Raw genomic sequence first — 72,089 nt, 5'->3', positions numbered from 1 at the left:
CAAAAAAGTATCTATTTACTCATGGTTTTTTCTTAAGGGGGTACGTGCGCCACGTAGGTCAAAATAGAGTTTTATGGTATTTTCAAAGTGTGATCCTGGACATTCCTTAAACGTTGTAGATAATCTATTTATATAATTTTGAAGCCTTATTATCCTTTGTATTTATTTTTACCGTTTAAAAAAAAGTTTTTTTTTTCGGTTAGGTACATGTTTAACATTTACACCCACGGTGGCCGCGCGGCATAAGCGTTGGACTATCACGCCGTGGGTCCCAGGTTTGAATCCTGGGTCTGGCAAATACACATATTGTTTTTCAATTTGTGCGTGAGTCAGGGTATGGACCTAATAGGTTGAGCAAGTGGCTGACATCCATTTCTCGTAAAAAACATAATCTGTTAATACAAACCTCTACTCTGTGGAGACCCATATGATCCTATTAGGATCGGACATGGTCGAAAATACATGTTTAAACACGCGTTTTAACATGATCTTACTCCCTAATTCAGTTATAGTTTGTCAATTTATGGCTACGGCCGTATCTTGTAGCTTAATCACTGGGAAATGCCAATAGAAATTGTGTATTTCAAAAAAATACTACCTTATTCATAGTTCAATAATTATTATAAAACAATCATTATTCGTAGGATGTTTATCACACGTGAATGGTCAAAGACATAGCTTATAATCAGTATCTTTAGAATTAACTTCAAATGTGTTAAGCTTGCCCATTTCTTGAATAATAAAATGCCTAATTCTTGTCAAGTTTGGCATCACAGAGATTATCAATATAATTTGTTATTGTAAATATTTCACCATAATAATGTCAACGTAAATTTTACTAATGGTTTTATAAATGCGTTTAAAAATTAAAAAATCTAAAAAAACTTAACACCACTGCACATGGGATGTACTGAAATATGACTATATTCTAAAACATTAGATCGAAAGGTTTAAAAGAATACTATTTTATGTAATAAAAATACTTTATGCGGTCATTAAATGTTTAAAATAAAATATAAAGGATAATAAGGCTTCAAAATTATATAAATCATTTGGTATATATAGAAATAGCTAAGTAAGCTGAGTACCTACTTAATAACGAAGATAATCTTTCCTTTTAAAAAATCAGCTCATTGGTCGGAAACAAAATGTATTAATTAACATAAAAGGTTTAACAGGACTGTATTTTTTTCGTCGGGTTCACGATGTCTAGTTTACTTCCGTTGCCCTTGGTGACCAGAAACGACACCAGCACGGATGATAAAAAATATTGTATAAAAAATAGGCCGGCATTTTGTCTAGGGATTTCACTGACTATCTCTGGGGAGCTTTGATGATTCTATGTTCACAGTACCCGATGTGGTGTAATGTGATTTTATACTAACGCATATTGCGAAGATTATACGCGTGCTGAATGCTCTCTAACACACACTAATTATGGTTAGTTTTTTTCAGGTCTTGTTCAGTTTAATTTTGAAGGACACGCGTTATTTTACCGCATACGCACGCAACAGGTGTAGAGACGTGGTGGGTGGTTGAGTGAAAAGCAAGATGTGAAGTATGACTAATCATCTGGCCTCTAGTTAAAAAGTACTCAGTCACATTACCGGGAAACTACCGTTTTTCACAAAACAATCAATGGGGTTTGGACGGTGCTCTTTCTGTAATCTCGTTCAATCCAACGGTTTTTTGGCCGCCATCACAATTTGGCGCCATCCTACAATGCACGTTTAGCACATATTGACGGGGTTTACTTGACTGACTCTCAGGTACGGAATTATATTTTTGGGCCCCTGATATGCCCGACTGTGAGTTAAAAACGTTGAAAACCTGTCAGAAAAAATCAGGAGAATATATAAATATAGGTACAAGCCGTTCGGCGAGTGACAACCGCTAGACAAATGCCGTCGTCCAGATATAGTGGTATCGAAGGGGCACGAAGCCCTAAAACCTGCTGGATAGACGATCTCAGTTCGATGAATGTAGGCGGCAGTACCTACAGAATTAGGGACCGAAAAGAGTGGATGGAGCTAGGGAACCCTTTATCCAGTAGTGGATTGAACCCAGCTGTATATTATTGTTATTCTCAATATGTAGAGAAAGCAAAATAAGAATTCCGCCAAGGCTTAAGGGGGATCGCATCGTTTAGTTCCTCAATACAGCGGATGAAAATAAATCTCAATACATAACTGGTCCACCGTAAAATAATATGATAACGAAAAATAACAAAGCTGCATGATTAAGATGCATAATAAATTTTACATACGCTTGCATGCTGTAGCTACTAAATCTGGGTTTATGTGTCACCAAATAAATCACAAACTATGAGCGTCCTCCCACCAGGGGACAGTTTGCAAACCTCATCTTAAGATGTATGCGAACAAGTTTTTAGTATCGATATAGTGAGAAAACAAAACATTTTTTTGCCTGTAGTGTTATTTATAATTTTTGACCGATATAAAAACCTTTATGATTTGATTTTAATAATAAATATACGGTGTGATTGTATCAGTGACGTCCCGTGGGGTTAGGCAGATTGAGCGTCGCTTGGGGGCGGCAGATACTCGAAGGGCGGCAAATCGAGGATAATCATTTGGTATTATATAGAAATAGCTACATAAACTTAGTTATATTATAACCAGAGCGTTGGAGATGTTTTGTTCCGGATGGTTTTTTTTATTATTACCCAGTAGGTACTCGCAGCGATTTTAGTATGATGTCAACACGCTCCGCTAGTGATTTTTTTACTTTATTTTTGACTGCTCGGTTTCGTATACAAATGCTAATAAACTTGGCGCCTAGACACATTGAATATTTTTATAAATGTAAAACACCACAAACGAATAATAAATCAGTCATAATAATATAATGTCATTTACTCAGATTAAAGAGTTCCTTTCATAACAGTGGTAGGTATACTGCGCAAAAAACAATTATGTCGTGCCATAGTTATTAAAAGAAAATAATATTATATAAATAAACGTTGGTAACGAAACAAGGAGAATAATTATGGTAGAGATTTATAGGTAGGTACATACCGTATTTTTTAATTTATCCAAATAGTTTTGCCAGTCATTCGCGAGATTTAAAAGTTGCCAGATGTACCTATTGCAAATAGATACCTATTCATAATGATTATTAATCCTTATTGACATAATCAATTAGTATTCGTGCATATAATAGGTATTTACGTTAAGTACCAGCTAATTGTAATAAAAATGTACACTAGTAGGTACCTACCTAGATTATATCATATTTATCGTGCTGTGAATACAATACTGTGCAATACCTTCTTTTAAGTCGTTTTTTTTGTAAACATATTTTTTGCTGATAATAGTGTGGATTTGTAGTTTATTTCAATCATCAACGGTTGAATGTTGAGACTAAAATTAATAGTGTATTTATGATTAAATTTAGGTTTATATTAAAAAAATAATGAGGAAAATTATTTTGTTTACATGTTGTAGGGTATAATAATATCATAGAAAAAATGGTGTGAAAATAATAAATCTGCGTAGGTATTGAATGATACATTGAAGTTAAATTCCCTCCACCAAAACCCGCCCCGTACCACCCTCGGTCTTAATCGAGAGTATCACGGGACCCATCAATTGGTGATGTGAAGCATCTAAAAATTGGCCTGGGAGTGTCCTGGGAGAAGATGCCCAAGACTTAGGTTGCTACGCTCAAAGTGAGCTCTGACTGAGTTTACTGAGTTTACTCTAATGCAAAGTGCCAGGGAGAGAAAAAGCACATGGAATTTACTTTAAAGAAAAAGAAGCTACTATTTTAATATAACAAAGAACGAAGCTAATCATACAGGCAGCAAAATTTATGTGAAGAGATCTTCACGCCCGTAGTAAGACGCCGCAAATTTTTTGAATGCAAGATAGTTGGCCTTAGTAGCAACCAGGTCGGACGGGCCGATGGGTCCAACAGCTGGTTGGACCGACCTGAGCATTTCCTCCCGTTCGGAGCACATACTCAGACACTCCCATAGGATGTGATTGGCATCCTGTACCTCCCATCCGCATGGACATGTCGGATGGCTTACAAGTCCAAGCTCAAAGAGCCTGCCAGCGAAACCACCATGACCAGTCACAATCACAAATTGACTGGTGTAATGGTCTGGAGTCAAATATTTGGTTATCTCCATTCGCCACTGAATGTCTGGAAAAAAGCTGTATGTGTGCCGGCCCTTGGTGGATTCGTCCCACTTTCGCTGCCAGGTCTTAATGGCATAATTGAATGATACAAACCAAATGTGTCGGACATATCAACCAAATGGCATCTCAGACTCTGGCGATTTGGGTAAGTGTCTAACTAATATTATATTTATTCGCTTATTTATTTATTGATATTTAAATTTAATTTTGTATGTTTCAGCTTAGTGGTAGGTGTATATTTTATTAGTAATGTATCCATACCATGGCCCCCACAAGGGGGGGCTGACAGGGCTCTAGCCTGGGGCCCGGGCTCGATAAGTGAGATAAACACATATCACAAATTTGCTCTAATAGCAAAAAATTTGCCTGCGGCGCTATTTTCCTTCAATAATAATATTATTTAAAATTATGTGGTTACACAATACAATTTATAATTGTGTAGCGATACTTAAGAACTCCATAATTCAAGTGTATGTATTAAAATATACAAAAAAACACTAAATATACACATCAATTTTAACGCGTACACCATTTGGAAAACATTACTGTAGAGCGTCACACTGCTCTTATCCTTAGCGATAGGTAGGGGGGGCGCCAAAGATCCTAACATGGGGCCCGCTTCAGGATGAGGGGGCCATGCTTCATACAACACATTTCTTAGATATTGGAGTAATGAAAGGATGATAAAAAAATGGGGCGGCATTTTGACGCTGCCTAGGGGCGGCATTTTGTCTAGGGACGTCACTGGATTGTATTTATAATTTATCGACTTACCTATAATTCTTCCGACTTTCATTGTATTCCGGTAGTTTTTATTTCGTATTTTTAAAGTGTTTTATTTAGACATGAATTTGATCTCAATTCTATACAGCCATTGGTTTCCTATTTACCATCTCTCGGTTAACTGTAATACCGCCAATAACGTACGTATATTTCATGACAAGAAGATAAATAGCATACATTTTATTGAGAGACAAAAAATCTGAGCATGTATCTAACTATAATCTTATAAACACACTTCTTATCTTTGTGTCATCCCCTACTGGCGACCACCATCTTTTTGGATGTTGTTCGGAATAGTTCGGTAGAGCCGGGCTCACACAAATATTGGAGATTCGTATTCGTGTGCTTTAGAAGGTGCAAAGTACCGCAATCATTATTAAATATAATTATATCGAAATAGTGTCCATTTCTCTAATTTAAGTGGAAGTTTACTGTTTTGAAGTAAATGTCGTATCTGTAATAAATCACCTCATTATTTAGCACACACGTTGGCCTAGTGCGTTGTATTTATTGAAATACGAAGCCGTGGGTCAAAAAAATCCATGTTGTTTTTTCAATGTGTATTTGGTCCAGTGCAAGGATCCAATTGTTTTTTTAGAATTATTAATAATCATGTCCTTACTTTTTCGTACAAGGTGGTTGTTAGTAATTTTGAAGAATCACAAACACCCAAGCTTTGAGAAAAACACATAAATATTGTGTCCATCACCGGGATCGAACCCATAACTCTCGGGTGGAAGGTAAGCGCCTTACGGAAAGCACCATGAGAGCCGCCTGGATCCAATAATTGGTTGGGCGAGATGGCTTACAATTTCTACTTGTAAAATCGACTGTTAATACAACCCATATGATCCGCTTAGATAGAATATGGCAATTCTTCAAAACTTCTTGTCTACGTGTTAAAACTGTGTACTAACAATCCACTCCAGTCCAGCCAATCGCACTTCCGTCACTTGACGCCCCCAAATTTATCATTTCATTTTACGCTGCCGTGTTGTACGGATCTATCGATTTACGTAATTTCAAGCTTTTATAGTAAAAATATGTCTAAAACGATCAGGACTGATGTTAGAATTGAAACTTGATGTTAGAATTGAAATTAAACTGAAATAAGAAAAAGAGTTCCATCTAAAGGTAGAGCCGATAAATTATTTAAACACGCTCTAGCATGCGTTGCCACCATGACAGGTACGTCGCTGAGAAGTCTTCTATACCTATATGACTACAGCGACTTCCTGCTATCGCCGATTTCTAGTTGTCGGACAGCAGGTCTCAGCATACCGCCAGTGATTATACATATATACCTAGCTGCAGGCTAGTTGTTCATCACTAGAACCGAAATGTGAAGTATATCTGGCCCAAATGTGAGGTCCAAAGTGGTAGTGACGAGGCGCGGTAAGTAGTATACGAATATCTTTCTGTGTGCGTCTGGTAACTAACTGGGTACTTGAGTTCTGTTTCAGGTTTGGGTGTGTTTTTCCCTATACTAGTCTTGAATAAATAAACTGGGAATCGGTTGTTGGATAAGTAATTAAGGTAACAACCACTGCACGTTATGGGTGTCATATCTACCGCGTATCTTTAAAACTGCGGTGTTCTACTTTTATTCCGTGATAAACAGTATAGTATGTTGTGACCATACCTTCGTACCTCCTTTTCATAATAATATTAAAATTTATCATATTTGTAGTGATTCGGAAAATGATATAAATAGGTATATACTAAATATAGCAACCTTTAATTTACTTATGCTTCAATCCCTTATCGAATATCTCACGAGGACAAAGCCACGGCAGAAAGTATACTTACTCCAGAATAAATACAATTTACTTGCGACAGCTGCCTAAACATTGAAAAATCTAACTTACTGATTATTTGTCAAGATAAATCGTTAGCGCACTCGCCAAAGCCGGCCCGCATATCTAAACGCGTCTCATCTGCAACACAAAACACACGTTGCCAAATGGATCTCAGTGCAGGAATGGATCTCAGAGTGGAATGGATGGAGGGAGGGAATGGATCTCAGAGTCTCAGGGCAGTGCAGGTATAATCCCGAAATGTCGCACTTAGTCATTCATTTTTGCTTGTCGTGTGACATCACTGTCCTCGCACGGCCTTGCCTATACGCATATAAGAAAGTTGAATGCTGCGCTCATTTTTGATGACTGACTATTATCCCAGTCGAGAGGAATATCAATGTGTGACTGGGCTAACTATACAAAATTCGTTTGTTGTCTCAAGCCTGGCGGATTTTTTAAAGAGTGAAGGGCAATTAATTTGCGAGGTGTTAGAAAGTTAACAGAGATTTTCCTACCGGGCCACTTATATCTATGTTGACTATGAAACGCAGTGTTTTGTACAAACAAAGTAAATAATAAAACAATCACATCCCTTTAAAGGTAATTTGTGATTGATTCAATTTGAATCCACTGTATTACAAGAACATTAAGTGAATAGTGCATAAGTATCTACATAATAATAGATAAAATAATATTATATTAGGTGTCTACCGACAATCAAACCTTTTCCGTCGTATACCTTAGAGCTGCAATATTATCCTTTCTACGTAATAATAATCAATTGTAACCAAGTTAGAATTTGTCTCTCCCGTTTAACCGAATAAACATGCCCGTGCGGACATTTTCCTCTAATTTCTGTGTTTACATGTCACAATGTTTAATTCATCTGTGCTACTTTACTCAAATCCCCCTGAGAATCCTAATACTGGATCCAGGTTGGCAGTGACGTCCCTAGACAAAATGCCGCCCGTAGGCAGCGTCAAAATGCCGCTCTATTTTTTATAAAGTATTTTTATCATCCTTTCATAAATCCAATATCTAAGAAATGTATGAAAACATACAAAATTAAATTAAAAAATATTTTTCCCCAAAAGTGGGATTTTTTAACGGTAATAATATAGTGGCTTCTTACACATCACGTAGGTAGGTACCCGACAAAAAATACAGTCCTTTTAAACATTTTATATTAATTAATACATTTTGTTTCCAACTGATTTTTTTAAAATGAAAAGATATTTTCGTTATTACTAAGTTTGGGTAGCTATTTCTATATAGTACTTATACAAACTGATTTTCTTCGATTTGCCGCACTTCGAGTAACTGCCGCCCCCAAGCGACGCTAAATTTGCCTACCCCCACAGGACGTCACTGCAGGTAGGAGGTAGATTTCATGACAACTTCTACGTTTGTGTGATAATGTGTATATTGAATCGGATTTTGTTCTTCATCCCATGTTTGTCAGTACATTAGCAATGTTTTATCTTTCCCTTGTTTAATACTGCTCGGAACAGGGGTGGAGTGATGAGCTCAAATCAATCTTCTATTTCAACTAGGAGCGTGGATTTTTGGCTTGCATACCGGAAATATTTCCCTTGAATAAAAAGAATGAAGAAGCTAGCTTCATATTTTTGATTTGTTTGTTCAATTAGGCGAAACCGTGCTCTTCCAGCCAGTGGTTTGGAAGCCACAAACCACTAAGAATACTACATAGTATATAGTAGATATTAGTATAAACTTTTATACTTAAAAGTAATGTAAAAATGGCTGGTAGGATATCTTTGTGAAAAGTGGCGAAAAATTTTGACCACTCTATAAACGGCAGCTCTCGTGAAATGCACACCTTGCACATAAATATGGGGCGGGCCTGAATTGATTATTGCCTAGATCCTTACCGCTTTGTGTTCAAAATTGGAATAAAAATTATCAATAAATCATACTTACTTAGGAACCTATTTAAATATCACTCATGTCTCTTCTGATGACGGTGTTACGAGGGTGGGTCAATAATTCCTTAGAAAAAAGCATTAAAACAGTTTTGATTTTTGTATTTTTTTTTTATTTCTCAACATAATCTCCTTGGAGCTCAATACACTTGGTTAGACGTTTCTCAATTTTTTTTAAGCCGTCAGAAAAATAAGTTTTCGGAAGGTCCTCAAAATAAGCATTTGTCCGATCGATGACTTCTTCATTTGAAAAAAAACGTTGTCCACTTAGCCATTTTTTTAAGTTTGGGAAAAGGAAAAAGTCACTGGGGGCTAAATCTGGCGAATACGGTGGGTGGTCGACCAATTCGAACTTCAATTCTTCAATTTTAGCCATTGATCGTAAACATGTGTGAACACGGGCATTGTCCTGATGAAAGAGGATTTTTTTCCTGTTTAAATGAGGCCGTTTTTCTTCAATTTTGTTTTTTAGCTGGTCCAATAAAGGTGCATAATAATCCCCTGTTATTGTTTTTCTTTTTTCCAAATAGTCAACGAAAATAATTTCACGTGCATCCCAAAATACAGTAGCCATAACCTTACCAGCTGATTTTACGGTTTTCGCCTTCTTTGGACATGGTTTGCCTTCGCAATCCACTGCTTTGACTGTTCTTTCGTCTCGGGAGTATAGTGGTGTATCCATGTTTCATCTACAGTCACAAAGCGAAATCCGGATTGCGTTGCATGAGCGACAACAGGGCTTTAGAGGCCACCACCCTATTGCGTTTATTGTCGACTGTGAGCAAACGCGGCACCCATCTTGCAGAAATTTTTTTCATGCCCAATTTGTCATGTAAAATAGAAATGACGCTACCTTTTGAGATCCCTGTAACCTCAATTATCTCACTCAACTTTAATCTTCGGTCACTTAACACCATATCGTGGATTTTATTGATCATTTCTGGTGTAGTCACCTCTACAGGACGTCCTGAGCGTGGTTCATCCTTTGTTGATGTACGACCACGTTTAAATTCATTTAACCAGTTATAAATAGTTGCAAGTGAAGGAGCAGATATGCCGTGAACTAAATCCAACTCATTTTTTATTTCCTTTGCTGTTAACCCTTTTATATTAAAATGTTTAATAACAGCTCTAAACTCAATTTTCTTCATTTTTGTAAACCAGCAATTTTTTTTTTTAAATGTACGAAAATAAAAAACAACAACCCGACCAATCTGATTGAAACTTCGCAGCATACTGAATCGGTAGTGCCGCTGCATGAAAACAAACCGCTTACAGTACTAGTCGCGCCACCTGTCGGCTTTTCTAAGGACTTATTGACCCACCCTCGTAACAGCATGTCTTCCATCTCTGCAAAACTATCCAAACAATACGGGCGAACGTACACCGCATCTGACATTCATCCCACAACGCTTGTGTCACCCTTAGTAAATATATTTTTATTTTAGAAATATGTTAGAAGTCAAAGAAATTTTGAAACTATTATTATATTGTTATAAAAACACATAACAAAAATTAAGACATATTTAACGTATTAAAACATTCCGAATTACAATGTAAAGCGTCTTAAATCGATAGATATGTACGTCAAGTGATATATAGCTGCCTATCACATTTTATGCAATTGGATAACATATAATATGTTTAATAATATCATTTAAAAGGTTTATTTAAGATTTTTACCGCCCCCTGAATCTTGACGCCCGAGTGTTCGCACCCCTAACCTTGGCGTGCCTTTGAATAATGTAACATTTCTATTGTATCAAAAATAATATTTATTTTGGCGATTTTTTTATTTATATATACTTATTATTTATTTTATTTTTACAATCAACAAAAAATGTTTGGTCATCCTATGGTCTCGTTTTATGAGTTTTTGTTTTATGCGAAGAACACGATACGAAGGTTTTTTAATTTTTTTTAATAATGAATTCAAACAATATTGTATTACGAATTTTACGATTATTTTTTAACAAAGAACTATGTCTTTTAGGTGTTCCAATACCGGTATTCCAGTATTTATCAATACCGAAATACCGGTTTTAAAAATCGAAAATACCGGAATTTTCGGTATTAAGAAAGCACACTCGTTTACGTTTTTGAAATTGGATTATAAGTTATGTGCTGCTAAAATGCAAATATATTGAGTGAATCCAACAGAGGTGAAAAAATAATAAAACAAATTTCATCAAATATATTATTCATATATTATAAGTAATTATCATAATATTACTTTGAAATAGAAATCATTCGTGACAAAAATGTTCAAATATTCCATAATTATTGATGACTGACTGTACAAGCGTTGAATTTAAGAAGCTTTTCCTGCAGCCGGACTTATTTGCACTTGATGAAATTTTGAAAGGTTTGGTTAAAATTATCAATATATTCAAATTATTTGTAAAAAATCACTAGTTCTACAATTATGATCAATACACCAACATAATAAAAATGTAGGTATGTAGGTTTTTGCTATAAAATAATATTTTTAAAAGATTTTAATAGCTATATTTTTATTGATAAGCACATACTTCTGTTTTTTTAATGTTTAGGAAATACCGATATTCAAAAAGAAATACCGAAAAACCGGTATTAACATTTTCATTCGGTATTGCAATCCCTAGTCTTTATATACAGACATTTAAGGTACCGATATGACGGTAGGTAAAGCGTTACATAAATGATCCTACGGTGTGGATAAATTACCCCCTTGACGGTCAATATCATCAATCAAGGTCGGGAGGCGGGTGGTGGGAAACATGCCCCGATAGCTTGTTATGGTGCCATTGCTCAGAACTCTCCTTGTTGACAAACGTAGTTCTACGTCCATATACTCTTCGGTTCATTAGTTTGTTTGTATATTACATATTTATGTTGGGTAAAAAGGAGAACATAATTTTTAAATGAAAACAGCAGATGTACAATAATTTCTTAATACTTAGGTATATTTTATTTGGTCATAAATTTTCTATTATCAAAGGTGTGATTATTATTCTAGGAAAACTTAAATGATAAAATATAATGGACACCGTAAGATAGTGTTTCCCAAACTGTGGATAGATTTAATTACTTAAAAAAATACGTATCAATGATTTGCGCAGTGTGGCCAACCGTGGAAAGTAGGTATGAAGTACCAAAAATACTATAATGTTGCATTTCCGTAGAATTACGCTGGTGGAAATACTATAGTATAGAAGTTCATATCATGAAAAGAAAAAATCTGATAGATACGGTGATAAGAAAAAGATGATTCCGAAACGACAATTTGCAATAAATTAGCAGATCAGAGGAATAGGAAGAATTCCTATTTAATTTTCTCTACTAGCAAGATGTCAGTTTAGGAAACACTGTCGTAATTTTTTAAAAATCTTTTCTATATAAATATCGCCATGTCAATATGTATATTTTGATTCGAGAACTCGATTATCATTAATCATCGAGAACCCGAAAAGTTAGGAAATTCCGCCCCGCTTCACAACAACGGCAATGTTCCAGAGATGAAACCACAGTATGTCAGTTAAGTATCGTCCATTTTTTCTTAATCTGTTGCTTTCAGTGATGTTAATTAATAATTACAGTGAGATCCGTCATTGACAGCGACAACAGCGAATTGTATTGTTGTAAAGATGTACTTTGAGCTCTTTTAGGTCAGCGCATCTATTATATACAGTATACAGAACTGCTATCGCCGGCTATCGAAGGTAGTTTATCATATTCATGTATTGAGGTATTATAATAATTGTTACAATAAGTGATAATATGTTTTAACTGCCCCTCTCTTGGTTGTGTTAACTTTTAGTGCGAGGCAGTTTTGTACAGTTTAGACGGCTAACTTATTATAAAAAAATATAAATACATAAATATGATAAACTACCCTCGATAACCGCCAATAGCAGCCATGTGTATAGAATAGATGTGCAGGAATCATACCCGACAGGACCAGTACGTCGATTCTGATTAAATTTACATCATTCTACTTATAGCGAAGCGGGATTTAAAGCACATTTTTGATTTGATAAAATGAATTAAAAACAAATTACAGTATTATTAATAATGGTATATTTAAACGTTCGGTAATTATTACTTACCTGCCTAAAACATTGATAAAAATGATAACACAGTTTGGATACCATTGCGATATTGTTTTTTTTCAGATAAACGTATTTACCCGATTTATTATCGTTTGAAATTTGAACTATTTACAAAACTATTGATTTATATTTAAACTTTATTAACATTGCAAATTAAATACATAATTCCCAACGTTGTCTAAGCCTCACACCGGTCGCATATTGAAAAGCGTCTCAATTGAAACACGTCGAATTTGTCAATGTGATTTTGTTGTCATTCCCAACTAGGGATTGCAAAACCGGTATTCAAGTATTTATCAATACCGAAATACCGGTTTTAAAAATCCAAAATACCGGAATTTTCGGTATTAAGAAAGCACACTCGTTTTCGTTTTTGAAAATGAATTATAAGTTATGCGCTGCTAAAATGCAAATATATTGAGTGAATCCAACAGAGGTGAAAAATAATAAAACAAATTTCATCAAATATATTTATATCTATAAGTAATTGTCGCGATGAATTATTATAATATTATTTCGAAATAAAAAAACATCCGTGACAAAAAGGTTCAATTATTATTCTATAATTATTTATTTGCACTTGATGAACTTCTGAGGGCTTTAGTTATTATTATCAATAAGTATATTCAAATTATTTGTAAAAAATCACTAATTCTACAATTATGATGAATACATATTTTTAAATGTCAACATATAGGTTTTTGCTATAAAATAATATTTTAAAAAGATTTTAGCAGCTATATTTATTGATAAGCACCTGCTTCTGTTTTTTAATGTTTAGGAAATACCGGTATTTAATAATAAATACCGAAAAACCGGTACTTATTGACATTTTCATTCGGTATTGTGCACATGTAACTTAATGTAGTACGCACATGGCATCGGTGGGAAAAACATCTATTCGCACGTAACAAATTTCACTCGACAGCGGGGTGCAGTTGAATAACAAAATGTCGCATTGGCGCATCCACACATGCTGCTAACCGCATTACGCCGCTGTCTCGGTATGGCCTCACCTATAATATTGGTTTATGACGTTTCCCAGTCGAGACGATTTTCAATGTACGACCCGGCTTAATTGTGCGGTGGGTGTAGAGTGTAGCGGAATTTCGAGCTGATAGCGGTTTATGCAAACCATAAAACGCTACCTATGTTCGCCCACTAATCATGGTTGAAAAATACTGAACATTTATTATTATAATAACCACGATAAAGTAAAGCGGACCAAACTTGAATGTTAATTATTAGTAGGCTGAATACGCTGTTTACGACCCACTCCCAATTATAAACAAAGAACGGATATGTCCACAAAATATAAAATACATTACACGAATAATTTTGAAGAACATTAATTATTAAAGCTTTGTGCTAAAACCCCCCTACATTTTTAGGCCACTTCATAAACATTCGAGTTGGTTAGAGAATAGTATTTTTTTGAATTACAACACCATTGCCAAACATCGATTGAGTTATATAACGCAGTCTGAAATGTTAAAAATAATGAATTTTGATGAATTAATAAGTGATTTTGCGAATAAAAAAGTCATAAATTTAATTTCATTTTAAATATATAATTATTATTTAAAATTTTCAATGTCGTTAAAAATTGCATAGGTACTTTAATACCTAGTTTTTTAGGGGGTCCAATGTGTACCTGTTAGCCTAGTCAATGTATCGGGTATCCTATTTGGCTCCTTAACTTTGTTCATGCTAAGTTCTTGCTCCGATACATAGTTCCTACTGTATTATATTACATTTATTAGTATTATTTAATGAACATATAAGTTAATGTCAATTTGTATTCTTCGAAGTTCATTTGCATACATAATATATAATTACATAATATATTTCGATATTGTGACTAACATAAATTGAGGGGTATGGTCGAAACACTGGATAACACACAACATGTGATATTTTGAGTTAACTACTTTATCGACTAAAGTTGATTTTTCTTTAAATATTTCAATCATTTTAGTTAAAAAGTATACCAGTATAACATGGCAGTAATCAACAAAAATACATTTCAAATTTACTCACTTTACCGTTAAAAAACAACACAAACCACGGCCGCCCTTAGAAATTCTTGGGAGCATTACTAGAATTCAAACTGCAATATTGATGAAATCCAAATGATTTTTGTAGAGGAAATAATGACAATCCAATCTGATGAACTTCAAGGTTATGTTGAAACTGTTGATCAAGTAAAAAATAATCTCCTATTAGATACATTCATTGATGAAGCAAGTAGTCCCTTCAACTTATATTTTATGTTGATTATCCATTTTTTATGAGAACTGTTAAAAACCGAAAAACTTTCAAAAAAAAAATACCACTCAATGAATTTTATTTTAGATTTTACTATTGATCACTGAGCATAAACAAATTAAACAAAACTACCCTGTCAAATAATAATATTGCAATACTATCTCAATCCATACATTTTCATATATTGAAAAACTGGTTAAGTCACGATAAAACTATAATTTGTATTAAAAATGCACAAAAATTCAATAGAATGTGTGTTATTTATATAAAAACCCCATACACTTTTGACTGTAGCAAAATTTAACTCAGTATATTGAAGACAATTTTTTCAAACTTTGATGTTGATTATATTCATAACATGAATCATAACACACTTTTGTGGGTTATCAAGTTTTTCGACCACACCCCTCAACTATTACTTATTTTTGATATTTCTGCTGACAACGTGAAATAGCTTCCATTCTTAAACATACTATTATATTTCACTATGTTTTATTTACATCATAATATTAATAAGAAACAATTATTTAGATTTATTAAGTATTCCATACAAACTATTAATTAGGTACCTACCTATTCGTAGTATTTTCTACAAATTAATTTATAATTACACACTCACTATTGATTATTTTATTAAAGTGCTTATAAAGACGTGCTATGATTTCACTTATCCTTGTAAATCTTAAAAGATTTTAAAGGAATACGTAATATACACTATGTTTATTAATTGTTTGATTGAACTAGCGTTTATGTGGTAGAGCTCGATTATAATGGGCTTGAAACAGTGGCACGTTTCTCTAACGCAAATAACGCAACCGATTCCTCAAGAAATAGTTAAAGCCAATCACAAAGTTGTTAAATTATATTGAAAATTAAGGAAACAAGGCGCATTTCTCACGAACTGAGTGTAAAATATTATCCAACGCATAACAATAATTCCTGCATTTATTATTTGGAAAATTGAAAATAGATTGTTATTTTTTATCGTATGGCCCCTTCTAAATCAGTCAGTGCGTTGGGACTCTACGTTACTAAACGCGCCACTGTTTGAAACCATTAGCCCCGTCGCACATACAAACTCATCTCGACTGCAACACATGCATTCGGCGATGTGATTTTGTTGGCATCAATATATACGCATGTTATTAAATGGACCGCCGCATACAGCATTGATTTGGTTGAAAAAGGCAGCTGGTAATTCGTGCAACTAAGAACAGAAACAGATTGTTAACACGTCACTTGAACTCATATGCTGAAACCACCAGAACATTTAATAATAAAAACTGTCATTTTATAGCTCCCTTCCAAATCACTAAAAACAAATACACGTGGAGAACATAATATGTCCCAAAAATGTGTAAATGTAATGGAAATTAAAAAAAAAACGCCTTTTACATGTAAGGTTGGTAGTGCGACGTGATACGGAGGTGACTTGAGTGTAGTTTTGATACATTTAAATAATATTAAGTAAAACTACATTGCACACTTTTTGCCTATGGCGCGAACTCACTGTGAACTTATGTATAAGTACTTGTGTGACGCGATTCGTCATATTCTGCCTTCAATGACGGATGAACCAAATATGTACGCTTTTTCTCTGCCTTCTGATGTACTTATGTACACAATAATCGCTGTTTCGGCGTCTACGGATTTCTTTGTACAATAACGTCAATTCGATTTGAATCTTTAAAAGCAAATTATTGATATTTACGCTAATCGCATCGCATCGCTTTCGTGGCTGTGTGCGCGAGAGACTTGCAACATTGATGGCAGTTTTGATTATGGCCATGTTGATGTCGAATTGACTTAAAGTGTATATTACGCCTTACAATAATTACTTTCATAAGGTATTTACAACATTTGACTCGGTTTTGTTGACAGCTGTTTTGGGATAAAAACAAAGAAAAAAAAACATTATTTACCGATTTAACTATACCTACTGAAAGACGGTACAAAAATAATTATAATATAAATAATATTAGAAAGTTGTTTCCATTCGATTATTTTCATTCAAAATATCTATTTACACATATTAAATTACTATTGTTCTTCAGTTTTATTGTAAACTGTCAACTTCTTTATAAGTTATGCAAACTATATATTTATAAATAAATAAACATAGAGGGTGTGAGGTAGGAATAAAAAAAGCTCTTTCCAAAAAATTGTCTGTGAAAGAATATTTAAAAAACAAACTAATTGCTGTCAAGCCGCCTGTTCACTGCTAGACATACTAAGCCTACCTAACCCACTTCTGTTCACTTCGATATTATGTCGAGTTCTGCCTGCATTAATTCCGCCCACAAAAGAATTTCCGCGTCGACTAATAATTGGCACATGTCCAACTCGTTTGATTTCCAGATCGATTCTTCTCATTTGCTATTGGATACCTTTATGGATTGTTTGAGATTGCCATTAACTCTCCGTTTATTGATATAGATATATTATAGATATGTTGAGGATAATAGTATATGAATTATTATTAAATATTACGAAAGAGATTGAAAATATCTACAGATCTTTCTTATTTACAGTAAAATTATAATAGGTTCACTCTATCTAAGCTAGTTTAAGCGACAAATTAATGTAAAACATATAAGGCATTTTTTTTAAAGTACTTAGATAATATTATAAAGAGTGTAATGCAGAGATGAAATAATATTAATAAACAAAAATAATAAATAGGTATTAATTTATTAAAAAAAATAATTGATACTTATAAATTTATTGTAGTTTAAAAATATTGGCTTACGATAAGTGGACACGTTAACAGGAAAAGTCAACGACATGGACGTAAATTTATAATATGTATCTTTGTTGCAATGCCGGTAAAGTAAATTTTTTTAACCATCACTAATAACGACAATATTGCGTTCACGCTAGAAGAATCTAACACTGTAAAGACATAGAGAGAAATTGAAAATATGCATTCGTATAGAAATGTTTGTAGAGTTTCACATTCACATGTCTTCATATTATGTTCATGAAATACATTATTACGACATCGTATAGGCAGACAGAGGTTTTTATATTATGAGCATGGTCGTTTACTAGGACAATTTAATTCTTCAAATGCTGCGTCCACTATTAAGTGCCATAGCATCATATTAAAACTGAATGGACTTATTTTATTTATTATAGAATCATAATACCTGTGATGAGCATCACACAATTCTACTGCGGCCCAATGAGGATTTTTTAAATTGTAATATGTCGAGGAATGAATAAGATTTTATTTTATTGTATTGTAAAATAATCTGATCTGAATCCTTGGATCATGTTTATTATTATACTCAATTACGATTATACCAAGTAACTAATCTTGATATACGAACCATCATATTAATTAATAATGTAGCTTATCACATAATATCATTTTCTTATTTCTCATCTCATTTTCTTTCTATTTTCTTTTCTGGCGATTAACCCTCTCATGTTTTCTGTTTGCTTCTTGTACACTATTTTATTATTAGTATTATCTCATACTATGTTTAAAAATAACGTACGTACTTCATTACATTCGATACGTCATCATATTCGCTTCCAAACTGTTGTTTTTGATTTGTAAACATAGATTATCATTCAAAATGTAGACTAAAAAATAATGAATTAATAAAGTGATATATTATACAACAATGTAATATATTTCTTAAAACTTTTGAAATGAGAATAATTCGCAATTGAACCATTTTGGAGTTGTGTAGGTTTTGAAACAAATTATGATTTTTAACATACGTAATCTCTGTATTTAGAGCGGTTACGAAAGTGAATGATTATCATGTAGATAGATGTTGAAATAGAGAATGATTTATCATCGACAATTTTATTGAAAAAAAAGTAAAAATGGTCTTTTGGTAGGTTTTGAAACAAAGGTGCTCATATAAAAATAACTTGAAAAGGTTATAATATGTAAGGTTGAAGGTCTGAAATAATGTGGAAAAGCTCCATTTAGAGTCTAGATCAGTGGTTATTACGTTAAATTTAACTGTGACCGCACAATTTACATTGGCAGTTCTATGGAAACGTCTGGTGGCCGCACCAAATTTCACTTTTGATGTGATTGAAAAATTAAAGCTAAATTTTATTTACTAAAAAATGGATCAATTTATTTATAGAAAAATCCATTTAATAAAAGACCTTTGAACATTTTAGTACATGTATATTTTTTTCAAAATAATGCAAATAATGGAAATTCCTCAATACTCCTTTTTTCCAATGCGAGCCGCAAAAGACATGCGCATTCAACGGACTATTTCATACATGATCTCATCACAAGAACACATTATAGATCATTTGAGTGTGGAAAGAAATTTCAACCAATTTCATAATTTTATAAATACATTTTTGAAATATTATTAGCGCTGGTGGCTACAGCAAAATCCTCTGGTGGCCGCACATGAGAACCACTGGTCTACATAGACGGAATGCTATGGAATTTTTCTTAGAAAATGCCATATTTGTAGTGGAATCGCGTAATTATTCATTTATTCATTCATTCACATGTTGCATCCATTAGTATATAAATGTATTCTTGGTTAAAATTATCTACTGCATATCTGCGTATAAGAGTGACGGCGAACCTTCGTGGGGTAAAACAAAACAATACACAATGCTACACGTGGTACATATCAGATACGAGTATTAGATTAGAAGTTTTTTCTGTACACTGTATCTTCCAAAATACAAAAAAATCGTTATAATCTCTAATAATTACCTAAGTAAAAGTCTACCTACTAAAAAGAGCAAAATAAAATACTTAGACGAGTTATTTACTAATTCAAATCACGCCAGCCTATTGTACCATGACCGCTTCGAAGAAGGCTTTGATCTTGGATGTCTAATTATAGCTGGGGGCTGAGAAGCGGATCGTAGTCTAAGTCCTGGGTGAAGGCATATCGCTATCTCCCTCCCTCGAGGAAATATCTTGCTGGCTGGCTTAAAAGTCGTCCGAGTTGTATCCTTTCGTCTCTGTCTGGCGTCATTAGCTCCGTCTGTGAAAAAAAGTTATATTAATAATAAATTTTATAGGAAATATTTACTGCTTTCATGTTTATATGATTTCTGGGTAAGTAATACATTTTCCAAGAATACATTTTCCTTAAATGAAAGTTAAAAAATATATATATGAGAATTTTCTTCTTATGTACAAGTATGTTTGCCAAAATTCAAAGGAGGGATGCCTATTCAGGAAAGCGAAAAAATAAAAATAATATCACTGTCTTGGCACAAATTTATGTAGGTACTAATAATTTTAATTGATGGCAATTATTATAGTGAACAAATTTAAGCTCGGATTTAAACACAATTTCTGTGCATTGTGAGACAATAAATGAACAATACCATATGCCACAGGATACATATTATATAAAAACTAAATCACCATTATCGCTTCAAACCAGAGCATATGGGTTTCAACAAATGACATTATTAATGGACGACTCACTCAGTACAGTAGCTAGCAAGTAAATTCAAACGTAACATTCGCACGTGCATAGGTAGACGTCACGCAATATCCATTATGCGATATCACGCATCGGGAATTTATAGCAATATCACCTTTATTGTAATGGCGTTAGAACAGTGTTTCTAGTATCAATGTTCGTTTGAGCGAACCCGTTCGAACCGAACCATTCGGCAGACCCGACAAGAAGCTTCGAGAATTTATAGCAATATCACCTTTATTGTAATAGCGTTAGAACAGATTATGCCATTCGGCAGACCCGACAAAAAAGTGAGTGTCATTTTTTTTCCAGATGCTTCGTCCATATTAATGTCATTGGTTTCAACAGAGTGGAGGTTATATTAACAGATTTAATTGTTATTTTTCAAAATCAATCAGGTAAATAATAATTGAATATAGGCGCGCCTCTCTACCAAGTTGTTCAATATCTATGAATATCCAGTCACTGATTTTAGGTATGTACGTCAGTATCACACTCGAGTTAGCTCGTGCGATGGATAGCGGTTGGATGTAGGCATGCGCCTCTACATCTCCACCTCACTGCATCACTCCACCGCTGCTATATGACTACTTTACCTACACGTGATGTATTAGGTACTGCAAGTGCGTAATAAAAACTATATGTTGTGTTTAGGCATCATAAAAATAATGAAAACAATATCAATGGGTAAATAATGCAGAACCAACAGCAATTAAATTTTATTAGTTTTATTATCATTTATTGATTATTTATTTGTAAGAAATGGTTCAACAAACTTTTAAAACATTAATTTTGTTTCTATTAATCCTATTAATTAAAATAAAAACAATGATTTTTTTAAAGTTTTTAATTTTATAGCACTTTTATTTATAACTGAAAATGTTATTATAATGTATCATTTATTTATAAACAAACAAAAAAATAACGTATTTTTTTTCCGACCATGTCCGATCCTAATAGGATCATATGGACATCCACAGAATAGAGGTTTGTATTAACAGATTTAGTTTTTTACGAGAAATGGATGTCAGCCACTTACTCAACCTATTAGGTCTACACCCTGACACACACACAAATTGAAAAACAATATGTGTACCTGCCAGGCCCAGGATTCGAACCTGAGACCCACGGCGAGATAGTCCAACGCTTTAGCGTTATAACGTAATTACATAATACCTATGTACTGAAACCATCCTTGTCGTATCCATTTAAATCACCGCGGAGGAGTTTTTTTTGTACTAAATAATAATATATTAGATAATACGATGTCGTGTGTCCCAGGTTCAAATCCTGGGTCTGGCAAAAGCACATACAGTTTTAAATGTGTATTTGGAGTCAGAATATGGACCTAATAGGTTGACCAAGTGGCTTACATCCATTTCTCGTAACAACAAAAACCTGTTAATACAAATTCCACCATCGGACAAGGTAAAAAAAAAAAATAATAATTTTATGCTATTTTTGACGATTTTTTGTGTGTTGAATAAATTATTGTCTAATCTGTAGCAAGTTTGTTACTCAGCCCCCGTGATAATGAGTACAAAGTATGTCGCAAATGATCGTGCAATTTTCATATACATACCGACCACGTCACCGTGATAACGCAAATGGGGAGAGACTTATCTTATTTTTCCCTTCCGCTTCCATAACCTCTTATCAAAATCCTCATATAATATTATACCATGAAAGTGTTGTATACATTTTGAAACTATTTTGTAAGTCAGTGAAATGATGACTATAAAATTTGTTAAATTCAAGGACGTCGAAGCTTGTTCTAACATCTATCCAGTGTTTACCAAAGTGTTCTACGCATACTCCCTGGGATACGGGAAGAGTTTGGTGGGGGTACGGGCTGCTCCAGACTTTGGCTACGCCTGGTGCAACAAGCATTAATACGACATCAATACAACATCCATGCTAGAAAGTTTATCGTATGTGGAAGAAGAGCAATTGTTGGAATTAGCTTCAGACAGATTCTTGAAAAATAAATATAAGAAGTGTTCATCATTCTTGTTGCAAATGCAACATGTGTATTCAGTTTTAACAGAGAAAGTCCTGAAATACATCTTGCCTTTTCCAACTTCATATTATCTATGTGAAGTTGCTTTTTCAAAGTCAAAAAAAGGAACAGGATTAACAACAAGGGAACCAAATTATGATGATATTGTCTCAACATAAACAATTTCATCCTTCTCATTGATTATAATGAATGTTATTTATAATATAACTTTTATTTATATTTTATTATGAATGAATTTTATTTTTCGTTTATTATTATTTTGTTTATGTACTAAAAAAGGTAAAAATATATATATTTTGATTGTTATTAAAGTATGTGCATTTTTTTGACAAGGGGTACTCAGTGTTACGAAAATTATAGAAGGGTACACAGATGTCTAAAGTTTGGGAAACACTAATTATTATAGATTCTATAATTCTCTAAATATGATTTGGGGGGCTCATTTCGAAAAAACCTATCCATAATATGTTTTAATGATTTTTATGGCGGCGGTAAGGGGTGAGGTTAAGAAAGTCTAGAAAGTGCCACTGACTTCCATATACCCCGCATACTACTCAAAGTTTCTCGTCGCTTCAACCACGGAAAATCACACTTTTCCAAGCACATTTCTCATACCCAGACATTCCTCACTCCTCTAGTGATAAACACCCGCTCGCATGTAGTTAGCGAATGTGCGTAACTGCGTAACTTAACGGTAACAATAATTATTTTGATCATTAGTGTTCTTTTGTGTCATCCGCACTGTCTTGTCTTTTAGACATGCTACACCGGAATAGTAAAGCAAAAACATTGGATGACCCAGATAGTTATACCAATTTATGAGTGCAACTAGTCTTGCGTGTCGTCGAATGCCGGGAAGAGTGAAGCCAACCCAGAGGCGCGTTTATCTAACTAACGCAACATGACGCAACCGATTCGTGATTTTTTTTTAAAAGGGGGCATCCTAAAAGTTAAAACCTGCCACTCTTATAAAATGAATTTGATTAATAAAAACTATTTTCCAAATATTGAATTGGTAGGTATTATGCTGTAAGTATGTACGTATGTATTATGATTTGTAAGAAAGCAAACTGTTTCAATTAAGTATGCCATTTTTCTATAATTTACACAAAATGAAAATTGTTTGAATGCATGGATTTATTTGGAGAATTAAAATTAGATTGTTCATTTTTTATAGTAGTGGGCTCAAATCAGTCAGTGCGTCGGGCCTCTATGTCACTAAACACGCCGCTGAGCTAACCCGTCTATAAACTGTTGGGCAGCCAAATCATCAGGTCACGATCATCAGTCATGAGGTTTTGGCAAAGAATAAGAAGAAGTAGACCTGTACACGGTTATATCATAAATATATGAAAGCTCCCTGCGTATATAAATCAAATACATGGCTTTAAATGTCACACTTTTATTCTCAGTTTTTAATACAATCTACTATCATCATTTAGATAGCAGTAAATTATACGTACCTACATTATAACCAAATATTAAAATATATTGGTATATTGATTATAACCTCAATTTTTCAATGTGCCAATTTATAATTGATTGAATGTAATTGACGGAATTTTAATTCTTATTGATTAAAGATTTTTATTTTTCCATTCGAGTAATTTTTGCGACTCGGGTTTTATTTGTTGGCAACTATGCATACTCACAAATAGAAAATATTATACAACTTAGACACACTATATTAATTAAGGGCTATAGAAAAAAAACGGCAGTTGCCATTTTTGAAAAACGTTGGTAAGTTAATAAAAGTGTCTTATTTCTCTCTTATAGATATGATTTCTAAAAATAAGTATCGCATTTATGGTAAGTATTTTTTCAGGCCTTTCTCAGCATAATTTTGAAGGCTGCCAAACGTTAGTGCATGGTATACGCAAGCATGACAGGTAGAGTTGGGTTTCGGGAATTCTCGAGAAATTTTTAAGATTTTCCATCCCGAATCTCGAGAATTGAAATTTTTAACATTTCGGGAAATCCCGGATCTCGAGAATCTTTTCTCGGGATTCAGGATTTCTTTATTATCAAATATTAATTGGAAAAACGATTTTATATATTATGAAAAAAGTGGATAGAGAACACAAAACGTTCAAATACTGATCGGGGCATTTAACACAATTAAGCCAATGTCGACTCAAAATGAGCGCAATTTTTGCAATATCAGGGTATTTTGTGTACCAAAAGGGTACTCAATTATCACGACGCAGCGATTGACAGTCTGTGTTTTTTAAAATTTCATTTTAATAAGCATCTAATGTTTTGAATTTTTGTTTTCCTACTTCTATTGTGTATGTCTTCTTACATAAATAAAAAAAACATATATTTTTGGAAGTTGTCTGTTTTTACACTAATTTTAGGATTTTTACAGGTTTATTTAAATTTCCCGATATCTCGAGAGTTATCGAGAATTCTTTTCTGGAAATCCCGAATCTCGAGAATTCAAAATTTCATCATTTCGGGAAATCCCGAATCTCGAGATTGAGATTTTCTCGGGAAATACCCAACTCTAATGACAGGTATAGGTCGGGTGGTTAAGTGAAAATCAAGATGTGAAGTATGACAAACCATCTGACCCCTAGAACCTTAAAAATGTACTCGGTCACATTACAGAGCTTTGGTTACTTAATACGTACCTATTCGCAAAGAGATCTCTGTGAACGGTCACATTAGCACAAAACCACAGTTTGCTACAAAAAACCTTTTTTGGCAGCAAAGAAATATAATACATAATAGAAAGTGGGAAACACAAATGTGATTTTAAGCCAGATTACCAGTACAGGTAATGTTGCCTTCGCGTGTTTTTCTTCTTTATCTTGTTATAAGAAAAGCACGGCGATGTTTATTTCTATCTGACTGCTCACGTGACTTATTGCAGGACGAAATAAAAGTGAAAAATTACTTCAGTAAATTTTAATGTAAGCAGGGCTTAAATTTTTCTTCATATATACTCGTATATACAGTGAGGGACCTAGGAATGAATGGGGAAAAATTCGCGATTTGCAGTTTTTTTCGCGGTCTTGAGAAAAACGTCTTCTATTCCTAGCATAATTAAAACAAAATTATACCTGTAAGTTGGTAAGTATGTAGTGGCAAAGATTCCATACTAGGCGATTATTTAAAGCCTACCTTCTTAAGAAAAATATTTTTTAATTGTATATTGACGTATATTACTTGATTATTTTATATTCCTTTTATTTTGTTAACTGTCAATTCATGGTGGAACTGCATTGTATTGTTGTTTAATTTAATAAAACGCATTTTTTTTGTAGTACTTATTCCACTTTTAATCAATAAATTAGGACCGGTTTCGTCTCCTCAGAGGAACATTTTCAACTTCATTTTCTTTTTATCTATCATTTGAGTTGAATATGTCCCTCTGAGGCGGACGAAACCGGTCTTAATTTATTGATTAAAAGTGGAATAAGTACTACAAATTGCGTTTTATTAAATTAAAAAACAATATTTTATATTCTACTAGCTGAAGTACCCGGCTTCGCACAGGGTCGCTTCGTGGTTATATTTATCTTAGATATTTGAAAAATAATAATAGGTAATTATTTTTTTAATATTAAAATATCTTTGTAATACAATATGGCAATATGAAAATAATTCTAATAGGAGTAAAGGTCAAACATAAGAACACTAAATTAAAATCGAATCCAAAATATGAAAACGTTATTAATGTTATTAATATGTAGTAAAAAAAAAATTTAATTGGATGGAACAAACAAACAACAAACTTTGTATTTTATATAACAATAATTTAGAAACCTTCGCAGGTGTGCGCACAACAACTGACAAAAGTTTCATCGCAATCGGATGAATGGTATAGGAACGCATACGAATAGTAGAAGAAGATGATTTTCTAAGTCAGAAATCTTCGTGGGCACGCGCATGACAACTCACCAAAGTTTCATTGCATTCGGATTAATGGTATAGGAACGCATACAAATAGAAGAAGAAGAAGATGGTTGTACTAATTCAAAAACCTTCGCGGGCGTGCGCACAACAACTGGTCAAAATTTCATCACAATCGGATGAATGGCATAAGAACGCATACAAATAGAAGAAGAAAAAGATGATTGTACTAATTCAGAAACCTTTACGGGCAAGGGCACAACACTTGATCAAAATGTCATTGCAATCGGATGAATGGTATAGGAACGCATACGAATAGAAGTAGAAGATGATTTTCTAATTCAGAAATCTTCGTGGGCATGCGCACGACAACTCACCAAAGTTTCATTGCAATCGGATGAATGGTGTAGGTAGGCATTCGAATAGAAGAAGAAGATGATGGTTGTACTAATTCAGAAACCTTTGCAGGCGTGCGCACGACAACTCACCAAAGTTTCATCGCAATCGGATGAATGGTATAGGAACGCATACGAATAGAAGAAGAAGAAGGCAGTTGTACTAATTCAAAAACCTTTGCGGGCTTGCGCACAACAACTGGTCAAAATTTAATCGCAATTAAATGAATGGTATAAGAACGCATACGAATAGAAGAAGATAGAATAGAAGAAAAAGAAGAAGAAAATGGTTGTATCACTTCAGAAACTTTTGCGGGCGTGAACACAACACTTAATCAAATTTTCATTGCAATCGGATGAATGGTATAGGAACGCATACGAATAGAAGAAGAAGAAGATGGTTGTACTAATTTAGAACTCTTCGCGGGCGTACTCACAACAACTGGTCAAAATTTCATCGCAATCGGATGAATGAAATAAGAACGCATACAAATAGAAGAAGATAGAATAGAAGAAAAAGAAAATAGTTGTAACAATTCAGAAACCTTTGCGGCGTGAGCACAACACTTGATCAAAATTTCATTGCAATCGGATGAATGGTATAGGAACGCATACGAATAGAAGATAGAATAGAAGAAGAAGATGGTTGTACTAATTCAGAAACCTTCGCGGGTGTTGACACAATTACTGACAAAAATTTTATTGCAATCGGATGAATGGAATAGAAACGCATACGAATAGAAAAAGAAGAAGAAGATAGTTGTACTAATTCAAAAACCATTGCGGGTGTTACCACAACAACTGACGAAGGTTTCATCGCAATCGGATGAATGGTATAGGGACCATACGAATATAAGAAGATAGAATGAAGAAGAAGAAGAAGAAGATGGTTGTACTATTTCAGAAACCTTCGCGGATGTTGGAACAATTATTGACTAAAATTTTATTGCAATCGGATGAATGGAATAGGAACGCATACGAATAGAAGAATATAGAATAGAAGAAGAAGAAGAAGATGGTTGTACTAATTCAAAAACCATTGCGGGTGTTACCACAACAACTGACGAAGGTTTCATTGCAATCGGATGAATGGTATAGGGACCATAAAAATAAAAGAAGATAGAATGAAGAAGAAGAAGAAGATGATGATTTTTCTAATTTAGAAACCTTCATGGGTGTACATACAACCACTTACCAAAATTTCATTGCAATCGGATGAATGGTATAGGAACGCATACGGGACCGACACACAGACAGACAGACATACAGACAGACAGACATTCATTTTTATAAATTAATATAGCCTATACTCTTCCCGCAAGTGCAAGCAATAAGTTTACAAAGTTTTATTGCAATCGGATGAACGGTATGGCTGCGCATTAAATACGAACAAACAAACACACAAACACACAAATATTAATTTTTATATATTAGATAAAAATAATTTAATTTTCCAACGACATAATTCTGTCGTATAATATGTAAGAATGTATTATAAATATACACAGATTGCAGAACAATCTGTGAAAAGTTTTAAAAAATATGCCACAGCGCGCCATATGTTTATAACGTATTTATAGAATTATTCGTCGAGGAATGCTGATGTTTTTAGTATGGACTATACGTCTCGTGACCTCAATATGGTAGGCTCTGATCGCCAAGCCTGAAATATTTGCGCATAATCTTATTGTCTAATTGATTACAGCTTTGTCCGAAATAATTAGATAATTAAATTTTTAAAAGATTCTGTGGCATTTAATCACATATAAATAAATATAAGTATGTAGATTATTTTTAAGAATAAAAATAAATTTTATCTAATGATTTTTGATGTGTATAAATGTTATGTCGTCAGTGAGCTGTTGAAATTGTCATTAGTGTTTACCTATTCATTAGTAGTAGATACTATCGTATTACCTTCTTATTTCACACTAGTATATCTGACAATTGTGCTTTTTTCTCAGATCTCCAGAGCCTACCTCTTTCTAAAAGTCACACTTCGCCACTGATAAGTTGGGCTAGTTGTTGCTTATTCTTCGAATGCAATATGGTAAAACTGTTTGTAGAAAATGATGATTGTTGTAAAAATGTAAAATGTATTTACACATTAATTATTTTGAACGAAGTATTTAAATGCAAATCTTCATTTACTGCGAACAGGTAACCGCATTGCATTCTAAGATAATCAATAACTAGCACTATCATCGTAGATCTTCACGTGGCTGGGAAACGTGTTTCGGATGGCGCCAGAGAGTGAGAAACTTCGTACCCTTGTGGCACAACTTCGATATTTCCGTCGCCGTGGCCAACCCTCCCCCACTCTGCAGCAGTGCTACAAAAAAGATCTACGCGGATGATGATCTAACGATAGATCGATGGAAGTGGCATGAACTTGTGCTTGCCCTTGAAGCGTGACAGGGTAAAAGAAGAAGAATCATCGTACCCCAGTCTGACTATAGTCGGGCTTGTGTGTGGTATCAAAACCAAAACTTAAGTATTTTGGCAATATTATCACTCATGATAAAAGTTTTCCTCAACCCATCCATTCAACCTCAACTTAACCCTTCCATCAACATATTAAATCCATACTCTGGGCCCAAACACACACTGTAAAACAACATCTGCTTTGCCATTGTCGAGGTTCAAACCCGGGACTCACGAAATTCTAAGCCGATACGTTTCCGATCCACCATCATGGTCATTTTAAAGGCGTTTATAAGAGGAAATATTTTATTAAATGCCAATGTGATTTCAATTGCACTCTGTCTCAATATTCATGACTGTCCAGTTATAATAGAGTTATTTTTAAATATTGTTAAAAAACCACTGTAGATTCTCACATAAATAATCCCATTACTCTATAATGTAAGTAAAATGTCGCTACAAAAAATATGAGATCGCACAATGAAAGCTCGCGAAGTACAGAAATAAAATAAAAAATCTAACAACATTGGAAGAAAGCTTACGAAAACTCTTTTTACTTTAGAGTTATAGCAAAAAGTACATTTTATTCTTGGAAAAAATATAACTACTGTGAAGCAATACCTACTATACATAAAATGGTACTATTATCCATTCGCTGAAAGTCTTTAGAATACAGTTGAAAGCACATAGCAGCTAACATGGATTAATAGTAACTACTTTAAAAAACGCGAATAGGTCAACGATTTCACATTTTTCTTGTATTATTTATTTTATAAATGTGTGTACTATAGGGTATACTTTTTTAGCTCTACAATCCGGTATTTTCTATAACTTTGACGCCTTTCGAAGAGTTTTCTTTACATCAAAATCACCGATAAAGTCTATCTAAAAAAAAATCATCGCAACCAACTCAAAAAGAGGAAAATGAAAAAACTCCCCCGGGTGGGGTCGAATTACTAATCTTTAGATTTGGAGTTGAATGCTCCGTCACTGAGTTATCTATATATACAGGTACAGATTAGCTGAAATATCTCCATCATGTATTTATTATTTAACACGAAAACGTTCTTAAACCACTAAACTTTCGATTAACAGTTGAACTGTCTACCAATTATTGTGACACTGATACTATGGTGAGAGCAACACGTACACATAAGCTCACGCAATTACTATACAAGTTCTTTTATTTTCTTTCTTTATTAATGATTCAAATCAATTCAAATTAGTAAATTTAATCGAATGAAATATTACGATTTGTCATTTTCCATTCAAGGCATAACTCTAAAAAATAATTCTAATCTACAGCAATAATAATATTCTATGTTTGGATATCTACATGGCTAGCTTTACCGTATTATGCGAGCGCTCCATTGGCGAACCAAAAGTCCGAGGACAATAAATCGTCCGATTTTTCTATGCTCTGCTATTGATCAACGAACGAATAAAAAAGTCGAGCTGTCAAAAGTTGCGATTATCGTAATGTCTTCCGATAATCCTATAATTTTGTGTTATTTATATGTAGACAGACTTGCATAAAATAATATAGCAGTGAAAACAACACAAGTTTTACGTTTTATTTTATGAATTTCATAAATACAAATAAAAAAATAATTGATAAATCTCTCATTTTATAATGTGTAAAATAAAAAATTAATCCATGAAAATTTTTGAAACAATTACAGATTTTTTTTCGGTCCGAATGGTCGCGTATTAATGTCAAATCGAATTTGCATAGTGATCGACGGATGAAGTCTGGCAACTCGGAAAGTAAAATAATATCAAACATGTTTGAAATCCAACGAGCCTGGTCTGCGGATTAAAAAGTCCACAGATCTGGGGTGCTCCATGCGAAAAAAAACTCCGAAGACTGTAAATCGTCTGACTTGCGTGTCAATGGAGCGCCGGCATTTGTGCTAAGTAGACTAAAGCTTGGGGCCCCTATATTGGGCCTGTGACCCAGAAAAAGGATTGAAACAAACCCACAAAATTTACGTGGTATTTAAAAAAGATGTCGAATGTTCCAAAGTAGTATTTTTCCGAAACGTTCCAATTTCTTTGTCATTTTTCTCAGTAATTAAGCTTTGTCCAAGATAATTTTCCAGATTGTAACCAATTATAAATTATTTATGCAATACCATTGATTGGCTAGAGTCGATAAAGTCGATATTAGTAGAGTTTGAAATGTTTTTTTGAAAATGGAAACTGTTTTTTTTTTTTTTTTTTTTTAAATAATATGTTGATTTTGTGGCCATAGATATTTTAATTTTAGCCCTGGGCAACTTGAAGCGTGACTCCGACCGTAGGTATCAACTTACATCCGAGTCACGAAAACCGATCGAACATTTCAGACAATGCCAAAAAGCAATTTATCAAAGGTCTGAAGTTGGTTATTTTGACGTAATTTTCAGGATTTAAGTTTTTTAACTATTAGGTGATTTTTTTTCAATCGGTTCATATGAAAAAGTAATACGAGAGATACGTTATTTTACGTGTTAAAGCACTATATTATACTATTTGACTTCAGATACTTACTTGTGTCTGTTCTGCATCAGATCGCTCCTCCAGTACGGTGGCCAGGTCTAACGAAGGCCGGTCACGACCTGGTCTGGCAAAACTTGGGTACCTCACACCTCTGCCAGCGCCTACTTGCACCAGGGATAGTCCTATACTCCCCGCGCCACAGTTTCTTCGGCGAGCTCGCTCTCTAGACAAAATATAACAAATTTTATGAGTGTGTAAGACTAATTGTAACGTTATAAATGTTTGGTTAACATATAAGCATGCTTACAGATATACATGATAATACATGAAGCTTTTTTATACTATATTCTAGGAAAAGCTCAATATTGAGATTATTCTAATTGTTGTGAAAACACAGAAATTAGATTATATAAATAAGAAGGCTCTCAAAGTATACATACGTAGGTTTTTTTTATTTATAAAAATTAGGTTTTTTAAAATAAATGTACCTACAATAATATATTTAGAAAACATACTATGAATTCTTTAAAAATATTTTCGTTATATTAGAGAAAATGTAATAAACTAAATTTTACTGATAAATAAAACCATAAAATAATAATAACATGGGATCCTATAACGGATTCCCACTGTGTAGCGTTTTTTTATATTTATATTTCAAAACATTTTTATTTAAAATATATAAATATACGTAAGTAACGTAAGTATAGTAATAATTAAAATATTTAGTAGTAAATTAACTTTTTTAATATTACTGGTTTCGTCTGCTTCAGAGGGATATTGTCATCTAGTGTTCACTATTAGTACAATACATTTCCACCATAGAAGAACAAAACTATTGAAACACTTTAAAATATAAATTCCTAATAAATTATCTCAAATTGCAAGTTAACACTTCAGCATGCCATGAGGCTTAATTAGACTAGTAGCAGTGAACAATCACAAAAACACCGAGGCTTGAGAAAATCATATTAAATAATATGTATTGTGACCTCATTAGGAATCAGGAACATCCAGTGTAGAAGCTAGTATTTCCTAATCGCAAATCACAAATAAATGGCAGACTACACTAATTGTCCGCGTAATCATTTGTTCGAATAAAGTCATATTTTTGTTTGTCACTCTTTAAAATAATATTGCAATATACCTTGCAAGTTTCGCTCTCTTCCTGAGGCAGCAGATGACTAGAAGGGCTAATATAGGGAAACCTATTATCGACGACACGATCGGGACGACAACGCTCTCTGGAGAAACTGGAATCGAAAAAAATAGTAAATTAGGCAGGGTTTAATTGAATTTTAAATACTAACCAGCACCATCTGCAAATTGTATTCATAGTTCAATGGAAACAAGTAAGTATGGCTGACAAAGTTTATTGTGCACTATTTATGTCGAATCTTAACAGCCTACCTCCATCCCTTGCCACTGGACTGTAGCCTCCCTTGCAAAATGTAGCCTTTGCGATAAACCGTCACTGATTTTTAATATACTATAATAGAACTGGAATAGAATAGAATGGACGTTTTACACATCAAAGTATGTGATTGTGAAAATTACGTTTCTGTTTATGATTTTGGATTTTTCTGATAAAGTGCAAAGTCCAATAATATGCATATTATGTCGTTATAATATCCTCTCTTTTCTTATCCTGGAAATATAGTACTGTAAAATAGTATTATCAGGATATGAGTCGAGTATTAAAGCCATGTTTTGTTTCGTAAGATATCCGTGGTGGTAGCACTTTTTCAAATAAGTAATTAAATATACCTAGGTACTATACAGTATCATGAAGGAGTATGGAACGGAGGGGGGGGGGGGGGGGGGGGTTGAGAGGACGCCTACATAATAATATATCGTTTGTCCGAGGAGGCAAAGCGTCACGGGCCAGCGCTGGTAAAGTTTCTTTACGTTTCTAATTACACAGTTCTATGTGTCAATATTTATTTTAGTTTTCAGTTTAAATAAATAAACGCAAATACAGAATAAATATTAAAATGATGAAGTAGCCATCTGATTATTTTAAATAAACGATAACTGACCTAACGTGAGAATCATGGACTATGAAGGAGCCAGTCATTTGAGTTTTGGGTGTATAGACGGTAACCGGACAAAACAGAACGGCCAGAGGAAAAATTAAACTTAATTTTTGTGGAATCTATTTAGGTAAGGTTAGATTATGTCATTATTTCGTTGTACGTTGTACTTAGTCACCCAATAATTTTGAACAATATATTATATTGATTAAGATGAGATATCCCAAGCTTTCCGGCAAAGTCCCAGTTTATTTGAGACTTTCTAGCGAGAGGAATGCAGAGATTAGGTATATAATGTGATTTATTATGGCGTATTGAAAATCTGTGCTATTACAAATCTATCAAAATAATAGAGATAGGACAATTTCAATATTAAATTTATATTTTTCCTGAAAGGTCATAGTTATATTTATCGTTGTTCTGTTTTGTCACTGTCCTTGTCGTAAAAATCGGTTAACCTCAAAGTGAGTCTCTACGCGCTGTAGTTTTTTTGCCGGCAGGTTCGCCACTATCGTTTTACTGCGCAGGCGCAGATTGAAAAAAACCCCAACTGTCGCACGAAAATTCAGAAGCTTTCGAACTTTTTTGATTCATGCATGCAATCTTGAAACTTGCATGACAATACGTGTTTACACGTGCATTTTTTTATTATGGCCGCGATAATAATAATAATACGATAAATAAAATAAAATTATAGTACGATAAAAAACGTACTGTCAGCAGTAAATCCATGCACTTGTAAACGGGGTATTATGCTTGAATAATATTGTAAAAAACCAGATTAGAAAGAATAAGAAGATAATAAATTATTAATTTAAATAAATACAATTTTACTGTACTAATTCTACTTTTATTAAATATAACTGGACCGCTTTCATGCGCCTTACAGGCACATTTTCAACTCGTATTTAAATTAATAATACAATGCATTTCCACTATGAATTGACAGTTAACGCACTAAAAAAGGTAAGAAATCTTTGTTTATAGTTGTCTGGAAGGGAGCTATAAATGACAGGTAATTTAAACAAGGTTTTTGTATGTTGTCAGTTTTTATAATTGAATATTCTGATGGTTCTAGCATACGAGTTTACGTAACATATTTCTGTTTATAATATCAACGTTGATGATAATAATGATCAGTAGCCCGTTTAGTAATGTAGAGGCCCGACGCACTGATTGCTTTTGAGGCCCACTACGATAAAAAGTGAACAATTTAATTTTCCGAATAAATCAATGCATTCAAACAATTTTTAGTATCTCTGTTAATTGCTTAATCTTTATAGGTATTTCTTATATACCTACTTAAATACTTTAATAAGTTTATTGAAAAGAAATAAATATAAAAGAAACAAAATTACATGGGGGACGCATTTTTTTTTTGTTTCGTTCACTTTTCGTATCTACCTTCTTAATTAACCTAATTTTACTTCTAATCATTAACTAGTAGAACCACTACTTTAGTGTGCTTTGGGCAATACTTCTTTATCACTCAGTTTGTGAGAAATATACACCTTTCTTCAAATTTCAATATAATTATTTAATAACTGAGTAGCAGGTTTTAACTCTCCGAAGGCCCCCTTTTAATTTTTCTGACGAGTGGGTTGCGTCATGTGCGTTAGCGGATCGCGCCTCTGATAATGATATGTATTTAATACTGCTAGTCGTACGTGTCTGTGCATTTAATCGAAATTATAAATATTTATAATGCTTACAAAATGTACGATCTTATACGCACTAACGGGTCTATTCTACACCCAAGGCTGCTTTCGGCCGCTACAACGCTAACTAGGGTAGCTTTGTATCCAAGTTTCAGCACTTATTGTAACAATTACAATAAGTTGGTTGTAATTGTTGCATTAAGTGCTATATTTTAAGAGCACCTTTCTTGGCTGTGATAAAATTTAGAGCGAGATAGACAGTTTTGACTGTTTAGACGGCTAACTTATTGTAACAATTATAATACTTCAATACATAATAATATGTAATAAATAGTATCACTTTAGCGGTCAATAGTCGCCTTGTGTATAGAATAGACCCGCACGTATGTTTAATTTTTTACGCTATTCGTTAAACAGCCGATAAAATAGCGAATAGCGATTTGTGAAATTCAAAGCAAAGATATTGTTATCAATAATGGAGATTTTTGTACTATTAAATTGGTTATTTAATTAATTATTGCCTACTTCAAAGTCTACACACTATACAATATCGTAGTAAACAAGTCTACGCCATAATTTAGTAGACTCTACGAGACTACGGCGTAGTACACCTTCAATATAATTTGATTAAAAGTAATGTACTTTATCGATACCTTGGGACTACCTGACACTGACCAAGAGACGTTTATTTAAATAACTTACGTGTACGTTGGATTGTACTCTGCATTATTGATTGTATTATTTAGTAGAATACACATTTTTAGTAAAGGTAAATCTGAAGATTAGGTCTATAGATATGGAGAGAATGGTTGTAAGTAATTACCACAGAACAGATAATAAATAGAATACTGATTGGCTATATTCAATACGCCGCACGTTGAAGCAGGGTTTTTGAATGTGTGAGTGTCATACGAAAATGAAGCACGCATTATGCACGTGCAATAGCGTGTGTAATACACAAACATTAAATGAGCGTAAATGCATAAACCGATAGCAGATTTCAGTATTAGACGTATAACGTATTCTTGACACGTGTGTAAGTTTAACCCGGATTCTTCCTTACTCGAGACGGTTACCTGCTATCGCCTTACCCGTTGAGTATTTCAGTTCCCATTATTTCTGAGTTCCCTGCAGCGCTCGAAATGAAAAATTTTACGAACCGGAGCGCTCGATAATTTTACGAAAATATTACCTAACATTATTATCTAATTGTATATGTATTTAAAAAGATAAGTGTGTTGGATTTTTTTTATTTTATGGCATATGTCGCTCAGACGGTCAAATTAATATTTCCACGAGACGGAGCGATAATTTTGGGGATGTTACGAACCGGAACGGCGCTCCGGTGCGTTCCGATCCATTTCGAGCCCTGGTTCCCTGGTAATTACAGAGACTTTGAGTAACTTTTGTATTTTAGAATCTCAGAGTGGAGACTGGAGACAAGTGTGTGCTAATGATGTTTCCAGGAAAACAGAATTATGCTTCGGCTTCAGAGTTTAGATTAATTGTTATCAATAAAGGATTCCCGAGTTTTGGATAATCTGTAAAGCGGGGAGTCACAATATTGCCACCTCGACAAACATTATTCCGTTGTTTGCCTAATAAATATACAGACAGTTACAAAAGTCATTTTATGATGTAGTAATATAATTGCTTTACACATTTCTTTGTGTTGTGTGACTACTGATTATTCCCTTCTGATTGCTATGTAAATGTATAGACTACTTATTTGATAATAATCATCCAGTAGTATCCAGTAAGCTGTTCGTAAAGAGTTCGTAAAAACCCGAAGCAGGATTGGGTTCCCTCTTCGATTGCATTCGCCAATGTTTTCCAGTTCTCAAGCTTTTCCATTTTGTTCCTGTATATTTAATTGCAGACCAACTTTATTAATATCTTTTTAATTACGAGTATTTAACATAATACATATTATATTAGGTACGGATATTTTTTTTAGTCAAACATAATATTATGTTAGAAGTCATCACGATAAGTAGGTACTAGTTACTTATAAACCTAATATGGGTACTAATATTATAATTTTCGCTAATCGTCGTCTGTTTATGTATGCAAATTCTTCTTATTTTTTGTCGCTATAGCTCGCGATGGCCCTTAGTTACCACGAGCAGTATTCAGCTCATCTCCCTTACTCTCAGTGCTTGCTAATCTTTCTGTAGGAAGTCGTTCTTTGATCCACGTGTCCGTCCGATCATAGGTGTTCGGGTTTGATAAATCTGTCAAAGTAATACTTATAATAATAATATATCCTATGGACCTGATGGCAGTGGCGTAGGGTGGAGGTAGACTGTTATGATCCGACATAAATAGTGCACAATAAACTTTGTCAGTCATAATTATTCGTTTTCATTGAACTAAGAACACAATTTGCAGATGGCGCAGGTTAGTTTTAAAATTCAATTCAAACCCTGCCTAAACCAAACTGTAATAGGTTAGGCAGATAGCCTTTGGGCGATCTGTTAAAAATAGTGCACACTTTTTCAGTAATAATTATTTCTTTTCGTTGAATTAAGAACACATATAAGAGATTGTGTTGGTTATTTTTTTTTTAATTCATTAAGCCCTGCCTAAACCAAACCATAATTGATAAAAAATATCCTTCTACCTATAAAATATCTAAAATGATGTATAGTTTAATAGCATAATTTTATATATTTTATATATTTTATAGATCAATATTTATTTTTAATATAACCTACTATGGCTTGGATTAGGCAGGGTTTAATTGGACATAGTTATGCAGAAAGTAGCCAGTCAACAAAAAATAAAAAATAAATAGATATGATATAGATCAGATGCGAGTAGGTTTTCTCTAGATTCTGCTGAAAATAGCCGCAAGTCGCAAACAAATTATTCTTGAAATAAAATACTATTTACAATTTTACATTTCACATTTTACATACATTTTCAATATCATGTTGTTGCTAAAGTGCTATTATCTCAGCTCGACATTATTGTGGACTGGCTACATTCTGCATAACTACGTTCAATTATAATTTAAAAACTAACACACACTATCTATCTAGTCTACACATTATAGTAGTTTTAGTTAAATTAAAACAAATACGTTTGACTGAAAAAGTTAAGTGTGTACTATTTATGTCGAATTTTAACAGCCCACCTCCACACTTCACTACTACCTAATGGTTTATCGAAAAATTATACGATTACTGCCAATGGTCGTTCAACACCGCCCACAATGCATTCCGGTTATTTTTTTCAACTGCGAAGCATTACCGATAATATTATAAAAGTAACTCTTTGACCATATTTAAACTCAGCCTGTATTGTGTATGTCAAAAGATAAATGAATAAATATGGAAAACACGAGATTATAATAATATGATATAACAAAAGATTTGTCACCATGAATGCTGCGTATTCTGCTTAGCAGTAATTAGTATCATTTCATTTTACCATTGTCTAATAAATTGTACACAGTTTGTGAACTAAATTTTGATACCTAAATTAGTTGAATTGAATTGATTAACACCAGGGTATAGTTATGTCCCGTGGGGGTAGGTAAGCATGTGTTGCTTAGGGGCGGCAAATGAAGGAACGAACACGAATATTAAGTACAACTTTTGAGAGACTGTTATATATAAAGCAGACGATGCGGTCGATTCATTCTTAATTTAAAAAACTTATTGAAGCAATAAAAATCCTGGTATTCCGATTTTGTATTGTCCAATAGCGCTTTATTGCATAGAAAAATAACACGAGGGGGCCTCCTAACCTGTCAGCGCCTCAGATCTCCACGTTCATGAAAACACCGCTGTTTAAGAATACGTTTCGTTGATATGTTATAATCCTCAGTAGATAGATGATCATTAATTAGATAGGTCGAATAGTCCCCAACAAATTTTTATACAATTTCAGACTAAAAATGAAAGATGATGGCATTATATGTCTGCCTCAACGCGGCATTTTACCTAGGGACGTCACTGAAGGCCATATTCCATTGGCAGACGCACAGACCCAACCCGATCCAACGATCGACGCCAACCGTTGTCGCTAGCTATTTGCAATTACACACAACGATTCAATCTCGTTGGTCCTTGATTTGATTGGTTAAAATAATACTAGTGTTGCTATTATTAAAAATATAGGTTGAGTGAAAACTAGATATTTCTTAGATTGGTGGCTACACTGAACGCATTCCCGCGCAATTTTACGTCAACAAAACTGAGCTGTCAGCTGTCAAACCTAGCGAGCATCAGATCTGTTAAAATTTATGCGGCCGTTTGACATTTATAGAAAGTTTGTATACTTATTGTTAATTTACATCATGAATAACTGGGCGAGCTTGAATCTCCAAACCAATTGAGTAATTCGAATATCGAAATCGAATAATCCAAAGACTAATTTATTGTAGCAAGTATGGCTATATTTCAACTGGCTCAGGCGGTCAGGACTCGCCGTAAACGAAAACACTTGGTCAAAAGTTGGCTAACTGAAGAACAGCGTGATCGCCATTGAATATGGCGGATTTTTTTACGTTCCACACTATATCTTTGGCGTGTATTTATTCGACGAGGACTGTGTCCTCGGTGATACTCCATATATATTTTTTAAGTTTTCGCCATCTTGTAGTTGTTCAGTTGAAATCGACCAGTAGAATGAAATGAACGACCGTTTGCATGACTCAGGCGCATATTCGGCTATTTTCGTACGCTTTCGGCAATCTTCGCTTGATAATGAAAGGATCGCACGACGGATAATAGAAAATTTTCCACTTTCGACCCGATCGCTCACGATCCTTGAAAACCATAGAGAATAGAGTTTGACAGTCGTGGCAGACGATCGGGCCAGACGCAATCTGCCAATGGAATATGGGCTTGATAGGGTAACGTTATATAATATGCCTTATGGCAGGGTTGGCAAACCTATGGCACGCGAGATATGATTTTGCATGACACGCGTTTGAAGACAGAAAAAATACCTATAATGATAATAAATGACAGATCGCATTGTATAAAAAATAGCAGGTGAATACTCTTCAAGAATAAGCATTACGTTTAATGTAAATACATATATAATTGCATAAGTCGGTCCTAAAAATTTGTGTCACATATTATATTCTCACACTAACCTCATCAGGCGGAGGAGGATGCCGTGTCGCGAACCTCTAATTTTGACCGATGTACAATGCTTGAGACAACTGTAGCGAGAAAATGCCTCAACTGATAGGAGTATTTCTCATGTCAGTTTGTGCTATTAGAACCAAACTAATGAATACATTAACAAACAATTTCATTTTTTCCCACAAAAAATGATTGCACCAAATAAGAAACAAAAACTTGGTAAAGCTAGTAGTAGTAATTCTAGCAGACGGCTTCATAATTGGTCGACGAAAATGTATGGCGTAATTTAAAAAGTACGAAAGCTATATGTGTGCTATGTTCTGTGGGTAATATCTAGAATATTATAATTTTTAATAGGATTCTTAAAAACTATTCATTTCCATGAAAAACTGCTCGGCACGTCAGACAGTCGAGAAATAATATTTGGGAAGTTTTGGCACGCGTACGTAAAAAGGTTCGCCAACCCTGCCATATGGCATACATTGAAGATCAAGTTGATTTAGCATGAGTCTATTAATCGAATTAAAATCATATATGGCTGATTACAATATATTATTAATATACGTTGTAAAGACTATAGTAAGACGTAGTGATAGAGAATTGATAATAAACGATTGTTAAACGATTGTCTTAATCTGTAAAAAAATATTCGATTACAAGAATTGTCACAAATACTGCAAACCAAATAAATCGACTTAACGATTTTTATTTAATATTGACAAACATTTAAAGAATATTATGATTTGAGTTACCCCATCTGTCGCGATTGTGTGCGGCCGCCTTCCATGATGCTAAAAACGAATGAAAAAAAAATAGTGTCACACTTCCTTATCCCGAAACGAAGCTGCATGGGACTGATGTAGCAACCATGCAACTTGGTGATTAAAGAAACAGTTTAGGAAATAAAAAAAAAGAATCTTGACTTGCTCTGCTATCATTTATCTTTAGTGACATGAAGTGTCCTTTGTACCCGTATACTGAAACCTGACGAAACAGAAGAGTTGAACGTGATGAATCTAAGGAGGGGTCGGAATTATTCCGCCCTCCATACGAGGCAGCAAACTTTTCTATGTGGGCCCCAAAATGGGTCATGTGAGATCAAAACGTATTGACGTGATAAATTTAATAAGACCGTTGTCTAACACTAACTAAATGTAAGTTAGCAAATAGTGACAGATATTAAAACAAATATGATATTGAGATATCTGAAAAAAAAAACAAAATTATTTAGTATCTATATGCATACATAGTTATTATTTCTATCTACCATAGACTTTGATCAGAATTAATTTTAATATTTGCATTTAAATGTAATTACTATAATGGAATGAAACAGTAGGTTCAGTTTTTTTTGTGAATGGACGCTGTCGCTGACACTGCTTACACCGCTCCTGTTGCATCATTTACAACTTTTTTTGCTACCTACTGAACTATCGAACCTTGTTTACAATTTACCTACCAAATTAATAGAAATAATGTAATTATCTATTAAAGTTTTTCAACATATTTTGATGAGCTTTTTTTCAAGTGTTGAATTGGCAGTTGGAATGGGGGGGGGGTCAAAATCACTCGCAAACAATCCGCCATTGTGAATAGCAAGTTTTATAAAGTAACTAAACTCATTTAGTGTTAACACCGTGACTGGTGCGTTTGGATGTATTTTGAAGAGTGTGACCAGTAGGTAAGCAAACCCACAAGTGGTTACAGCTGAATGCCAAATCGAACCGTGATGTATTTGTGTATGAGAAATGTATACGGGGTAAATTCGGCATAAAATCGCTCAGCGTTGGAAGCGACAAGCGCGCAGTAATACGGTGTATCCTATCAACTGAGATCAGTCTCAGTAACAAGCTTCGGTGTAGTTCATTGTCACATCGAGCAGCGTGTGCGAATGTTCCATAATGATAATATTATTTAACTATTGATACAGGTATTTTATTTGTTGGTTCCTTATTAAATTATCCGCAAGCAAAAATCCGCAGCAAATTCTGATAGTATGGAAATACAATCCTTCACTTAAGTTTGCCTATTTATTGAAATAAATCACAAGAAATAATACATTAGCCTTTTACACTACATACTGTTTATTTTTCATTCAGTAAAAAAAATCGCGCGGCGTTTATTCGCAGAAGATAAAAAACACAAGTGTAATTAATATTACATGAACGCTTTTTGGAACCATTATCAATATGAAAAAAGGCTTGACATCTGTTAAAATAACAATTTAAAGTCGCACAGCGCTGAAGCGGAGAAAATTCCCTTTTTGTGTTTCCACTCGTTTGTTGAAACGGCATTCTTTATTTTATTTTTCCAATTTTTTATCACTCCCCATTCCACGCTATATCATTTTTCTAAAGCTAATATTTCAAAAACAAAGTGATAAAAATACTGCCTAAACACCTACCAACCTATATTTCATTTTTTTTTACAAATAAACTCTCCTAATTTTTCTTTAACAGTTCGACAATTTCAGTGTAAATTAATTCATGATTAAATTTATAATAATACGTATATTATGCCAAAATGTGTCCCTTGATGAAACAGTAAAAGATTCTTCACACCTTGTCATAATCGCCACATAAATAAATTAAAAATTGTTTATTTTACAACGTTTTTATTAGCTCATATTCTTATTATTTGTCCGGTGGTTCTTTGTCCGGTACAAATCTTGCAATCGATTTTTAACTAACTTCCCGACTAGTTAGACATTTGAAACTTTTAGAATATATCAGAACACGATGCCAATGCATTCTTTTAATACTTTTAGCCATATTTAAGTAGAATTGAATTCATTTTCAGTTAATTCTGTTTTTTATGAAAAGTTATTTCGGAAGAAATCCGTAATCCAATCCACTATTATTGGTTGCTAAGTGGGTGGTCCTAGCAACTAAATTATTAATATATACGTGCGTTACTATGGAAATCAAAATGACATTTCAGTATTCTATGAGTATTTGTTTTTTATATACTTCATATCAAGTACAAGTTTGAGCATATTGAGCATAATAATTGAACAGAAAATTTCAAAACGTTGTATATAAAAAGCTCTTTTTATCTTGCAATTATTTTAAAATTTGCTCCTACTCTAAAGCTCAAAACCGTTTTACAATAAAAAAAGTATATTATTTAAAATAATTTGTTTTAAAATTTTATTCAACTTTTATTTGGATCATATTTCGATATTTTTAACTGTTTACGACATGTAGCTGGTAAACTAAAAATCGTCAGCCATTTTCCAAAATGGCGGCCGTAGCACAGCACATACGAGCGTATTGTTACTTGTGGCACAAGCATTCTACATGATTTGCAAAATCTCCTCTTTAGGAAAGTTATTTACATGTAAGGGGTTATATTGGCCTAAAAATTTTTGCTTTGTCTTTCGCCTAACGATTTCACGACATAGGATTTAAGAAATCATATTATTATAACGTGAATTTGGTGGCCGCGGAGAAATTCAGAAGATTTTTACCTAGCCTTTGGGTTTTCCAATAGTTGCAATTTTTTGTAGATAAAACTAAACGTACGTTTTTTTATCATCACTTTTATGCTGGGACAGTTATTATATAAAATAATGATTTTGTCTTCAAATGCAGACACATTATTACACATTAATTATTTAAATTGAAAATTATCATTAAAATGAATTACATTGCAGTTTTTGTTAAACAGGTTACTCTCACCATTGGATATTACTTAGGGTAGGCTATATGAAAGTATGCTAAGCACGCTAAGTATAAGACAATAATTTCCAATCTTTTTTGTTAGGTGGAACAATGCCCCGTAACAAGTCTATTTATATAACCGCCACTTTGTGAATGTCCATAAGACACTCCGTTATACTACTACGAAGTATGCAACAATGTATGCTTTGAATCAATACATGTTAGTTCTCTGAAGGCTATACTTGAGCTGAGGCATGGTCTAAAAAGATCGTGACTACGCGACGCGCAGATTGTGCAAACGACGCGTGACGAACAAAACATAATTTGTCATAAAAATTCAACATGCGTCCATTTAATGTTATGTTTATTGTTATATTAGTAATAATAATAATATATTCATTGGCATGTTTTCTTTTTCGGGTAAATGCGTAAAGTTTTTTAGTCATCTTTACACGATTTAAGAATATATTCCTCCGACGCCAGCACAAAACAAATTTACGTGTTCACAGCTCGACTATCGATCGCTCTACGATTGGTAACGAGTGCGAAATTACGTCCCACCTATTGTTGAAAATTATTTGCCGTTTCACTGAAGTATGCTCTTAAGATACAGAGCTAACCTTCCATTGGTGATTGAGAAGGAAATGACTATGTTCAATCAGATTGATTGAAAGTCTTCTTTTCATGTTGTCTTATGTCTGAGGATCGTGGCCACCTTTAAATTCAATCATATTCGGAGCGACCAAGACTCTCCATTCATCCCAATTCTCTGTATCTCTCAAGGCAGCCCCATGTCAGCTCCTTCAGTTGGTCGCTTCAACACGCCGACGCTCCTCCAATGCTTTGCCTTCCCTGGATGCTACCCAAAACCACCAGTCTCTCCAAGTTATCCGGTCTGTACCGAACAATATATAAAAAATACTGTATAATGTGTCTCAATTGCTTGTACATATTATCTATATATTAGAAAAAAAAAACGTTGTGTATATATGGCCCGTTATTTTATCGATCCCATTGTGATATTAGAGTACTGCTAACAATAGTTTAAGGGTCGGTACGCTGCGAGTATAATTCTATACCTAAATAATAATATACAGTTGATTGTATCTTCTTTTTCATTTCATACATTACGTTATAATACAAAACTTACATTATACGATATACATCATGCATGAAATTAAAAAAAATTGAATGGATGTAGATACGTTTTACCTACTTATTTTTTTATTGAACCACAAAAACCCATACACACTACTTGACGGAATGTATCATGGCGCGTGCTGTAGGTACGACGAAAAAATATTTAGTAATAAATATAAAATATACAACTGATAAGCAAACCAACAACTAATAAATGTATGATTATAGAACATACATACTTTGAAAACACGTCTGACAAATATATAACCACTAATCCAGCATGATTCGAACCTGCGCCTGACGGGCTTCACGCCCAACTGCTCTTAAACACTAACCTATAATAAAGTGTCATATCTAATTGCGACAAAGTTGACTAGTAGTTTTTACAATATTCTTCTCAACGCTTTCTAAATTTCTGCAGTATTATTTTGTATTTCATTACCACGTTTTTATTAGCTCGTATTCTTGTTTGTCCGGTACAGATTTTTTCTTGTATGTCCAGTATACTTTTTTTCTTGTTTGTCCAAGATTTGTATTGGACGATTGAAGATTTTTAACTAACTTCCCGACTAGCTAGACATTTGAAACTTTTAGAATATATCAGACCACGACGACAATGCATTCTTTTAATACTTTTAGCCATTTTTAAGCAGAATTGAATTCATTTTCAGTAAATTCTGTTTGTATGGTTATATAGTAATAATAGTGGTAATATAATTTTTATTAATACATAAAATTGTCAAGTTTATATGATTCAACAGAAAATTTATAAACGTGGTATATAAAAGTTCTTTTTATCTTGTAATTATTTAAATCAAAGTGTTAATTATGTACCTTAATTAATAACTGGTGTCAGGGTCACTCCAAATTTTTGTTATACCGTACACGCGCTTGCTAATATATTTTTTAGTGGTTATAATTATATTTCTCTGACGTGTTTTCAAGTTATGTAATTATTATGTTCAATAAAGAATATTATATTCTTAAATATTGTTATTCGTTGAATAAAAGAAAATAGTTTATTAAGATTATATATTCATTTTACTTTCAGCTGGTTATATTTGTGTACTAACTACGTGAAATGAGTCTCGATGTCTCAAATAGTACACAACTCAAATTCATTAGAATTCAAATTCCATCAAGTACCCTCGGTCGACAGTATTAATATTATAAATCATGCTAGTGCTGATTTATAATATCAATTAATTTAAAAATTTCGCTTTGCTTGTGAATATAAGCGAGAATTAACTGTACCTATTCGTTATCAGTGTGCATTTACCATTGATGAGTGAGGATAGTGCCTGAAGATGCCGAAAGGGGAAACCGGAGTCACAATAAAATTACTCACATGGATTAGTACAAAACTTAATTTCGTTTAGTTGAAAAAAGAATTCTACCTACATTGTAAAAAAGTACATATCGTAGTCACATTTATGTCTTTGAATAATTTAAGTTAACATGTCCACTTCAATATTAAGGTAATGCACCTAAGGAGTGTTTATTAGTAAGTCGGATTCCATCACACATTTAGTCTATTGCAAAGATTAAAATATTTAGAGGGAGTAATTTTAGAGAAATATAAACTTGCGGTGCTTTAGGACATGATAGGATTCATAAGTGACGATTGATGTTGTTAGTAGATTTATTCAAAATTCCCGCTGAACTCCGAACAGAACTGCCTCCTTGTTTGACATTCATTGAACTATGTACCGAGGATGCCAGAAGTTGGCGAAAAAAAAACTCGAACGATTCGTAGGCGCGGAAAATGATCTCTCGACGATTTCTCATTTCGACGGTAATAATATAATTAATCAGGCCTTTGTTCAAGACACTTCTCTTGGAACAGTCATAAGCGATACCACGCCATGCTGGTGATGACACGAACCAATTTCCTCTTCTTCCTTTTGGAGCCTCGTTCGCGCGCGATTTGTTTATTTCGCGCCATTCGCCTGTGCGTTCTTAAAAGATAAAAAAAACAGAAAACTGTTTAACAGATGCGTTCCTAATTCGTGTAAAATGAATATTTTTGAATATAATTTCGAACAACATATTTTCAACCAAAACATCTGTGCAGCTGGAGGCAATATGGGCAAATAATGTAAATTGCGAAGGAGAATTTTGGGAAAAATTAGTAATTTATGGAGTTAGATTGTTTATAATTCAATCTGTTTCATCATCTAACACTATCATGAGCCACGTAGCTTAATTATTACAAAGTTGTAGTAGTAGTGAAAAACCCAGGCTTGAGAAAATTACAAATATATACATATTACGATCTCACCAAGAATCGAATCTGAACCCCCGTATAAAAAACCAGTGTCTTACGTATTAGACTACATTGTTTGCGTTTTAATAGTGCGTCAGTAAGAGTAATTCAACTATTTTTAGCTAGGGTAGTTTATAAAAAATGTATGACGAAACTATTCGTTTACAATAGTGAATGGCTTTTGACTAAATTCGTATTGGTTTGACGCGTACATAGTTGTTGACATGTATTGTCGTAAGACAATATATATTAGTATATAAGTACCATCGTAAACGACCCTATTCGCAAACGAGAGAGATAATAAATTAAGTAAACAAACGAAAACGTAAAACGTAATATGTAAACAAAGCAAGAGGTCGAAATTAACCCGCCATTTTTGAATAAACAAAGCATTTAATTCTTCCAATATAAATATTATTTTATATTTTTATTATTTTTATACTTACCATGTTACGAATTTTATGGAGTGTTGTAATTTCTCTAAAATTTCTCCTTCGAAGTACGAGGGTGGGTCAATAAGTCCTTAGAAAAGCCGACAGGTGGCGCGACTAGTACTGTAAGCGGTTTGTTTTCATGCAGCGGCACTACCGATTCAGTATGCTGCGAAGTTTCAATCAGATTGGTCGGGTTGTTGTGTGTTTCTCGTACATTTAAAAAAAAAATTTGCTTGTGGAAAATGGAAAAATGGAAAATGGAGAAAATTGAGCTTAGAGCTGTTATTAAACATTTTAATATAAAAGGGTTAACAGCAAAGGAAATAAAAAATGAGTTGGATTTAGTTCACGGCATATCTGCTCCTTCACTTGCAACTATTTATAACTGGTTAAATGAATTTAAACGTGGTCGTACATCAACAAAGGATGAACCACGCTCAGGACGTCCTGTAGAGGTGACTACACCAGAAATGATCAATAAAATCCACGATATGGTGTTAAGTGACCGAAGATTAAAGTTGAGTGAGATAATTGAGGTTACAGGGATCTCAAAAGGTAGCGTCATTTCTATTTTACATGACAAATTGGGCATGAAAAAAATTTCTGCAAGATGGGTGCCGCGTTTGCTCACAGTCGACAATAAACGCAATAGGGTGGTGGCCTCTAAAGCCCTGTTGTCGCTCATGCAACGCAATCCGGATGAATTTTTTCATCGCTTTGTGACTGTAGATGAAACATGGATACACCACTATACTCCCGAGACGAAAGAACAGTCAAAGCAGTGGATTGCGAAAGGCGAACCATGTCCAAAGAAGGCGAAAACCGTAAAATCAGCTGGTAAGGTTATGGCTACTGTATTTTGGGATGCACGTGGAATTAATTTCGTTGACTATTTGGAAAAAGGAAAAACAATAACAAGGGATTATTATGCATCTTTATTGGACCAGCTAAAAAACAAAATTGAAGAAAAACGGCCTCATTTAAACAGGAAAAAAATCCTCTTTCATCAGGACAATGCCCGTGTTCACACATGTTTACGATCAATGGCTAAAATTGAAGAATTGAAGTTCGAATTGGTCGACCACCTACCGTATTCGCCAGATTTAGCCCCCAGTGACTTTTTCCTTTTCCCAAACTTAAAAAAATGGCTAAGTGGACAACGTTTTTTTTCAAATGAAGAAGTCATCGATCGGACAAATGCTTATTTTGAGGACCTTCCGAAAACTTATTTTTCTGACGGTTTAAAAAAAATTGAGAAACGTCTAACCAAGTGTATTGAGCTCCAAGGAGATTATGTTGAGAAATGAAAAAAAAATACAAAAATAAAAACTGTTTTAATGCTTTTTTCTAAGGAATTATTGACCCACCCTCGTATATCAATCTTTTTGCCACATGTAGACTAAATGTGTGTTGGAGACAGATTTATTAATGGGCACTGCCTTAGGTACAACTTCTTAATATATAAATAAATACGTTAGCAAAATAATTCAAAGACTTTGCGACATACACCCTTCTTGCAATGCAAATATAGAGCAATGTTCAACCACATTAATCTGTAATTATCTGTTAACGAAAGAATGAAATAGACCGAGTGCATAATCTGTGAGGACATTTTTATTCTTCAGAAGCGGTACAGATTCTAGAGCGAAAAAGCCTTTTCTAAATAATACAATGTACCCTGGGCTGTCAGCCAGCGAGATGGGTGGGTGATATCAAACAACTTTTGGGGATGTTGAATTAGTAGGTGATACCAATGCAGAATCACGAGGATTGGGGAAGGAATGGGGGTCTATAATTTCATGTAGTGCACGAACAACCAGCTGAAATTGTTAAACTATAAGCTAGTCTATATTAATTATTAACTTACTTTTCTGGTATATAATGACTGTTGGTCTCTTGTTATTGTGCATGGCCCTTTCAGGGGCTAGAGTGTGCGAGTGGCCATTGAGGCCGGTCACCGTGGCCAACGGGCCGGCTGTACTCGTTCCCATGGCACGATTTGTGGCCACACTCAGCTGCCTTCCACTATCATGGTCATAGTATTCATAACGGTGGCACTATGGCAAAATGATTAGATCATTTGGCCTTGGAACACCTGGAATAGAAGAGAGAATATAATTAATGATGATACATTAAATAAATATCTTATACTTTGTATATCAACGACATGAAGCGATAGTAAAAAATGCATCCACAATTTGTATGGAGTGTCATATACAAATCAACAGTGTTGTCATAATGAAACAATTTTTACAAAAAACGGGTTCATACATTTTACAATATTAAAGAAGAAATGGGTATTTAGTGTCTCACTAAGGTCACCCCAGAACAAATAGAGTGACTGGATTATAAATCATTCGATTTCTAGATACGTGCATACCTTTAAAAGTAGTCAGGCAAGGGTATATTCTATCACCGCTATTGTTAAACCAGTATTGCAACACTAAAAGTTTGAGTAAACTGATTTCCGTTAAATATATATATATAAAGATAGCTTCAAAGTGTAAAAGTTTTTTGAGTAAAAATAGTGATAATATATTAACAATTTTGGTTGAGTTACTTTAGGTTAGTTTGGTAAATTTGGTACTTGTTTTGTAACATTTATCGCAATCCTGAGAATTTGAATTGGTCCTTGAATGTTTTGGTTGACGTTTTCGTTACAGTATTATAAATAGCTTGTATTAATGTATCATACCTGTAATAATCCTGGGCATTAAAATACAGCACCAAGGCTTGAAGCTTTCGAGATATGGCTTAATCAAAGAATAATATTACAAACGTACTGAAATTTGGTTACGAACCTTCGATAGGATAACACATAATACACACTAACACAACATCGTAAAGTTGGCGACACACGCTCATGTTTTGATGAGCAGTACGTAACATTTTCGATGTACCTATATGAGCTCAAGTATACACGGACATGTGAAGCTGGCTTAAGGGAAGAAAATAGTCCATTCAAATATTATAGCACTAAAATTAACTCAAAGGTGATATTGTATTCTAGGGGTAGCTGAGATAAATAAAACGGTCAAAGGACTGCGTAAACAGTAATCGAATTAACAGTATATTTAATTAGTGTAGATTTCCACCGAGAATACCTAGTACCTACCTAAATTATACAATGTTAACTAAGTTATACTCTTTGGTATGAAATTATTTTTGTATTGTAAATAAAATGATACATAATAATATTAATAATACTATTCTGGTTGATAATTCTTCCAAAATCCACAGTTTTTTTTATAAAACTCTGAGATACATATAGATAATAAATCCTCTAAAAGGTTGAATTATTATGTTTTGAGTTAGATACCTACTATATCACCCACATTTCAAAGAAAAAAGTTAAGTTTTTCTAAGCTACACACACAAGAAATATTAGACATAAGGTATTTTCTTTTACTCACAGGTTTCTTTATACAATATGTTTTAATCCCAGTTCTCTCTAGGGATTTATGACTACATATTATATATATAGGTATACATATATTTATTATGTATACACACCCACACGCATATATACCTATTTAAAATGAAACACTGAGTGTGTAATATCAGATGCTATTATGTAAAAAGTATAACATTTTAATTGTCAGCCACTTTAAATATACGTAAAATTACCAACTCATATAATATAACAATATTTTTCTTTTAAAAAATCGTTTTGTGATGTTTTCCCCATCCTTTCATAAATTTAATACTTTTTCTTATTTTGGTGCCGTCTTCTATCGAAGGGTTGACGACCAGCTTGCAGTAGGTAAACTTCCCTATTCTAGGCCAATACAAACATAGATACCTCCAAATCAACTCGCCCCGCACCACACTCTTAATCGAGCGTATCACCGGGAATGTATCAGGAACAGATACTCCAGACTGAGGTTGTCACGCACTCAAATGTGTTTTGACTGAGTTTACAGAGACTTTCTAATACAAGTGTCCATCGTAGAGAGGGGCACGGTTAACAAATAGAAATTAATAAATGTATAGTGTAAAGAACAAAAAACTCTATGTGAAGAGATCTGAACGTCCGCAATAAGACGTGGTATTTTTTAAATGCAACAAAATTGGCCTTTGTAGAGACCAAGTCGGACTGGCCCAACTCTTCCCTTTCCGTACACATTTTAGGATGTGGTTTGTATCCTGTGGTTATCCGCAACAAAGACAATATGTTGGTCGGATGACAGGTACAAGCTCAAAGAACCTGTCAGCGAAACCACCATGTCCAGTCAAGAAATGACTGGTGTTCATTCCATTCCCCATTATTGGGAAAAAATATATGCCTGCCTTTAGTGAAGGTGTCCAATTTTTTCTGCCAGGTTTTCAACGCTGCATTTAGATGTCATTAGACGAATACGCTTCCTCATATATAGTTTTCTTTACCATAAAGGCGGGGGAGGCGGCGTTAGATGAAAGTCACCGACGTACGCCTCCTCGCCTTTGAGGTCATCGTGGATGCGCCGCGTACATGTGTATGCAGATCGAGGGGGAGAAGCCCAGTCAAGACAAAGAGCGCGTCCGTTGTAGTTGTACTGTAGGCCTTTGTGATTGAAAACTATCCTGGGACAGTTGTATGTGATCCCTAACGCTTTGGAGATTAAAATACGTATGGAGGTTGCGTAGCCAACAACATCTCCTTCTACCCACGCTTGTGGTACCCTCTACCTTAGCCTGTATTATGAGTTGAAGTAAATTATACATCTCATTACGGAAAATATCCGGAACGTATTCAGTCTTTCTATGCTTGATATAAAGCTGTGAGCTCGATTAGCTTATTGGATCGTCTTAATACTTCCTCATTGGTAATGTGATAACTTCAGGATATCTTCATGGTATACTCAGTGCTCGAAATAGAAAATCTTACGAACCGGAGCGCTGAATAATCATTCAAAAATATCAAATTATGTTAAATATTTTTCGGATAAGGGCGATATGCCTAATAATCATTTATACTTGAAGGGGCTCTGCGCTAATACACATCACCCCCCCAATACAACATTAAAATGTAGTTTTTTTTAAATGGGTACCTACTTATTTTTGCAAAATCACTTATTTTTCGTAAATTTTCTTAGAATTGGGTCCTGGACCTGTAGCCCCTTTAGCCCTTTTTCTAAACACATCTGAAGTCCAAACAGCCTATATTATATTATAGATCTTGTAGGACTAATCATTAATAAATAATATACACATTTCGTCAGCCCCGCAGGCAAATTTTTTTCCCACGAATCAATTCTTACAACTTTAAAAACTACATACCTACATGCAATATTATCTCAATAACATGAAACGGAACGCAATTTTCAAAGAAGCCACGAGCCGGAACGGTATCTTTTAGATTTTCACGAGCAGGAACGGCGCTCCGGTGCGTTCCGGTCTATTTCGAGCCCTGGGTATACTGATACAAATACATCTCGAAAACCTCCAGTATTTTTATTGTCGGTTCTTTTAATGTGCGAGCTTCAATTACATAGGATCCAATCGGCACCCGTCGAGTGCCTAAAGCAACGCCTTGATTACAGAAGAGAAATTGAATACTTTAAAAATATACATTTAAAATAACAATCTGATAGTGAATAATAATTCATATATTTATGTAATTGAATATTTCGTAGTCATGTGCAAGATACTGGCTTTTCATACCAGATATTCCGGGTTAGATTCCCAGCGAGGTTACAATGAATCTAAGTGATTTTTTCAAGCCTGAGCGTTTCTATGATGTATTTAAATACTATAATAAAATTGGTGCCTGCATGGCCAACGGTAAATAAAAATATATTACCTATATAAATACGGTTTCATCTCATTGGACAATTTAATAACGAAAAAAAAATCAACGTGTCTAAGGGTATTTTTCAAATCGGACTAATGCATAATCATCGTAGTAGGTTGAAAACGAAAAAGGAAGGTTTTGGTTTTGTAATTGTTTTTCTTGTTTATATATTATGTGTGTGTATTATGGACATTTAGAGAAAAAAATATAAACCAATAAAAACCAGTAGTTTCAGACTGGCTTCTTACTACACCCAACCATTACCGTTATATATTTTTGTTGCTATATGGCCTTATACCGGTGATATAAAACAGGTGTGTCTTAACCAGGGCAGCTGGTAATGTGGCATCAGCTCTAAAAACACAGTTTTGTCCTTTACTTTGAGAATCGTATTTTTCCGTAAATAAACCTGTCAATAAGATTCTAAACCGACATTTTTAAAAACCTTTTTAACGGAGATTTAGCGACGATGTATCTAAAATCTTTTATCATTATGATCAATTTATTGTACAAAGAAACACTATTGCAAATATTGATATTATTTCCCATATTGCAATAACTTTTCATTATTATATTTTAAATTTTTGTAATCAAAATGTAACTGTTTGTTTCCTAAATAAAATAAAAAATAAAATAAAATATTGTCCTGAATAGAAAAAAAGCGAAGAATAGTATTTTTTATAAATCACAATTTGACACGCATTCATCGTTATATGCGCCACGTACCAAGCTACAACGAGGGCAATATAACTTTTAATTACAGTATAATATATCAATGATAATATTAACGGATGAATGCATTTTCTAAAATAGTCTAAAATAGATAATACTAAGTTTTTTTATGTATATTTAATTTAGTCGGTAGGCCAAAATAAATGATATGACAGGTCGATGGTTGTACAATACGAGATATAGAAAATGATTTGACTCAAGGCGAAGCATATTATATGCATACACAAGGTGGAGATTATTTCCAAAATTGCTTTCTATTAGAATTAATGGTTAGCAATTGATTTAACGATATGGATCTAACACAATATATTGTAAAAACAGATATGTTTGACTCAGCCAGAGGATTAAATTTGAGATCATCCGCAAACTTGGTTTCTCAAAATATATCTATAGTTATATTCAAAGCTCTCTCAAATATGGATCATTATTTTTTCTTGTTAATTGTTGGATTATCTGCTATTTAAATTGAAAGTTTTAGAAATATTTGTCAGTCATAACATTTTTTTAAGTACCTATCGTGTGATCTGAAATTGCATAATATTTCCATTTAACATTTTTGCCCTTCGCTGTAAAACATTTAGCTAATACGAGGATTAGTGACGTAACGCAAAGTGAGCATATGCTTTAAATTTTTGATATGGGATAACAGGTGTCAGAAGATTATAAGCAAACTTCAACCCCGAGTAATTAATTACATCCACCCCTAGATAAGGCACAGGCCTTATAAACCACTAATAATTAATTAAAAAATGCAGTTGTGGACATTTAAATTTTATACAGATCGGTAGGACTTTTAATTTAATATTAAATCAAATCACAATACATGTTAAATGTATGTATTACAGAGTTTACAGTTGACGTACCAGAAAGAGATGACCGTATAGCATTAAGATAAATAATTACAAGATAAAAAGAACTTTTTATATACTTACCACGTTTTTAAATTTTCTGTTGAATCATATAAACTTGACAATTCTATGTATTAATAAATATTTTTTTTATACTTGATAGAAATAGGTACTGAATAAATATTATAGAATACTGAAATGTCATTTTGACATTTCATATTGATTTCCATAGTAACGCACGTATTTATTAATAATTTAGTTGCTAGGACCATCCCCTTAGCAACCAATAATAGTATTTTACTTTTTACGGATTTCTTCCGAAATAACTTTTTATACAAAACAGAATTGACTGAAAATGAATTCAATTCTACTTAAAGATGGCTAAACGTATTAAAAGAATGCATCGGCATCGTGTTCTGATATATTATAAAAGTTTCAAATGTCTAGCTAGTCGGAAAATTAGTTAAAAATCGATTGCAAGATTTGTACTGGATAAAAAACCACCGGACAAACAAGAATACGTGCTAAGAAAAACGTGGTGAAAAATACGCGTTCTTCGTAGAGTATTGCAGACAGTAATGTTCCAATTTTATAAGATTCCATTAGAATGTTAATTTTATATTGATTGGTATCCAATACCAGATAATAAATGCTGTCATTATTATTAGATACTTGATACTACTTGCTAACCAACTTTTGAATCATTCGGTATTTTAAATAAATATATACGATATGATTGTATTTCTAATTTACTTACTATTTATTTTCTTCTGTCTTTCGCTTGTGTTCCGGTAGTTTTTGTTTCGTATTTTTAGGTATTTTATTTAGACATGAATTTGATTTCAATAATCAACATGTCACTGTAAACTGTGATACGGCCAACTGCTTATGTTTGACATTTTAGAGGGGTTACGTGCATACGACAACCAGTATACGTTGTGTATGGCAAGTAGCAGAAAGTCGCAAACGATGTGTTCATTTGACGGTTTGGACATGCGAGATTCCCTGTAACAAATCCATATATCCCTATAATGAACGCTTGACTTACGATTTCTTGCAATATGACCGAACGTCTAGTCGAATACGCGTGGCCTTAGATTGCAAACATTTATTTTTTAATCATTCATTTTATAGTAATAGGTACTGTAACCAGATGAAAACACCAGGGTACTCTTTTTTTATTTTGATCTAGAATCCAATGTGGATCTTGGTCGCTTTGTGGAAAGGTTTCGTAAAACATTTTTTTTACGATAAATATATGATTTCAGACACAATACATGACTTTATAAGCTAATACGTTACTACTCGGCCATTGCGGGCTCATATTCATCCAGTAGTCGGAATGCAAGATCGTATTAAATAACTATTTTACAATACGAGGATATCTTTGAAATAAAAATGTTCTATTAGGGAGGATTTTAGAAACTGTACGCGAGAAAGGTACTTCCACGAATTGTATCCCCCTGCGTTTCATACTTGAAAGTAGGGGCGACTCAGTTGGGCAGGCTATGTCTCAAGGATAAAATACAACCAACCATTTAACAAGGTTTTAACCATTTAGGTTGTTATGCCGATGATGATGACGATGGTTAATAAGGATATAATTGTTGTAGAAAGTAATACAATATTATTACTAACTTAAGCGCCAATTAGGTAGGTACACATAGAGTTATACTTTGACTTTAACTAGGAAGTTATCGACAATTTCTACGAGTCGGACTAAATTTGAAAGTTTTTCTTCCCTGCCGTAGGGACTTGCGATACAGGCCAAATATTTAGACTTAATTTGCAAAGGTTGTATGTTTATAGATAGACGAAATGGCTTAGCACGTACATATTTCATGATATTAAAAGTTTACAGAGGAAAAGCAATGCCGATAGCGTATAAAATGATGTTGGAAATTTACGAATACTTCGCATATTTCTAACAACTTTTTTTTAATTAGACACATTTTCAAAAAATATAATTAAAAATATAAAAATTAAAATGTGAAAACAAGTAACATTAGCAGTAAAGGCAGGGGTTCAGTTGAACCATAAACTCCTTAAACTAGATATGTAAGGGATTTCGTGTTTCGTTTCTGTAAAAAGGTGTGACCTACAAGTATTTTACAACGTTTTCATATGCTCGTATTCTTGTTTGTCCGGTGGTTGTTTGTCCAGTACAAATCTTGCAATCGATTTTTAAATAACTTCCTGACTAGATAGACATTTGAAACTTTTAGAACATACCAGAACACGATGCCAATGCATTCTTTTAATACTTTTAGCCATCTTTAAGCAGAATTGAATTCATTTTCAGTTAATTCTGTTTTGTCACGAAAGTTATTTCAGAAAAATCCGTAAAAAGTAAAAGACTATTATTAGTTGCTAAGGAGGTGGTCCTAGCAACTAAATTATTAATATATACGTGCGTTACTATGGAAATCAAAATGAAATGTCAAAATGACATTTCAGTATAAATTCTATATTTGTTTGTTTTTTATTTACTTCATATCATGTACAAGTTTGAGCATATTGACCATAATAATTCAACAGAAAATTGAAAAACGGTGTATATAAAAAGTTATTTTTGTCTTGTAATTATTTAATCAGTTAAGTATGTTGAAAATTTGGCTTGATTAGTCATCGTTGTATAGTTATTATTGAAAAGTGAGGGTTTTCCTTGAGGAGAAAATTTTTATAGCAAGCAAGTAATAAAATATATCGATATGTAAATGAAAATTGAGGAATTGATGATAACCGATGTGCTGTTTCTTTTATTTCTGTCAAAGTCTCAAAGCACTTAAAATTTGCAATGTTTGCAATGTTACAAATTTATCACAGTATTAATTTATTGTTATAATATATATCTAAGTGCATGGTTATGATTATTAAAGATCTTTGACAAATATGTTTTATCAGAATATGTTTTATACCAATCTTTTATAAAACATGAAACACATTTATAAGGCATATTACACTATGTAAAATATGTTATAAAAGTTACGTTCAAAATATAGACAACGAATGTATGTGGGATTATACGTCAATGTTTCAAGTCTTTTAATTCTATTTTTGTAAATTGGGTGGCGAGTATTATAAATATTATTTCATATTTTTCGTATCTTACAAACAATAAGTTTGTTCGTTATTTTGTTAAATTAAAATTAAAATTTAATTATTTATGTAAGTACCTAATTCAAGGCGTTTACAACATAACATGAAAAAAATAGTATTAAAAACAGAGAAATCACAGTAGTATTAGGAAAAGAATATAAGTATAGACTAAATACAAACAAATATAAGGTAGGTTGATATATGGAAATACTCCGAATGAAATAAGATAACCCTATTTTAAGAATTTATAAAATGACGTCCACTTATACTCCTCTTCACGTAAATGGAATATATCAATATCCGAAGCGATTTGGGTGCCATCTTTCATTTTGTAATGATCTGTCAAAACAAGAGTGATACAGTGTTGCTATGTTTAATGAAAATTCAATAGATAATATAATATGAATATATATCGGATGAAAAGTCACATTTGTAGATACATACTTGCGAAATTATAATAATACCACGCTTTGGAGACCACTAATCATCAAGTAAATCGTCGATTTTTATAAATTTTTGTCAATTCACTGAATTTTCCAAATGTTATCTGGCAACATATTTAATATACAGTATACTAATATTTGATATACGGTATTAACTTTTATAAAAAATCTTTTAGGAATGACATATTTTATAAAATAAACACTGTAAAAGATTTTATGAAATATTCTTGTCAAAGATCTTTAATAGCTAATACCGGCCATATTAAGCTATCTATTAGCAGAAAATTAAGGAAGATAAACGAATAATACCTACAACATTTGTATGTGAATTCCATAGAGATATTTTTTTTTCGTCTGTACCTCTGACAGGCTGTCAATGTTTGCAGATGTGTATTTTACAATTATAAAGATGTTCTTTTCATATACTTCTATGTGTATATACAGAATATATAATAACGTAATATGTAACGAATTTACATAAAATTTGAAACAAAAATAGTAAGTGGCAGCCTTTTCCGAAGGTATGTCAGTACTTTAAAAGTTTAATTTGTATTTCACCGTATCTGTAACATAACAAGTGTCAGGGTAGGGTTTCCCCGAGATTTTAGAATATACATCAAGGGTAACAAAAAGGTTGGTATTGACATCGAGAATGGACATAATATAGAGTAGCAACTGGCTGAATTGATAAGGGAAATAGGTAATGAATGGGTAATGATTGTTATCTACTCAATTGAAAGAGTTTACACATTATTTATATTTTGACCATAGAAGTAGGCTTTCGTTAACATTGTTGAAATATTTTTATTCGTAGATAAAGTTTCTTTTAAAAATACATACATAAGTACACAAGCAAACAATATTATAACCTAAAGAGATTAATGGCACCGTCCAACCTCTTTTTATAATCTACATAAGGCGAATACTTCACCTACCAGAGTCACGTCGCGGAAAAATACGAATCTTGACATTTTTTTGATAATAAATAAGTATCTGTCACCGTTAAAACAAAAAATATTTTTTATTTAAAGTCAAAGATAAACTTACAATTAAAAAGAAATGTTATAAAATGTTAATAAGTTAAATGGTCCTAACTTATTATTGCATAATTTATATGGCCATGTTTGTTTTTAAAAATTTAGTGTATGAAGTTTTCTCTAATGTACAGAAAAGATTTTTGACTAATTCATAGTTTTATTGTTTTTTTTATATTTATTAAAAAAATCGATTTTATAAAAAAATATAAATGTGTATAACTTGACATCCCGTTTGTTTAAATAAAATCTAATTACCACGTTTTTATTAGCTCGTATTCTTATTTGTCCGGTACAGATTTTTTCTTGTGCGTATTTATAGTACACATTTTTTCTTGTCTGTCCAAGATTTGTATTGGACGATTGAAGATTTTTAACTAACTTCCCGAGTAGCTAGACATTTTAGAATATATCTGAACACGACGACAATGTATTCTTTTAATTAAAAATTGCCATCTTTAAGCAGAATTGAATTAATTTTCAGTTAATTCTGTTTTGTATGTTTCGGAAAGAAATCGTTAAAAGTAATATTTATTACTCACTATTATTGGTCAAAATGACATTTCTGTATTCTACATTTTATTCAGTATTTCTATCAAGTACAATAAAAAGTTTTTAGTAATACATAGAATTTTTAAGTTCATATGATTCAACAGAAAATTTAAAAACGTGGTAGGTATATAAAAAGTTCTTTATCTTGTAATTATTTTAGTATGTTTTCATTATTATCTAGGTATGTTTTATGTTTCAGGGAGAATTATCTGTGCCGAATGGATAAATATGATAGAAGCCAGTCGTCATAGATCAAGGTTTTGAGGCGAAATTTAATTTATGACTTAATGATAATATTATTAAAATTATGAAAAGACAACTGTCCTCAATTTTTAATGAAATATATTGTCAATCCATTAGCACATGTGTACAGAATTTCAAGTTTCAGTATTATACGTCTATGATTGGACGTGACAGAAAAACGTAACATGATAAATGTTGCAGATTTTATTAAAACACCCCAGAGAAATAAACTTAAAAACATTTTTTTCTCTGAAGTATTTTCAATTTATATATGTTCAATAAGCAATGTTACATTCTAAAAACTGTAATTTATTCGTTGAATTAAAAAAATAGTATATTATATTTAAGCAGATATTATGTCAAACAGAATGGAATAAAAATGATGTAAAGACATGAACGGTAATTTGGCATACGAAACCTTATTAGGATATATGTGGAATACATTTTACAACCACATTCATCTGTTTACCACGATGAATATGGATTAACAGAATAATTGGTCAAAGACATGAACGCAAATCACCCTTCTTGTAATAAAGGCAGAGTACTTTTTTTGAACTAAATACAGCTTAAATTGTACTGCATTTGCGTATTGCGATGCATTTTGTTTATAAAAAATCATTTGTTAATGAAATAATGAAATTATTATGTCGGAGATCCAGATATCTATGAGCAGGATCGTTTACTAGGGTAGTAATATTCTTCAGATGCGGCTTACTATAATATATATATAAGTTCACCAAACAAATCCCCATTTTACAAAATAAAAATAGAGCGTACTGCTATAAAACTAACTTGACCAGCTAGCAGTAGCTTTAAGAGGTCGTTCTACAAATCCGCATGAACTTTGCACAAAGCAAAATATATTGCACACCAAAGCTATATTTTAAAGTAGATATATACTCGTATGTGCTTGATTTACTGCTTTATGTCAGGCGCAGTAAATCTATACTATATTACCTTATATATATTATAATTTTACATTTTCCGAAAAGTGAAGCCTGAACTACGCACATGGTTTCAGCGTAGTTCCAATTATAAAAGCATTATTTTGAAGATTGATGATAGACGAACAAGACGAATGAAAAAAGCGTTGCCGTCATTCGCATTAAGCACTGAAAAATAATTATTATTTAATTTATGCGTGAATATTATGGAAGAGCTTTTAGCATTTTGCAAAGTATATAAAGAGTTATTGGGAAAATTGTGGAAAAACTACTATTACATGCGCAAGACATTATCTTTGGCGGCAGTAAAAAAAATCATGATGACATATTAGGTTGGTACCAACATAATAGCCCCTATAATAATAAAATATATAATATTTTTCTGTTGTTATACATGATACAAGTTCTTAAATTATATTATGTCAGTATAATGCACCTAATTACCACATTGCACAAAAAAGGGCTAAGTTATTTAAAAAAATGTACGTAATAATTACTTGTATTTAGATAATTTTTTCGTACATACTTAGATGGGCTATATATTATACTAGGTAATAGAACTGGACTGGCAGAGTTAAAGTGATCATATAGAAGCGGTGGAGTTGTAAGGTGAGGTATGAGTAGTAGTATGCGTATCCACATCTAACCGTTATCAATCATGTAGGCTTAGTTGAAGGACGAGTTGGTAAAGTGGTCAAATAGCTACGCAGAGCACCTAGATCCAATCATGAGTAGAATTTTAACTCAAATCCACCAGAATATGGTTTGAAAAGCTTTACTAGTGAAGCTTTTTTTAATTGGTTCTACAATTTGATGTGGATCTTGAACGCCTCGTGAAGATGTTTCTAAACACATTTTTGTTTTACGAAAATTAGTCATATGCACAACATATGAGTCCAAACACTGTAAATACTGAAGAAATGTGAATTTTTGAGACCCGGGATTCAAACTCGAGACCCATTACTGTATAAGCCAACATGTTACCAGTCAGTCATCGCAGGCGCAACCGGACAAGCTACCGATTGAAATACTTGCTATCTATGACGAAACATCTAAAGTGTTATTTCAAATTCTGGATTTTTAGTGTGTGTAAGTGTAAGTGTGGCTAGAAGAAATAATGTAATTAATAATATAATATATTAAGAGCGTACTTCATACACCAGTACCAGTACACCCACGGTGGGCGCGCGGCTTAAGCTCTGGACTATAACGCCGTGGGTCCCAGATTCGAATCCTGGGTCTGGCAAGTCCACATATATTGTTTTTCAATTTGTGTCTGTCAGGGTATGGACATAATAGGTTGAGCAAGTGGCTGACATCCATTTTTCGTAAAAAACAAAATCTGTTAATACAAACCTCTACTCTGTGGAGGCCCATATGATCCTATTAGGATCGGACATGGTCGGGACTTCAGTGAAACGGCAAATAATTTTCAACAGTAGGTGCAACGAAATTTCTCACTAGTCGCCAATCGGAGATCGACAGTCGAGGTGTACGCACGTCGATTTGTTTTGTCATGGCGTCGGATGAAAATATTTTTAAATCGTGTAAAGATGACTAAAAAACTTTACGTATGTACTTAAAAAAGAAAACATCTCAATTAATATACTATTATTATTAGTAATATAGCAATAAACATAGCGTTAAATGGACGCATGTTGGATTTTTATGACAAATTATATTTCGTTCGGCACGCGTGCACAATCCGCGCATTGCCTAGCCACGATCTTTTTAGACTATGCCACAACTGAAGTATTTTAAGAGTTTGTTTATGAGATGAATGTTTGGCCGTAACGATTTTTTTTCAGGGACATCATGATTTTCGACTTACGAACCCCTGTCTAATACTCTAATTCAACAGTTACTGCAACCAATCAAATCAGTCTTCTAGTTGCAAACTATACTGCAAAACAATTCCTTTCTCAAAAATATTTAGTTTGCAGACTATCAGCATCGGCTAAACACGATACACGAGAGTGCATTACTATTTAAAGTGAAGTTTTGAAACTACCCCATTCAATAGTGCATACAATTAGTAAACCCATGGGAAAATTTATGGACTATGCAGCTGGTACAACTAAATATATTACTATGAATAATTTATACTATACCGTTTTATATACTAACATATACGTTATAATTATAATGTAGGCGATATGGCAATAATATAACACAATATCTAAATTTCTAAGCCAAAAGGGCGTAAGTAACATTTTGGTGATTTTGACTTAAATATGAGGTTAGGTTTACAAAAAAAATATCTGCAGACTGGCAAACGGGTGTTCTTCACAGAGAGTTACGATTTTCCAATTTGGGTGTAAGTGATAACCCTACAGAAAGCCAATAAGAATTAACGTACCTACCACTAATTAAATACCATAGTAACCGCTAAATTAAAATGATTATAATGAACAAATAAAACATAACAGAAATACGAACAAAATCATGAATAATGAAAAAAAAACGATTCGGTGTTTTCTTCATGAACTTTTTATTTTTTCGTGAACAGCCAAAAGGAATTAAGTGTGAAATTAAACGATATAAGTACATAATAATTAATAATTATAAAACTATTGATATACTAGATATAAAATAATAATTATAAAATACCTCCTTCAATCATCTGTATGCCGCAAGAGTACCTACCTAAAACAGCGACTGCATTACCACTTTGGATTTCTATGCTTATTCACTATATCAGGTACTCAGATGAACAGCACTCACCTATATCATCAGTCAAGCGACGACCGATCTCAGCTACCGTCTTCAAAGTAGACGGTCCAGAGGGTCCAAATGTCTCGAAACCAGGAGACAGACAGTCATATTTTTTGATTTTGTTAGAATCCGACAAAAGAGCTGCTGAACCTGACGATTTAACTGATTTATTCAGGTGAGATGCCGCCAATGTATCCACTACAGCCAAGAAAGGTGCTGTTAAAAGATAGCACTTTTTGACAGTTCAGACGATTAACTTATTGTAACGATTAACCGCTTCAATACAAAAAGTATGAAAAACTACCCACGATAGCCGCCGATAGCGCCAACAGCAGCCGTGTGTATAGAATAGATGCACAGGAGCCATTCTATCCAATTCAATAATGCTAAAAATATAATATCAATTTATATTATAGAACATATATAATTTAGAAAAACACTTTCTGAGAGAATATATTATAACCAATAGAAAAAATCTTTTTCGACTTGACCTTTGACTTGACTTTTGAGAATTGACCAATAGTTAAAATTTGTCGCAATTAGTATGTCACCTCGTAGCATAGTGGTAATGCACGGAGCAGGGCGTAAACCTGTGATATACGGAGTTCGATTCCCCGTCGGGTTGGCTTACTTTTTTCAAAAAAGATTTTTTCTATTGGTTATAATATATTCTCTCAGAAAGTGTTTTTCTAAATTATAAATGTTCAATAATCAGAATGATATATTCTTAAATCTTGTGAATTATTCGTTGAATAAAAGAAATAGTTAATTATATTATAGGGTTTGATAATGGAACGTGCTTATATATTTATATATGTCTGCTTTGAAATTAATGCTTCTAATTGCCGACAAGTCGTCAAGATTAGGTCGCATAGATAAACCAAATTTTTCATTTTCGATCTTTTCACGGCATCTGAGCTCTATACTCTTCGGTGTAAAATGTATATATATGATATACACATACATAATAATATATAAACCTCCGTGATGATTTATTATTTATTATTTCCGATCTTCCAAAGAAGTCAACCGACATCAAATTATTCTGAAACATGCTTATGAAAATGTCACCGTATTTATTTTACCGAAATTATTCATATGTTTTCTATTTCGAGGATCGTATAAATTTTCATGATGTCAATATTATATGGATTCGAAATTCAGTGAACATATTGGAAGATATTTTTCAATATCCGGTGAAGTGAGAGCAGTACCGAGAAAGATATTATATTATAACAAAATATATTGTATGACTTAATTTTTGTGAGGTAAAAACACAAGATAGTAAAAATTAAAGCATACATTTTGTACGTTAATTTTATTGATTCATTGCTCTTTTACGTATGTATTTGTGGACGTCAATAGCCCTAGGGCGTGTCAGAAAATGTGGCGAGATTGCAGTGATGCGAATTACCCAATTATCGCATATCACTTCATCTATGGTCAGGACATTCTGCAAGTGTGACGTACGTCTATGAGGTTCAACAATCCCAAGCCTTGTCAGCGAATGGTGTGAGGTTGCACCAACGCAACAGTCAGCACACTCGTCAATTGTGACATACATCAATAATAGCTTACCGCAATTTTTTAAATATTCATTTCAATAAATAGCGAACTGCAGTTGATGGAATAAGTACTCACTATTATAACACCTCGGGCTGAGCATATCTCATCGCGTATTACCTTGTCCTGTTTTACTGTCGCACCTGTCATTGTACTTCTTTATTCAGTACATAAACGCTCTCTTCAATTCACTCGAGCAACCTCCAACCAGTCTTTCATTTACAATCCTTAAACCCCAAATATTAAATTATATAATATGTAATTAGTATTGGTGTACTTTTATATGCATACTTGGATCTAGGGTATGTAGGTACTAATAATATTGGGGGCTACGAATCAAACAATCAACAAGTTGATTCGGAGAGGTATTTATTTAAAAATAACAATTACAGCGTGATTTATTTATTTAAGATGATAAAATAATTGAATAAAATAAGAATAAAATAATAATTAAGAAGTGATATAATAATTATTATGAATGTAAATTAAAAATTTCGTCGACACGGATGCCGCCCTGTTAAAAAGACAGAAGCCGAGGTACTTACGAGTTTGCCATCCTTAGGTAAGCGGCAAGTAACTATATTATCTCATTATTGTCCCTCCCCCGATATCCATTTTTGCCTAAAACGGTCGCTAGCTGAAATACTGTATGACCTTCTCAGAATTTTGATACGCTAATATTTACAAATTCTTGAAAGTAATCTAATTAGTATAGAAATATAAAATACAACTAAATCTTAATATCATCATTACAACATGTAAGCTAATCCCCAGATATAATACCAACAGAAACCGATAATTATATAAATAGGATTTTATAAATCTATAATACCTAACCTGCCTAATATACCTATACCATGTGGTCAATAGATTCGGTGCATCTCTAAACTAGTACAAGATATTCATATATTTACTACATACATAATATGGCCAATAAATGATTAGTTATAGCTAGAATCATTTCATTGAAAGACGTGAAAATATGCTAATATCTTTAAAATAATACTAGAAAAAATTACCATATTATGCACAGTACCTAAAGCTGCCGAAAGGTGAAGACAGAAGAAGAAATAGAACAGTACAAAACTCAAATAGTATTTAAATTGAAATTCCCTCAGTCGATAGTATTAATTTTATAAATAGTTACATTTATGTACATGGCAATAATTATGTATAAATTTGTAAAAATTAGTATTGTAAAAATAGGTATAGGAAACATTTTTTTTTTACCATAACATCATTTTATGAAGGCAATATTATTTGTTATTCTAGTATCCTAGTGCGGATATAGTCGATGTCGAATAATCATTGTTATAAAAACTGCGAGTGTAAAGTGAATTACTAATTGTAACTGTCTTCAATTGAATAAATACGGAACACCCCAAGATAAAGCTCTTTCATTTACAAAGAAAGAAACGCTAACCTTATTAGTGTATTGTTTGGTTATCACTCGACACGACAGAGAAATAAATCATTCCGTGTTAAGCTCCGGCGTGTCAAATGTGATTCAAAGAGCATAAAAACGAAGCATTTTTTTGAAACAATAAACTATTTTAAACAATTGAAATTCAACGCGAATCTATGCCACGTCGTTTATCATATTTTACTGGAAGCCTCGAGCTGTTCGGTTTCGAGGCACAAAGAAAGACTAATGACCCGACGCATTTCGGTGATATCGCGGTCTAGCTTTTAGACGCCCTTTCACCTAAGGATCTAGGACGCTTCTATTACATCAAAAAGCAAAGATAACATTTCAAAATTATATCGAAAGGCTGTGATAGTATGTGGCTTCTAATTTTAAATCTATGCTGGCAATACACTATGGTGATTTATAGTCGACTATTATTGTTCAAAAATCAAGATAGGTAATTAACTATGTATAGAAACTTAATTTGTTTACCAACATTTGGTTGATAGATTATTCAGGAACGTTAAAATACAAAAAGCACTGATGTAACTCATTTAATTGGCTTTAAACTCAAATTATTCCATATTCTACAGTGGACTCTCCAATCGGTTTCTATTACCTACATGTTATTTGTGGTGAAACAAAGTGGTCAGTCAGTACCTACGTACACAAACAACTAAGGCTCATCTGTATTTTGAAACTCTCTGGCGGCATCCGGAACACATATCCCAGCCACATGAAGCGTTTCTTCGTGATTATCTCAATCACAGTGTTTACCGTGTCCGCTCACAAACTCAGTCATTTGCAACGCAGTCGTACCAGTTTACCCCTAAGATTCGGCGGAGATATCGATTCTTAAGCACCAACCAAATTGAGGTGCATGTCATGGTGCAATAATGATTAATAATAATTCAAATTACTAATACATTATAGTTGGCACTCTTCATCAGTGTCATTCATTCTTCAGTGAATTTACGGAGATGATAATGGTTCAAAATATTCTGCAAAATGACGAAACCATAGACACAATTTGTCGCCGCAACAGCGTGACAGTGGGCGACATGCACCATGACATACACCTCCATTTGGTTTCCGCTTAACTCTCTCTAGAAAAATTCTCTTCTGTCTCTATGGATTAGACATGGATGGCAATAGGAATAGATAGCCTTATAAATGTATCTACCTAAGATTACCCTTTTCCTCTCTCGTCTAAAGCGCCTCTGTAGGATGGTATCCAATACTTAAATGGTAAGGTGTCTCATTGTATATTTGTAATATATCACAGTTTTTTTTATTATAAATAGTTAGTTAAGTTGACGACTGGAAAGATTCCATAAAATAAAGTGTATACGTGACATGGGGGAAAAATTACGTATTCCGCGGGCCAACTTATCGCAAATGACGTAACAATGCGAATTATATACAGAAAAAAGGCAAGCATAGACATATTGTATACATAATACAAAAAGTTTACAATAGACTGAATAATGTGTATGCTAATTTCTTACTTTTACTTTTCTAAACGCTGATATAATATACTGATTTTATATTTCAGCTAAAGTATATAATAATATATAATTTCGCAACTAGAGATGTTCAATTCTTGCGAAAAGATTGATTGATCGTGACATGTGTTGGAATGGGATTTATTCAAGTAGGTAATTAATATAATTTCGATTATGGAATTAATTATTTATCAAATAAAATAAGCCCGTACAATTTCATTACAAAAAATTCTAAAACCTGATTTCTATTTTTTCCAATTTGTTTCCGGTAGAGTAGTTACATTTAGTCACGGCATTTGCGAGGTCGTTTTAGTGGGCGAATAGGGCGTGTGGAAATTATTCAAATGTAATAAGAAGATGTGAGACAAAAATATAATTTCAGTAAACTACACGCGAAAATTTTGCGGTTGAAAGTGTTTGGAAATACCGTAGCATTAGATACCCACTGTTAATAATATATTTAATAAGCATATTAAAGTGAAAGTAATGCAATTATTGACAAGTAACAGTGTACATTCGCCATAGTACCTAAAGATGTATAAAAAAATGACTCAAATACAAAGCTTAAACCAATTAGAATTGCTTTTATTGTTTAAGTTCTTCGTTTTAGTGCCCTTCGATGTTGGGGATCGTGACTCTTATCAAGTCGCCTAGTTATATCTCTCCACCGATCCCTGCATTCCGCTGTTTGCATAGTTGCACCGATTGAGAGACCCGAAGCGTCCTTCACTTTGTCGAATCACTGTGTATGCGAACTCCCTTTTCCAAATACACCTACGATATTTCTGCTGGTGAACTGTTACGCTCCGATTTATCAAAGGACTAAGACTGCAGCACTGCAGTTCAAATGCGTCGATTCAGTGCCGTGTGTCTTAGTCCTAAGGTTGGATATTTATTTTCCACCTATATAGACACCGCCTGTTTATTAAACCTATTACGGCTGGGGGTGGGCGATTACTATAACGGCATCCTATGGCGGATAAGTATTTATTTCAGAAAAATACGATTACAGTGTATATAATAATTAATAATAATGTTAATTTCCTTATGCACACCGTCACACCATGCCGATTTATCAAAATGATAGGTAAGCGGCAAGTGATGATAATTTCTAATCGTTGAACCTTGCCGATTTTTCTACTACCTGAAACCGTTGCTTCTCTGAGTTACCATATGCCCTCCTCAGAATGGCTTACTGGCAGAACATACTGTGTTATATTTATATATGTAATCAAATTTGTAGAGATATGTAAATAAAACTGCTAAATATTAATTATTACACACAAAATTTAAGCTAACTTCTAGTTATGGGACAACCAAAAGTCGTTTCGAGCAAGGCCTGAACAAAAACGAAGCGTAAGTGCAAGTGAGAAAGCATTCGGCACGCTTATATTCTCCGCAATGTGCGTTAGAGTAAGATAGAATTTATACGGCTGAATTGCTGAAGTTTATTATTTTTGTGTTAAATATAAAGTTAGTGTTAATTATTTAAATTAATTTAGTAGAGAATATAGTTAACTATGTTATGTTTAAATTTGGTAGCCTTATCGAGAAGCAACATGATGGTAGAGCGTTTCATAGTTAAGTTAATAATAATAAAATTGAGGTCCTACTGTGCGTTATACGCAAGAAATATGGCAACATATAGCCGAACAATACACACTCTCTTTATATTATTACTCGGAGGTTTTGAGTAATTTTTATGAATGCTAATAGGTAATTATTTTTTTCTTTATTTTTGAATTATAAAACTTGTATTATGATTGTTATAGGCCATAGGGATTACACAAATGTTAGTCATTTTATTTTTGGGTAATATGGTACTACAAAATATACACATCTGTTTATTATTTTTAAATATTATATTATTATGTAATAATATTTAACTGACTGACTTTTTCGTTGTAAAATGTATGTGTTTTTGACACAAGCTGTCATGCCATTCATAATTGTAGAATAAATTTCAGTAGGTAACTCTCATATTTTTAGGGAATTGCCGGGTGCCACAAAATATGCGGTGGTACTATATTTTTATCATGTGTCTGCCATCGTGATTGGTAATATATACGTTATTGGTATAGTACAAAGCTCCATGAAAGCTTTATGCTCATTTCAATATTCGATAAAAAAATATGTGTATACTTTGCCATCGTATGTATATTCACAAAATATCAAATTCAGCTTTGTTTGTCAGTTAAATAGAATTAAAACAGAGGTTGATTGCGATATCATTTATATTCATCAGCTGCCTTTTTGATGATATTTTTTTTTCTTTATTTGGAAGCAATTGAGCTCTTCTCTGAATGGAAGGCTATTCTGCTTTACAATGGTTTACGACAGTATACATACACTTTTTTAACTACAGACATAAATAGTCATTATTAATAATACAGAATTACATTTTTGTTACACTATACACTAGACATTTACGTTACATTTTTGGAGAAATTCATGTACAATTTTTATAACTGAAATATTTAGTTTTGCCAGGAACGAATTATGATTAATTTAACAATGAATTTTTATCAATTTTAATGACGTTGAAGAAATTATATTTCGGTATTCGCTTTTTAAAATTGTATACAAAAACGTTTAAAAAATTCGGTGTGTGTACTTATGTACGCATGTTAGAAGTTATACTTATTTGGCGTAACAAAACAAAAACAAAACTTGTGATAAAACAGATTCTTTGACTAGCTCTTAATTATCTTGTTAAATTACACACTCAAAAAAAAGGACCGCTTATTGGAACGCCATTGGTTTATTTCTATACACTTTAGTAATAACATGAAAAAATCATAAATATTGTTGTGTTATACACAAGCAAGATTTTTACAAGGATGACACCCAATCAGTCAGCATCACAAACATTCACGCACCTACCCAAAACCACCAGTACATATTCGTGAGTAGGTTTCATGGAGATGCTGATTCGAAGTTTGTTTAAGGGCGGTACTTTGCCTAGTGACGTCACTGGGCAGTGGGCTTATTAAACATTGTTTCATATACCATGTTGCCAATAGTTATAGACGTGCCTTATTTGGTCGTTGTATGTTTAAATAATCTACAAATAATTGATGTTGAAGAAAACCTTCTTGAGTAAACATTATGAAAGTGATGTCAAAAAAGGACCACTGGGATCACTAATTTTCATATAAAACCCGAAAATGGTTAACACTAAAGTGATAAATAGTATCAAACTTAGGGTAGGTTTGTATCAAAATATTAGCACTTATTGTAACAATTACACGAAGTTGGTTTTTATT

The 72,089-nt window shown here is 33.2% G+C and overlaps 1 protein-coding gene across 1 annotated transcript; it reads right to left on the bottom strand.

The window, feature by feature from the left end:
• Positions 1-19,945: 19,945 nt before the first annotated feature.
• On the bottom strand, positions 19,946-67,575 carry LOC147071842 (uncharacterized). The gene is made up of 5 exons (XM_085946414.1): positions 67,518-67,575; positions 64,357-64,563; positions 32,814-32,919; positions 31,718-31,889; positions 19,946-20,038 (listed from the first exon to the last, which is right to left on the bottom strand). The coding sequence occupies exons 1-5, from the start codon at positions 67,573-67,575 to the stop codon at positions 19,946-19,948; spliced, it is 636 nt and encodes a 211-aa protein (XP_085802540.1).
• Between the last annotated feature and the right edge of the window lie 4,514 nt (positions 67,576-72,089).

Source organism: Rhyacophila brunnea, unplaced genomic scaffold (assembly GCF_057557595.1).
Source record: "Rhyacophila brunnea isolate RB1 unplaced genomic scaffold, BYU_Rbru_1.0 scaffold_2, whole genome shotgun sequence".
In the NCBI taxonomy this organism is placed as follows: Eukaryota; Metazoa; Arthropoda; class Insecta; order Trichoptera; family Rhyacophilidae; genus Rhyacophila; species Rhyacophila brunnea.
Note: the sequence above shows the minus strand (reverse complement) of the source record. Positions and strands in the feature narration are given on the sequence as shown.

Excerpts from the sequence above, each read along its gene's own strand:
- LOC147071842 (XM_085946414.1), bottom strand. The coding sequence starts at position 67,575 with ATGCGTCGGGTCATTAGTCTTTCTTTGTGCCTCGAAACCGAACAGCTC. Across the intron at positions 64,564-67,517 it reads CGAACAGCTCGAGGCTTCCA|CACCTTTCTTGGCTGTAGTG; the intron begins GTAAAATATGAT and ends ATCTTTTAACAG. Across the intron at positions 31,890-32,813 it reads AAGAGAGCGAAACTTGCAAG|AGAGCGAGCTCGCCGAAGAA; the intron begins GTATATTGCAAT and ends TATTTTGTCTAG.